Here is a 72089-nt window from a genome sequence, read left to right on the forward strand (position 1 = left end):
ATCAGAATCATCTATTTCTCCAGATCTCCAAAAAGTCTTGGACAATCATTCCAAGGTATTTGAGACTCCCAAAGGTCTCCCACCTATTCGTGATCATGATCATGATATTCATCTGATTCCAGGAAGTGTTCCTCCAAACATCAGGCCGTACAGATATCCCTATGCCCAAAAGAGTGAAATTAAACGTATGGTTGCAGAAATGCTAGAGGCTAGTATAATTCTACCTAGCCAAAGTTCTTTCTCTGCTCCAGTAGTATTGGTGCACAAGAAGGATGGATCATGGTGCATGTGTCCGGATTATAGGGAGCTCAACAAGCTCACTATTAAAGATAAGTTTTCCATTCCTGTCATTGATGAATTACTGGATGAATTGCATGGATCAATTTACTTCACCAAGTTGGATCTTCATTCAAGATATCATCAAATCAGAATGAAGACTGAAGACATTCTAAAAACAGCATTTAGAACTCATGAGGGTCATTATGAATTTTTGGTCATGCCTTTTGGCCTTACCAATGCACCTTCTACATTTCAAGGTTTGATGAATTCCATTTTCAAACCCTTCCTTAGAAAATTTGTGTTAGCATTCTTTGATGATATACTAATCTACAACAAGTCTTGGAAGGATCATGTTGAACATGTTGACAGGGTGCTACAACTATTGGAGGAGAAACAATTATATGCAAAAATATCCAAATGTTTCTTTGGAGTACAAGAGGTGGAATATCTGGGTCATATTGTATCTCATGAATGAGTTAAGGTAGACCCTAGAAAAATTAAAGCCATTAAGGAATGGAAAATCCCCACATCCATAAAGCATCTGCGAGGATTTCTCAGGTTGACAGGGTATTATCGCAAGTTTGTTAAGAATTATGGGAGAATAGCAGCACCTCTAACAACATTATTGAAGAAAGATGCATTTTCATGGACTCCAGAAACAACAAAGGCCTTCGAACATCTTAAAGAGGCAATGTGCCAAGCACCGGTCTTAGCTACACCAGACTTCACAAAAACCTTTATTGTGGAATGTGATGCTTCAGAAAATGGAATTGGTGTTGTTTTAATGCAAGATGAAAGACCCATTTCTTTTGAAAGTCGTCCAATCAAGGGAAAATTTTTACACAAAGCTATTTACGAGAAGGAAATGTTGGCAATACTACATGCACTTAAGAAATGGTGACCCTACCTAATGGGAAGACACTTCAAGGTAAAAATGGTTCATGATAGCCTTAAATACTTTTTAGAACAAACATTATCCTCTGAAGAGCAACAAAAGTGGGTCACAAAGATGTTGGGTTATGAATTTGAAATCATCTACAAAAAAGGGAAGAAAAATGTGGTGGCAGAACCACTCTCAAGAAAGGATGAGGATGTGGAAGCATTATTGTGCACCATTTCTATTATCCAACCAGATTGGATAAACGAAGCAAGGGAGGAATGGAAGAATGATGAAGAAGTATGGGCACTTATTCGAAATTTACAACAAGATTCCAATACATATGATACATTTAGCTGGCAAAATGATTCGTTATGGTACAAAGATCGCTTATACCTCTGTAAGAATTCGCAACTCAAACAAAAAATTCTTATGGAATTGCACACTTCTCCCTTAGGAGGGCACTCAGGATTTTTAAAAACTTACCACATGGTTAAGAAGGAATTTTTTTGGGATGGCCTTAAATCGAATATTCAAAAGTTTGTGGCGGAATGTTTGGTTTGCCAACAAAATAAAGTTGAAACAATTAAGACCTCGGGTCTATTACAACCTTTATCCATTCCAAGCCAACGTTGGGAGGAGGTTTCAATGGATTTTATCACAGGTTTACCCAAGTCTGAGGGAAAGAGTGTCATCATGGTGGTAGTTGAAAGACTTACCAAGTATGCACACTTTTGTGCATTATCACATCCATTTAAAGCCAGTATAATTTCTACTGCATTTATGGAAACAATTCAAAAGCTACATGGAAACCCAAAGATTATTGTAAGTGACAGAGATCCCATTTTCACTGGAAATTTTTTGACAGAATTATTTTCTTGTCTTGGTACTCAGTTAGCTCTAGCTCATCTTATCATCTTCAATCTGATGGGAAAACTGAGATAGTAAACAAATGTTTGGAAAGATATCTTCGTTGCTTTGTATCTGATAAATAGACACAATGGGTCAAATGGTTTCCTCTGGCTGAATGGTGGTACAACACTTCCTTCCATACAACAACAAAAATGACCCCATTTATGGCACTTTATGGATATCAGCCACCATCCATCACATCAAACATCAACAACAAGTCCTCCAACTCTTAAAGGATAACCTCGTGTTGGCACAGAATAGAATGAAACAACAGGCAGATCAACATCGCAGCAAAAGAAGTTTTGATGTAGGTGATTGGGTATTCCTACGGCTACAACCATATAAAAAAATGTCCCTCAAGCAAGCTGAGAAGGATAATAAATTATCACCAAAGTATTATGGTCCATACAAGGTGTTGCAAAAGATTGGTACTATGGCATACAAATTGGAGCTTCCTACAGCATCTCGAGTGCACCCAGTTTTCCATGTTTCATGTTTAAAGAAGGTTATAGGCAAAAAGCTCCTAGTTCAAACAATATTGCCAAAACTTGATGAGGAAGGAAAAATTATATTGGAACCGGAAGCAGTCACAGAAACAAGAACTCGACAACTACGAAATCGATCAATTTCGGAGTATCTCATCAAGTGGAAGAACTTATCCGCTGAAGATTTCACATGGGAGGATGAGAATTTTATACAGAAGCATCCAGAACTACTCAAGCGTTGAGGACAACACTTTTTGAAGGAGAGGGGCATGTTAGGTCGCTATAATACTAGTGATTACCCCATTACTATTGTAGTTGTATCCCTTATTAATATTGTTGAGCCCCTATTGTCCCCATATTTTTATTATTGTGCCCCATAGAATCCCTGTATTGTTATTTTTGTGGCTTTATATTATTATTGTTAGGTCGGCTGGGTTATATTGTGACTCCATATACTCCTATATATAGAAATGAGGTTTTGTCATTTGAATCATCCAAGAATTGTTCATTTGTGTAATGTAAAGGAGGTTGCCTCCTCGAAGAGGTTGAATTCTAAGGCATTGATCTCTCTTTTCTATCTTTTTGTGAGCTGGTTTCATAACACTAGTACTTCCCTCTCAAATGCATCCAAAAACACATCCACATCATTCAAGCCATCATAAGTGGGTAGATTTCTTACCTCTGACGACACACAGCGCAGCGACCAAGTCATCATGTTACAGCTCAACATGGTTACTTCATGTAGCTAATTCTGTCAGCGCTCTAATTCTTCATCTGAGTCGAAGGTGCAGGAACTCTCGCAATCCCATGTAATTCATCCATCTGCTGTCGGATTCACCCAATATTAGTCTCACATTGTTATCTTATATATACAGTCCAAGTCATCATCGATTTTGTAATCGCGGACTAGTTCAGTATAGCGCAATCCTTCTACAGGATCTAGGGGTACTATTACATGAAGCAATTTCTTTTCAAATATCATCTTTCACTTCTTTAGGTTGATTACCCCATTCATGTCAGTAGCCCAATCAATGCCAAGGAGCACAGGGTAGGGGTTGTTGTCATCCACAATTTCTATTACTTCAAAATCAGCCAATGCGCTCGTGCCTTCAATATCTACAGTTACTCCCTGCAACTGTCCCATGGGGATGATCTTCTGTTGATTTTCCATCCTTAACTAAATCGGAGACCACTGTAGCATGGGTCTCCCCATCGCTCCCAAGTCTTCTTTGGAAAAACGTTCACATCTGACCCTAGATCCAGAATAACTTGATCCATTTCATATTCTCCTATCTGCGCGGTGAGTCTCATCTCACATCCTATCCTTGCCTTATGCTTACCAATCTTCCATACCACGCACGGTTCACCCGAAGTGTTTCTGATGCATCTATTTATAAGTTCCTATAACCCTTCACAGCCTTGGTATCGCGCAACAACTTCATGCAAGTCTTTAGAAAGGTTGAAAGCATAGAAGGGTTCATTTCCTGAACAGGTTTATCCCAGCTCCCTGAGGTAGAGGCCTCAGCGAAGCTCTTCTTTGCTTCCATGAACGTTTCGCGTGCATGCTCCAAATCAAATTCAGCCTCCTTCTCTGGAGCTTTGCGAACCTATGCACTGTCTTCAGGTTGTTTCCCCTTATCGTTGCCGTTTCAATTCCACTTCGAAGAACTATATTCACATTCAGAGCTTCTTCACGAGGCTCAGCCCTCATCATCTACAGGTTCTGAGTCGGTTGCAGAGGTAGCACCCCTTTTTCACATATCCTTGCTATCAGTGTAGGACAGTCCTTAGTCTCATGATCAAACTGAGTACAATATTTGCACGACAGACGCGTTGGGTTAGTGCATTCACGGGCATAGTGTCCTGGTCCTCCATAATTGTAACAGATCAATTGTCCCTGACCTCTGCCAGGTCCTCCTCCACCTCGGCCTCGTCTGCGCCCCTGAAAGCCTGTCTGCACCATCCCAGCGCCCTGGTCAGGAGGCTGTGTTTCTACCTGAACTCTATAGGTGGGTTTTCTATCCATCATCAATTCATAACTTCGGCAATTGCGCTCATCATGCCCTACCGACTTACAGAAGTTGCAGAACAATTGTTGCGGTGTTTGTACAAACTTCTGCAGCAAATGACAATTATCAGTTGTATGTTTCCCTGCTACCTGACATATAGTGCACCACAACGCAGGCTCTGCTTAGGCTTCCGGCCTCAAAGGCATCGGCCCTCCTCCTGCAATATAGTTCGCAAAGACCAAGTAGTGATCTTTGTCATGCCCTTGACCTTTACATTTCAGGAATCATATCTCCTCGTGCGCCTCTCTTTGAACTGTTCTGTCATGCTTCAGACTTTACATTTCGAGGAAAAAATTTTCCAACTGCGCATGGGTCTGCTGAACCCCCAGACTCGGATCTTGCATTGGTGTTTCATGTAGTCTTATTGCAATCTCCAAGGCCTTTGCCTGAGTCATAATCTTTTGTTGTGATAGTGCAACCCTTAGGTGAGGCAGAAGCGAAGACACAAACCATTCGCGGTGCTGCCCATCTGTTAAATTCATGTTAGCTTCACAGATTGTACACTTTAACCTCTGATCCAACTCCCAAGGTGTCTCACCTGGTTTCATCACAATTTCCTTGAACCCCACAATCGACTGCGCCTTGGATTTAGGCCTACTAAACTCTTTATTTAGTGCAATTTGGATCTCTACCAACGCAACGTTTGGGTTATCATTAGAGTACTTGATGTACCAATTTAGTGTGTGATCCTGCAAAGAACTAACCAACGTCGCCTTCTTCATGTGATCGTTTGTGACACCCTAAGCTTCCCATACAGCTTTTACGATGAACCAGAACTGGTTTGGGTCCTCATTTCCCAAGCCCTTAAACAATGGCAGCTTCACTGAATTCGCCATGTTGAACTGTGGTGGAGGTGGTGGTGGTGTGGGAGAAGTCGCAGGTGATGGTGGTGAAGGTGGAGGTGGTGTAGGTGGAGGTGGTAGTCGTGGGAACCCTTGTTTTATCAACTAAATTGCACTTCATGGAGAGGCCTATGCTACTCCCTCGTCATCACTCAAAGGAGGTGAAATCAGTGGGCTATATTCAAGACCCTTTCTTCCTTCATTCCTGTAAGTCTTTCCACTTCACGTAGCTCTGAACATCAAGGTAGTTGCATAACCCGCTTTTCACACAATAACATCTTAATCCAAGTATTTAAAGACTTCAAGTACTTACCTTGCGGACCTTTGAAAAAGCACCGCTCCGCCTCACTGTTACTGACTGAGGTATCGATCGCGAATTCAACCACAAACCCTCCTATGATACAATTGAGACAATGATTGATAGTGCGGGTGACCTTATCCTCAGATGCTTCTAGTCTCTGTATTAAATCCAGGGTCCAGACAATAAGACCGTCAAGCCTCCACCTTCCTTGGCTATCTGCTAGCTTCGCGATCCACTCATATAACTCAACTGGAAAGGAACAGAAAAAGATCTCATGGATTTCTATATACAGGTACCTATCTAGCCACTTTTCCTTCGTCAATCGCAGATTTCAGTTCTCCTACGCTCTGAATTCATGGATCTTCCTATCCAACCAGCCTTCGATCTCTTTCTTAGTTGGATTCTAGTGATACGACATCACACATCTCTCATGCATATTCCCGATCCCGGCAATGGAACCATTTGTTGGCTTTGTGGGCCCTGACCCAGGTTCAGCGTTAGTCAGCCAAACAAATCCCTACACTACTGGCCCTTTCGGCATCATCCCGCAGAGCACGGACTGAAGTCTCACCCGAAGCAGTATGGGGGGATGTTGGAACCAAGTTTCCAAACCCTAAGATAGTCCTGATGTCAGTTTATTCCCCCTGATCCTGCCTTCGCGCAGGTCGCTAAGCCTTAGGACTTATCATTCTACCCTCTATCCCACCCTTCAATACCTTCGTGAAGGTGTACGATTGACCTTCGTGCAGCCCTAACCAACGGTTCAGGTACTTTCGCACTCCTATGATGATGTATTGTATAGGTTCCCAAGTTATCTCAAGTGTTTTACTTATTCTACCAATCAATTACAGTTATCATCGCGTAAACTGATATTCTTACTTGCATTCAATTAACAAATATAATCACATACATTTGCGCATCAAATAAAAATTGTAATATAAACCCAGATCATAACGCAATATAATCAGATGCATTAACAGAGACTAAATACATAGTAATTGCAGAATACTTCTCTTTATTGATATCTCCAGTTTAATACAGACTCTATCCACCCTGCGCACACAGCTGTAGGGGTCCGCGCACTCAGCTGCGGACTTCTACCCTAGGCCTCTACGCACTCAGCTGCAAAGCCTCTACCTACGCTAAGACCCGAAAACACTAGACTTCTCCAAGCTAGATCACTCTATAGAAACCATCTCAACTCTACTTCACTACTAACTACTTAGAGCGAGCTTACTTAGTTCCTTTCTATACAATCCCATGGTCCGCAAAACATGGGTAGATCTTTACAACTGACTTGACACTTTACAAAATAAGGGTGGACAACCCTTTATGACTCTTGACACCTTCGCGCTCCGCGTACAAATGCGGAGAATTTACAACTTTATTACAAAATTGTCCCAAAACATGGGCTTTTAGCCCCAAAACTGCTCTTGGGGGAACTCGTTCCCGACAATGAGACAGATCATGGAAGATATAATTCATGGCTCACTGGAAGGTGGCCCCAACATTTTTAAGGCCACAAGGCATCACTTGATATGCAAATGTGCTCAATGGGGTCATGAAGGTCATTTTATACTGATTGATGTGGAGAATATGAATCTGATTATACTCGGAGAACTCATCCATGAAGGATATGGCCTCATGACTTGTACAAGCGTCGATAACTTGGTCAATGAATGGCATAGGGTAATTTTCCTTGGGACAGGCTCTGCTGAAATCTCAAAATTCAGTACAAACTTGTAGGGTGCCCTTTTTTTCATGATGGGTACAGGGTTAGAAACCCAAGACATGTAAGCGATAGGATAGATGAAACCAACTTTGTGGAGTTTCTCAATTTCTTGCTTGATCACTTATGCCTTAGAGGGGTGGACGTCAAGCCAGGTGTCACTATGATGTTCCACAATGTTGGTACTGATGCTTGGCCTTTCAAATTAATCCCGTGCAAAGCTATCCCTATATTCTTGGAACATGGCAGTGTATGAGGCCACCTCGTCCAAAGAGAAAGTTTCCCCCAATGATATATCTACAACTATGCGAGGTTTGTTTGAAATATTAACTGTAATGGTAGGTGAAATATTTTCCATGTTCCATTCCTCGAATGCATCTAGTGTCGGGATGGGATTCTTAAACCAATCTACTTGTCCTAGAGGCGGGAATTCTTTTGATTTTATGGAAAAAATATCAAGGCTAGGTGTGTGAGTAGGCACAAATGATTTTTCAGGTTGGAAGTATGTGTGATGCCATAAAAACTAGCAAAGCCAACAATGTGTAGATAGGATGGATCTGCATTGTCAGTTGGGGTACCACCGGTGTGGTGGGTTTAATAGCAGTATCGACACCAAAAAATGATGAGTAGATAGCACGAATCATTTTTCCTATGGATGAGGAAATGAATTGTATGTGACGTTGTGTGTCATCAACATTAAGTGGTGGTATAATTTCTGTAATGGTTGGTTGATAATGAGTGGGAGGGAGTTCTCGCAACCTTGGTGGTGTCCGCGGGAAAAAGTTTCTTCCTCGTGATGAGGTTGATACTTAATCCTAAGTTGTCTAAATGTTTGAAACATATGACATGTCTCAGAACTATGAGAGTTGTTGGTGCAAATACTTCACATATAACTAATGCTAACACTATAAATGGTGTGGGCATAAATATCATCCATAGTGTGATATGATGACGCTTTATTAGTGTCATGAGGTGGAGAAATCCTCAGTGTTAGCAGCCTCTGGATCTTAATATCGACATGAGGTGTATTCCCAATGTGCATTTGTCTCAATGTTGCCCTGGCTGCTTGAAAACGTGGAAGGTACTGACAATTCTGCGTATGGTGTGCTTGAGAGAAGATGTGACATTGATGGCATGAATGTCTAACATGATTAGGTCATGGAGTATGGACCAACAAGTGAAAGACGATTGTAATCTTTCCCAATTCCTGGCATTGATTTACCAGGTGGTTGGGTCAATCATAGGGCGCACGTGTGGGGTGATTTTGATGAAGTAGCCTGAGGCTATTTTGTATTCTTTCTAGATTCAGATCGATAGTGGTGGTGGTTGACACGATGATTGGTGCATGACTTTGGCTTAAGCGGGGTTTTGTCCTCGAATACACATAATATGGACATAGATCCATCATCCCCCTCTTGTGTGGTATTAGCCAAGGATTGGGTATCTGGTTCGACTAGCTCAAAGTTCTCGGTGATGAATTTCTACATGAATCCCAACATTTCACGGAATTGGGAAAGGTGTGGGAAACACCAGGTATGATGGTTTCCTAAACAAATGTCGCGGCTATGACACCTGGGTCTAGGTCTATTTCTCATGCTAGGGTGTTCGTTAGGATAATACCTCCTAAATGTCCATAACTCAAGACATTGGTTTATGAAATGGTCTGATTCGTCGCATAAAGTGCACGTGGAGGTATGTTGGGGTGTCACTAATTCTGGTTGTCTCTGAGCATGGTGGGAGGTTGAGGGACTAGAAGAGGGATATGAGCAAGAATCTTCTTCCCTCATGACATAAAAAATGGTTTTAGACCCATCATCTGTTGGTAGTGATGGGTCATGGTATTAGCTTGGGTGAGTGCACCTAACGCATCTCGATATAGAGGGATTTATGAGAAATGATGTGTGTAATTCCTATATTCCATGCATATGGCGCATCCATGGTTGGTGCATAACGCCTTATCATGCTTAGGTGTGCTCTTTTCTCCAACAGGGGGAGGAGGATTCAATGTGCTTTTGGGGCATGCAGAAGAGCTTTTAACTCATCTAACTCAGGGAACATATTGGTGGGGTGCCCAACTACTTCACACAAAGCACAGGGTGGAGGTACCTTAGCAGAGGTAGAGTTTGAAGCTTTTGCCTTCTTTCCTTTTTCCTTATTTCTTTTTCTGGCACCGACAAGTCTCGGTGCAGGAGTTTCTTGTTGTGGGGTGTTATCCTGAGGAGGTACAGGGATGACTCTTGTCGAGGTGATACCTGAGCTTTCCTACATGGCCTGAGGGGCCAAATACTAGATCAGTATCACCAAATCCATAATAGGAAACGAGAGTGTTGTAATGACTTGGTGCAAGGAAAAACTAGGTGGAGGGAATAAGAAGGGTGTTTGGGTGATAACATATGGTAAGAATGCAAGATCAATAACAACATTGTTGTTGGTATCTGAAACTAGTTCTTGATATTAAAGGGTGTTTGATGAACTCATCATGCACATCGAGGTTCCCATGGATGGAGGGATATCCTATATAATAGGTGGGTCTCTTATGAATGTTCCAAGGAGCGTTGATGGCTTAAATTGGCTGGGGCCGAATTCAGTATAAGTTGTGACCAATTCAGGAGAATATCCAACGAAAGATAGCACACAATTAGGTGCAGTTAATTTATTCTTCTCATAACATGTGAGTTGGTCAATTGTAATAATTTTCCTATCATGGGGGAACATAATTACCCTGAATACAGAAGATGCTACTATTGACATTTTGTACATATAACTTTGGCCCAGAAGGATATTATAATCCAACTGTGCATCCAATACTTTGATGTCTATGAGCACAGTTTTACCGGCCAATTGTACTAGAACGCCTTGGTATAGGCCTACAGGAACAGAAGGGCACCTATCATACGCTTTGAGAGTGATGTCAGATAGTTTGAGTTCGGTAGATCCATGTTTTTTCCAAACTTCTTTGGACATAATACATGTGGATGCCCCCTCGTCGACTATGCAATGGTGGATGGTGATATTCTGGACTAAGACTGGAATTTTAAAAGTGATGGCTAATGGTAGGCGTGGGGTGGCTTTATCTAAGTCAAATACCATTAAACGAGAATCGGTGGGATCAATTTCTCCTAATGTGGAAAGTAAGGCTTTCCATTGGGTTGGGCATGATTGCAAAACTTCCAATGTTGACATAGTTGAAGGAGTTTGGGCTAAGTCATTGACTATGCTATAGCTATGAGCATCCTTTGAGTTCTGTCCAACTCATCATAAAATACCTTTAACCATATTTTGGATGGGCTCAATGGTGTATCAAGGGATCTTCAAATGTGTTATAGGTGATGTCGTAGTCAAGCTAGAAGGGTTGGTTTTTGGTGGAGTTTCATACTCTATGTTGCGCGTTTGTAGGAGAGCATCTTCCCTTACCATGTAAATGTCGTGGTTAAAGGAACTTTGGGAACATCCTCCAGAAGGGTTCTGGTGTTTTTGGGAGTGTTCCTACTAAGTATTTACCACTCCTTGATGGGGGAAGGGATGTTTCATCACTACAAGTTGTTGGTTTTTCCCCCATTTCTCCCCACTGTCTTTCATCCTTTTCAACTCAGGGAGTTGAGGACAATGATGGGTGTAATGACCATATTCACCACAAATGGCACAAGTGTGATTAGTCTATAGACTCGTATTCTTGTTTTTCCTTTGTGGGTTGTTATTGGTCGGTCCCTGGTTTTGGTTTTGGTTGGGGTTTCCCCCATCCAGTGCCCGCGAAGGTTGTTGTTGATTGTTGCCCCCTTGGACAGGATTGCCTTTTAGCTTACTCTTTGGTTTTTTCTTAGAAACGTTAATTTGGTAGGTGTTTTTAGTTGTTAATGTGATTTTTTTTACTGAGTGAGAGAAGGTTGCACTATATTAACCCCTGCATTAGCTTGTGCTAGTGGGTTATTTTGTTGAGGTGTGGGGAAAGAGAAATATTGGTTCCCTTGTCCCTGACTGACATATGAGTTCTAGGAAGGAGGAATTGCTTCCATGTTCCTAGGGGGGTATGGGCCACCTTGTGTGGGAGGGTATTGGCCACCTTGCATGGGTTGATATTGGTTAACCTGCATAGCAGGATTCTGCATAGGCATAGGTTGTCCAGGGTAATATCCTGTGTGGTGTGGTGGTGCTATGGAACCAAATGGTTGGCCATTGTAATTGTATCCAGGGTACTAGAAAGTGTTGTCGGGTTATTTTGGGTTATGGTCCTGTTGATGCCTCGAAAATCGTTGCAACAACATTGGGGGATAACCACCCAGTCGGGATAACCACCCAGTCTGGACCTTAAAGCAGCTCCTTTTCCGTTTGGTGTGGTGGCTCCGACTGGTTTAACTAGGTCCAGTTACCTTCTCCCTATTGCTATTGGTTTATAATGTATCTTTACCTACCAATAGACAAGGATATCAGATCAATTCTTCTTGCTGATCAGGCAAGAGAATGATCCTTAAGCTGATTTGGGTTCAGCCAAGCCACAACTAAAGTTTTGCCTCTTTGAGGAGAGGACTTAAAAGAATGTAGAATTTACTCTAAATGCAAGCTTATTCTATGATGCAAGCAAAAGAAACTAATCTAAATCCTATCTTAATTAGGAAAATATAGATCTAACCCAACTAAGAGCAAGATAATTAAAGTATTGGGATTTAAATATGTCTCATTTATAATGAATATCAAGTTAATGAAGTAGTTCAATTAACTGATATTATGATTACCAAAACACATCCTATTGAGACCTATCAATTGAAATAATAAACCAACAACATTCCCGGAAGTAGTTCACAAAAATGATATTGATTATCATATCAGTAAATCCAATAATTGAATAATGACATGTGGAAATAGTTCACAACACATTACCATTCAATAAATCAGTTTTATAAGACATATTTCTGAGTAAATAGTTACTCAGAAATCAGATTTTAATTCATAAGAACAGAGATACCTAATAACAATATTGAGACAAATTACCCACGTTGACAATAGTGCACAAACATGAATAAAATGAGACATTCATGTTACCATAAAAATGAAACTGATATTTGAAATAGTAGTATTAGAAATACCAATTTATTGCATCCATTTCTTTGTCCTTGGTCTCCAACAGCCCTTTACATTGCTTGAACTTCTGCCTTCAAAACTAGAGCCACAATAGTGCAAACTCTGCCCCTCATACATAATTCAAGATACAAAGGAAAAATCCTCAATAATCCCCAGATCTGAGATTTTCTCTCCTCCCTCCTACAACTCTAAATTCCTATTACAGTAGTGCTTTCAGAAGTCTAAAATTGCAGAGGAGAGCAGCCCCTAATTACATTCTGCAATCTGTTATTTATAATATTTGTCAAGGAATTCTTGAGAGAAGAGTTTGTTGAAGAGAAATCTGCTAAATCCAATTTTACTTGCTCAAAAATCCTGATCTTCAATTGTTGGAGCATTCTCATTGATTGAGATTCTTTTCTCCATATTTCTTCCACTGTTTTCCTGCAAAAGAAATCAAAATAAATTAAGATGCAATCAAAATATCATTTCTGGCAATTAAATCAAATCCAATCAAATTCTATTTAAATAAATAATTGAAAATAAAATGTAAGCTTTCAATTGATGCATGGGATGGTTTGATTGGCTAAAGATATTATTAACCAATGGATCTGCAATTAGAAGAGGCTTTGACAAATGAAAATGAAGAAAATAACTCAGAAAATTGATTTTGTTTTCAAAACTCAAAGCTTGATCTTCTGCCTGATTTTTGACCTAATAAATTATTAAATCTGTTAGTGAAACCTCCTCAAAAATGTTCTCCTTGATTTTCACTTTCCAATGAGCCGTCCTGGGCCTCATTTGGCCAAATATAACTCAATCTATGAACCTCCAAAGTTGATGGATCAAATCTGGCATGAATCTGGAAATTTTGTTGCTGGGCTAAAAATCTAATCCTAAATTAGGATTCTAATTAATTCTAAATTAACTGTTAATTATAAACTAAACTAATTATTAATAAACTATTTATTAATTAATATCTAACTAACTATTATAATTAACTAATATAATTAACAAATTAATCAATTAATTAATATAATTACTTATTTATAAACTGATTAATACTAATTTAAATAATATTTAAATTTAAATTAAATTAATAAAATATTACATATATTAATTAATTTAATTAATATAATATATTACATATAAAATATTAATATAAACTAATATTTAAAAATAATAAATATATACCTACCTCCATTACCTTTTATTAACTCCATTCGTTTTAACTCATTTCGAATGAGTTTTGAAAACAAAACATAACATAACCCTTAAGACTTAGTTAATGCCCCTTTGCATCGGCAAATTGGGAAGATATGGTATCCGGGTTTTTAAAGTTTGGCACAATGCAAAATCTCCGATCCGATATCGGCATCAGGTTATGGTGTGGATATCGGGGTTTTAAACTTGCAACATATGAAAACTCCCGATGTGATATTCAAACTTTTTTTTAATGCTTAAAGAGCCATCGCACATCGGTGATCAAGGAAGTGTGGTATCGCGGTTTTTGTTAAACAAGTTGTGATTAAATCCTCCGATCCAAACAAAAGTCCCGATGCGATTATTTTTTTATTATTATTATTATTATTTATTATATACATGTTTTATATTTTAAATTTTAATTTAATTAAATTAATTATATTTAATATTAATTAATTTAAAATTTAATATTAAACATCAATTTTTTATTTTGGTTTTATTTGAATGAAATTTAGTTAAGTTGTGAAATTATCTAAACTACAGCGACTTGAAAAATAAATAAAAAGAATAAACTACAGCCACTTGGATGTTTGGGTTTTCGAGATTAGGATTTGATGTGGAAATTGGAGTGAATCTGTTAAAATCCCGATAATTAATGATTTGGCTGCATAACTAAAAGTGGAAAAATATTAGTAAAAACTCGCTATAGGTTAATATTTAAAATGAATGCGTTATTGAACTAATTTATTTACAAAATGCAATATTGTACATTTTATGCATTTTTTTTAACCCAGGCTAGATAAATGATGAGACTTCAAAGGAGTACCATTTTCAAACCAGTTGACCAAATGAGGAGAAACAAGCGTAAATGGGAAGTTTATAAAAAATTGATTCTAACAAAGCAATCAAAACAAGAATCCAAAGAAAATGAAAAATTAACGAAAGCTTATGACAATCAGCTAAATAAAAATCCAAAAAGGTGTTTAGCCAAGATTTTTATAGAAAGGGTCCCCATTATTTTAGTTGAGCAAGTGAAAAATGGGGGGTTGTGTTTTTACCACAACAGGTCCAAATCAATCCATCGAAAACATTGGATGTGCCTAGTGTCTCTTTAACAATCTACAAGTGTGGGGCGTTTGGAAGAACATGGTAGTGGTATCCAGACTAAGTGTATATAAGCTCTAATTGTTGATCTTTGCTAATGTCCTCTTTCTCTTTTTGTGGGAATGAATTCGCCACATCTTTTGAGATTTCTGACTTGAGAGATCTCAAAAGTAGGTCAAGGAGGACTTTGTCTTCAAACTGTGCTTTACACAAGCTACGACATTTCTGCCACTCATGGATGTGATCTAATATGTGTATAACATGTGATTGTTATAAGTGGGTGAGGATTTCTAGGCCTGATTCGTGATGGACCAAGAACTGTAATAATGTTAGGAACATTGTTGCTAGAGAACTAAAGCTCCCATGTGATGCAGAAGGTTGGTCAATATACCATTTCATTGTGGGCCCTGTAAGGGTGCATTGAAACAATTGTAATTGAATAGTATCATCTATGATACTATTGGATGAACACCATAGGTGAAAGGTCATGACATGATTTCCTGGGTCTTCTCCTTGCTTCCCTTCAAATTTTGGAATGTTGAAGGGAGCTTGGTGGGCATGGGTGGCCAATTCTGGTCGTGTGCAATTGGTTCATTGGTTAGCTTGCTTAAATTAGGAAGATTTAAAGAAGCTAAAAATGGGACTTGCGAGTTTTCCTCCACCACGAAACAGTTTTCGACAGCTATATGTATGGTGGTTCCTTGATGAGGATGGTTACCCTGGTGAGTGTCACATGGACTCCTGGGAGAGGAGTTGTGGGGGCTCCCTTGAGGGGTAGTGAATGGGGTACTTTGACAACGAGGACTTCTTAGAAAATTTTCACCGATAAAGGAGGATCCTATAATGGTAGTTGTATGGTGTCTTCTGTGCTTAAAGGGTGAGAGACTTGGCACTCCTTCTGGTAATGGAGGGAGATTCTAAAAACTTCCAGATCAATGGGGAGTCAGGGGGTCCCTTATGGTGCCTAGTAGGGTTTGTTCTATTTTGTGTGATTGAGGTAAGGAGATAATTATCAAAGAAAATATATCACATACATTAAAAATGTGAAAATAAAATGATTAATTTCCCTTTAACTTTAGACTATGTGATCAATAAAAAAATAAAAATGGTTTTTGTTTGTTTTTGTGTATGATAAAAGACCCTATGATGACCTATTTGTCCTTTCCACTCTCAATAGTAACTGGGCCTTGCAGATATATCTTCTAATGGGTATTGGGGTAACCTATAGGGATGGATGCATTATATTTTGGCCACTAAAGTACCTTTGTCCCAAATGAGGATTAAATTCTTTAGCTTCTTGGTAGTCAGTTACTATTATCGGGCACTAGACGGGTCGGGTAGCCCCAAATGGTACCGCATGCATTGGACCTAAGCTGAACCCCCTATGAATCGAGTCTTTGCCATGCTCGGCTATTCTTTTCCATGGGATGATTGAATGAGTTTAATCTCCATAAATGTCAACTGATATGTCTCAAAGATGTAACATGACCATGGCAACTTATGGAATTCCTACCCCCAATGATCCTATCCTAAACTATAAATTGTTTTGTGGCCCCTATGGGGAATTTAGTGGGTTCACGTTATGGTTACTTTTAAAGGGTCTTGCTTTTCTTTAGGGTGTGAGATGTAGGCCAAAACAAGTTAAGTACAAAAATCTCTAGAAACTGGATGCCTTCTTATATGAAGCTTATAGAATCTTATTGTGTGATGTGTAATTGTGTATAAGTGAGAAAGTGAACATGCAAAGTGTGATAAGATGTGGATATTTGGTGATTCGTTACAATATCCTCCTAATTACACTAGATTTCAATTGTTCCTTGCATGAAAAAGAAATTATGTGTGGATAATGGGTCACTTACTCTTTCTCCTATTACACTATGTGTGACTAAAGGGAGATGGGAAACACAAGTGCTTTAAGAAAGCTTTCATATGCTAGCCCAGGTTTGCCTAAAAGACGCAAGGGAAGCAAAGATTACTTGCTTTTTGTAATGACACTTGGCCCTAGTCCCAAAACTAATGAAATGAAAAAATTCTTTGTTTAGTAACAAGATTTGTGGATGATAGGCCACTTACTCCTTTACTAATTAAGCTATGTGATTTGCAAAAACTAGAAAAATAGATTGAAAAATATGTGTGGAATTTGGCCACTTACTTTTCCCCCTAATTAAGCTATGTGAAAATTGCAAATAAAAATAAAGATAATCTAATTACCCTACTAATTGTGATTATTAAGAAATTAAGTAATCTAAACTGACTGGAAAAAATTGCAAATGTGAAGGCAATTCACTAAAGGCTTCCATTCACCTTAAAAAACTGAAATTACAAGGAATTTTTTTTTCTTTCTAGAAACTGAGTGGGTTTTTCCTCCACATACGTGGTTGTGTGTATGTCTAAGAAAAAGGTGTGGAATGTGTGTCCATCTATCAGAAATCGGTGTGGTCAACATAAAACCTATAAACTGTAAAGTTCCTCGGCCACCAACATGTCCAAAAGGTCCTGTAAAAAATCTAGAGAGTTGATGCATGCCTTGTGAGGTGATAATGCAAAGAGAAGGTCCTGCAAACACAACTGTTTATAGTAAATAAAAGACAACGGCGGAGTCACCAATCTCGTTGTAGTGTTTTTGTAGCAATGGGGTACCAAAAGAAACCTTCTTAGTAGTAAAATGTTCCCTGCAAAGAAAAACAAGCAGTTTGGTTGGTGTCAATAGACAAACATGAAGAAACAAAGTATTGAAGATGGTGAAAACAATACAAATACAAACATAAACTAAAAAATAGAGATAAACACACAAATAATTCTTAATGAAGCTAACAAGTCAACATAATTATGGAAAATGGATCCCTTTATTGACTGCAGGTGGTAGAATATGAATAGAAATAGTAGAATACTAAACACTTGAAGAGAATTCTTTGAGCTATGGTGCTCAAAAATCCTCAGCAAGGAGGTGTCTTTCTTCACTCTCTTTCCAAGCTTATATTCTCTATCCAAGAAGTATCAAGGATCTATCAATGGTGAAATCCTCTCCAAAATAGAGTGATATATTGCTAAGAATAAATTCTTCCAACACAATAGTTCTCTACTTCTTCTGCTTCAACAATGAAATGAAGGGTTGCTCTAATATAAATTTTGTCGACATAACATTGTCTTCACTTTGGCTCTCCCATGACTTATTTATATAGAATTATTTGGATCCCTATTCCCTATCTTGGTTAATGAATGAAAATGACTTATGAGTAGGACCATAGGATTCCTTTAAGGGCTACATATCTTCAAGTTGACTTGATTTCGGTCATCCTTAACTGAAATCCTATCAGGGAATCATCCTCCAAGTGTGGGAAGTGGTCTTGAATTGCTGAGTTGACCATTTCTTCGTCCGCATGGCTTTCGAAGGAAATATCGTGCATCACGCGGCTATCAAAGGGAAATCCATGCAGTCATCAATTTTTAATTCAATATAAATTGGGCCTTAGGATAAATTTAATTTTTTGAATTTCATAATGTCTTCTACTGCAAAATATTCACTTGTTCATTCGGTTGGATGACTTTGGGCACCTTTTGGATTGTACAAATATGTATACAATTTCCTGGTGTTAACAATGGATACTATTGTGTCATTAATGATGCAGAAAATCCCTATAGGATGAACCCAACTAGAGTGTGACATGGAAACATAAATGGCTATTGACATGTCACTAGTGATGTGGCATTTTGGATAGGATTTGGTGTCATGGCATGCTGTCATGGTGTGTTGATGTGGCATGCTGACAGGGAATTCAAAATTTCATAGATTTGACTCATTGATTGTAGAAAAATCTAGAAGATATGAGAAGAGTGAGTTGGAAGAAAAATAAAACCATGCATCTAGATGGATTCAAAAGTTTTGGAAATCCTAGATCTGAAAAAGTGGAAATTTGGAAGATCGAATATCTATAAATTTTATAAAATGATTTTACAGAAATTTTGTGATATGAATGGATCAAATAGGATGACATTTCTAACTGAATATGTGGCCTTATGAGGAGGTGACATGTGGGCAAGGAAGTTGCCACATGTCAACTGACGTGGCATTGTATGGTGTTGATATAGGGCCAAAGGGCTACCATGTGGATTTGGATGAGTTTATAGGAATTTATCATAACTAATATCAAGATACAATATACCTTGGATACATTTTACAACACGTTTTAATGACTAAAGTGAATACATTATTTAATAATAATATCATTTCTATATGGGGTTTCATGGAAAAGTCATTTAAATATGGAATAAAGGCATGTTACACATAATGTAAATATCCCATATGTCCACATATTAGATATCTTGTATTGTCCTAGATTTTATGTTATATCTGGATCTGGATCTCTTAAGGAATGATTTACATGAAAACCTTCCTGATTATGATTATTTTTCCCTTTTTATTCAATCCACATACAAACATACTTTTAAAAGAATTCTTCATGTTCTTCAGGATTACTGGATACTAGGTACATTTTAATCATATATTACATTTGGACCTAGGTCAAAACAAAAAAGATTACACATGTTTTAGTCTAGATACCTCTGAGTGCCAGAGCCTATTTTTTATGTTCTTGTTTGCATTATGATCTTATTTATTGGCATTGTCTTGATGATGAACACAAAATAAGAATGATGATGATGAACTAACATTATATCACAAGAATTGTCAATATAACAAGAGAAAACGTTATAAAAGAAACCCTAATTCCATTTGCCCTATTTTTTCTCAACATCTATGGTCATGGAAGATTTACAAAGTAGAAACAAAAATTCCTTGAAATCAAATGCAACAATCACGCACCTGGTAGCCAAGCGCTTGTTAGGATAAAGTTGAGTAGTACTTTGATGAATTTTTTTCACATGTATGACTCCAACCGTTGTTAATCTTGCAAATCCATATATGTGAATGAAAGTACCTGCAAAACAAAGGAAGGAGGAGAAGTTAGATGTGATACATAATTAATAAAATAGAATCAAAATCATACCAATTCCTTATTCCAAATTAATATAGTGATATTTTCTCCTACTACCCTGCATGCAAAATGACAGTTTATGGTCTTTCACTCAAATAAGAACACAATTGTCAAAGAAATACAAATACTACATTAATTTTTTCATCGAAAAGTTTGGTATTTCTTATAAAGCTTTATGTAACTCCCACTTAGTCAAGAGATACAAGACAAATCTCAAACAAATTTTGTTGTCTCACTTAATCCCTTACCATTTTGAGCTCTTTACTTCAGATAGTTATTCCACTTCAACATCTGAAATGAAACTAGCTGTCCTAGACATATTCATGAGACCAATGAGGCAAACTTAGATTAAATTTGACCAAATATTAAAATTAATTTATTGAATAAATAATTAAAAATATTTGTGTGCATGAATAATTGAATGAACTCCTCTTAGTTTCAAGAATAAATTGTTGGAGTAGTTTAATCTTGGAGAAAACCTCCCTCCACTCGACGAAGTACTAGCGAAGTCAACATTGAATTTGTTGTTGTTATGTTGGATTGAGGGTGTTTTCCTCAAATATTATCGAAATCCAAATGTATTCTCTATTGAACAAAGCCAACCACGTGAAGGTGAAAGCTCTCCCGAGTACCCAATCTATCTACTATATAGGAAATAGTTGACAGCAAGACATAAAAATAGATAATAATAACAACAAATAGAAAAAATTCATTCATTCATTTGTAAATCCACAAAATATTTCATCTCAATAAATTTTATCATAAAAAATATGTTTACATAATATGAAACAATGTCATGTACATAAAGAGACAAATAGAATTATTCATTAACATATAACATTCATTCATTCATTAATCATAGAAACAAAATACTTCATCTCAAAAAAATTTATCATCAAAAAAGTGATTTCATAATATGTTACGTGATGTTTTTAATTATATAACTGTTATAATCTTTCTTTTTCTTTTTCTTTATTTTTGATGGTGTGGGCGTGTACTCGTGATGTTGTCGAGGCTGCCGCAAAAGGACTGGATCATTAGATATAACAAAAAGTAAATTTTAGATTGATATTTTTGTTATTATTCATTAATAAAAATATCATTAGAGTTTTCTTTACCTCATGTACTAGTTGACACTTCGGTCTCCCTGTAATTGTTTCTGCAATTCACATTTTCGGTTTCCTCTCTATAATAGTCTTCTAATATTCTGTTATTTGCCTCCATTTCTCAGTCGTGTAATATTTTCTCTTACTTCTTGAATGAATGCTTCACTTCTCTCCTTCAAATGGTGAAATAGTAGGCTATTTATACTTATTGGTCACTGTGCATTTGAGCTGACATGAACAATTTGACTTGAACCCGACTTGTAGGCTTGTAATGAAGGTCAACTTGATTATATTTTATTTCGATGCCAACATTTAAGGATGAATGGTAATCCTTTTGGGAGAAGGAACTGATTTGGTGGAGGAGATATTTAGACACAAAAACATTATTCCTTTCTTGACCTTAAGGAGCCCAAGAAGGGTGTCTTACAAAAATGACTTCGACTTTGACTCAACAAAACTTTGGCTTCACAATGCCCAAAAAATGTATTTGAAGGAAAACATTTAATAAAAATAGATTTCAAAGTCCTACCCCTTGCTCATTCAGGGTTGGATTTTCTATAATGGCTATGCAGTCAAAGGAAAATTTTTTGTTAACAGAACATTTCCAAGTAAAATGATCATTTTTCGAGATTTGATGATAAAAGTTGAAAGAGATAAAAATTATGTTTGTTACCCAAGTATCAACTCCTTGGAAATATGTGGAATGAGCTATAAGTCGAGCACAACATCCCTTTCAAGACATTTGATTGCATTTCTTACTTATGGAGAGGTTCCAAAAGATTTCTTTATTAAGCTTGTAATCAATGCTATAGAAAAAATTCAGAATGAACTTAAAGATGAAACAAAAGCTTAAAAAGTTGTAAAGTGATATAGAGATTTAGATGACAACCACATATGTCTAGAATGTTATCATGTGGAATTCCTTTGCATGAATAAATGCTTATTGGATTGATCAAAACCACCCTTGGAGTACCATGAATGAAATGTGAAGCAACGATCTCAAAATAGGTATCTGGAATAAGCACATGCAACTGGTGACTATGTGGCATGATTGCATTAACTGGTGATTATGTGGCATGATGGCATGTCATAATGACATGGAACTAGGTATGACTTTGGCTTACATGGCATGTTAATGTATTCACTATAGTCAATTAGTCAAATCTATGAACTTCCAGATTTTGGTCAATCCAATAAGAATTCATTCATGTAAATGAATTCCACATGATAACATTCTAAGATATATGTGGTTGTCATCTAAATATATATATTATTTTACAAATTTCCAAGCTTTTGTTTCATCTTTAAGTTCATTCTAAATTTTTTCTATAGCATTGATTACAAGCTTAAAAAAAAAAAAAACTTTTGGAACCTCTCCATAAGTAAGCAATGTGATGAAGCGTCTTGAAAGGGATGTTGTGCTTGACTTATAGCTCATTCCACATATTTCAAAGCAGTTGATACTTGGGTATGAACATAAATTTCATCTCTTTCAACTTTTATCATCGACTCTCGAAAATGGATCATTTTACATGGAAATATTTTGTTAAAAAAAATCCTTTGACTGTGTAACCATTACAGAAAATACAACATTGTATGATCAAGGGGAAGGCCTCTGAAATATAATTGCTTAAATGTTTGCCTTCAAATACATTATTGTGAAGCCATTTTTTTATTGAGTTAAATTCAAGGTCATTTTTGTAAGAGACCCTTATTGGGCTCCTTAAGGTCAAGAAAGGAATAATGTTTTTGTGTCTAAATATCTCCTCCACTAAATCAGTTCCTTCTCCTAAAGGATTACCATTCATCCTTGAAAGCTAGCCTCCAAACAAAAGATAATCAAGTCAGCCTTCATTACAAGCTTACAAGTCAGGTTCAAGTCAAAAAAATTCATGTTGGCTCAAATGCACAGTAACCAATAAGTATAAATAGCCTACTATTTCACCATTTGAAGGAGAGAACTGAAGTATTCATTCAATAAGTAAGAGAAATTACTATAGGACCGAGAAATATAGAGGAAGCAGAGAATCTTAGAAGACTATAATAGAGAGGAAGATGAAAATGAGAATTGCAAAAATAATTACAGGGAGGCTAAAGTTCCTTGTTGCACAGATCATTACAGAAAGGGTTTTGACTATTGTAGAAGGAAGGCTAATATTTCTGAAGTAGGAGGGTCGAGCCTATTGTAGAAGGAGGGTCAAAATTTTGAAGTTGAAAGACAAGGAGCCAATAACCATGATTGTAGAGACAATTTCAAGAGGAATTTTTATGGTGGTTGGAGTAAGTTTAATTCTTTAGTTAAAGGTTCAAGTGTGTCTCAACCTAATTTAATCTACTAGAGAATGAGTTGACTGGGTTTTCTCCTTCGTAGGGGTTTTTCCCTGGCTGTGCACTTACATCTTGTGTTCTTTTCTTTATGATATTCATATTGGAATTTACTTGATGAAAGGAACACTAAATAATCAACATATAATTCACAAGTAAATGTCAAGAGAAGAGAAATAAAATTGAAGAATATAACTCACATAATGCCCTAGATGTTTCAACAAAGGAGAGGTATTGGACCTCCTTTGAGTCATAGAATTAATTTGGTCTCTTCAAGAAGTCTAAGGAAAATTCAGAGCAAGAAAGAGGTGAAGGATAGTGAGGAAAGAAAGAAGGTATATTTGTTTGGCTTGTGCATCAATTCTTTATTTGGAAAGCTTGCACGTATGGGAAGAAAGTTATCCATGTTCATATTTAGAGCTAGAGAAGAGCAGCAGATCAATTTATAGAGAGAAGCATTATTGTTTGGTTGTTGGCCTATCACTTGATGAGTTTTCTTGATCAAAGGTCTTGGAATTATTCCTTGAATTTTTATAAGAAGAGAATTTTTTGTGTTTTCCCCTATGGAAGGGTTTTTCCCTGGCCTAGAGCCTATTTTTGGTGTCCTTGTTTGCATTGTGATCTTCTTTATTGGCATTGTCTTGACGATGAAGACAAAATAATAATGATGATGATGAACTATTTTTTTAACAAGAATGATAGAAGTATTGTAACAAAATATTGTGGATGTAAAATCCTAAAGGTCATGCTATTGCACTCCTCAATTTATTGACTAATTTTTTGTTGAGAAAATCCTCAACTTGATAAAGAGAAATATCCTTTACTACCACAATACAAATATTATTCCCATGGGATTTGACGAGCCTTGTCCTATACAAATGACTATTGTGGTTTGGTTTTGGAACAGGTAATGAAACTCTATGCTCCCCAATTATTAATCCCACTATAATGGAGGGAAAGGACGAAGAGTGCCAAATGTAGAATTTGACCCATATTCCATTTGGATAGTGTTACATGTCATGTTATGGTGACCCATACCCACAAAAATATCCACATTAAGTGCTACATGAGAGGTCTCGGGCCTATTATTAATCTCAAATGATGGTGGATCTAGACTGCCAAATCCATGAGTGGAAATTTTAGGAATTTTCAGTGAATACTTACTTATCTTTGGTCTTCATAATTGTCTATGTACCATGACCTAATGTAATCAATGTAATTGTTATTATGTTTTTGCAAAAGAAAAATATTTATTCAACAATGGTTTTCTTTCCTATTGATTATTTTTTCTTAGGTTTAGCACCCAATTCTGTGCTCTAGGGTTGTGACAAGGTCAAATTCAAGGTCGTGATGTAAAGTCCCTTGAAGGTTTCTTGAATTGATGTAAAAGAAATATTTTAAACGTAAAAATGAGATCTAGAAGCTACCAAGTGATGGGTTAACCATCCCATCAATTCAGCCCCACAAGAGGCCCTTGGACCTCACTAAAATACTATATAAAGGATAGGTATTCGACCTCATTGGAGATAGATAAGAAATTTTCACTCTTATATAAGTCTGAGAAAAATTCAAAGTGAGAAAGAAGAGAAGGATAATGAGGAAAGGAAGAAAGGTCAGTTTGTTTGACTTGTGCATTAATTATTTTTTTGGCAAGCTCGCATACTTGGGAAGGAAGCTATCTTTGTTCATATTTTGAGCCAAAGAAGAGCAGTAGACTAAGTTAAAGAAATAAGAATTGTTGTTTTGGTGGTTGGCCTGTCACTTGGTGAGTTGTCCTTATCAAAGGTCTTGGAAGTCTTCCTTGAATTATTAAAAGAAGAGAAGTTTTTGGGTTTCCCCTATGTTGGGGTTTTTCTCTAGCATGGAGCCTATTTCTGGTGTTCTTTTTTACATTGTGATTTTCTTTATTAGCATTGTCATGATGATAAACACATTATAATAATAATGATGCCACACAATTATAACATTATGCACAATTATATATAAATATAAATAAAAATACAATATAAATAAAAGGAACATAAGAAGAAAAGCATTCACATATAGAGACACTTGTTACAACTTTACAATGGCCATAAAAACATTGAAACCACTAACATATCTGAACTTTCACTACTGTAATATCATCAACTCTGTCCTGCCAATATTGTCACTGAGGTTTCAAAAATGATAGCATGGATACCTTTGCAACATGGTGTCTACTACTGTGTTGCATACAGAAATGCAATGGATAAATCAAACATGGTTCCATACTACTGTGTTGCACACATGTGCAGTGTCACACCAATACTGAACTGCGATGCGTAAATCATGCCATGCTAATATCATAACAATATAATAAACTATATATTTAAATGATGTTGTATTATGTTACATCAATATCATCATACATATAGAGCCAAATATATATGATTTCTGCCAATTATACCATGTAATGAGGTCGCGTAACAAAGGTGGCATATATACAATAGGGGGTGTCAATATACCACAGTACACCAGTTCCTAGAACAACATGTCGACAATGGAGATGAAACTACATATGAAGAGGGAACATGTGATGCCAATACTGTAATGTAAATGCAATGCATGATACCTGGACTATCATATAGATGAAACTCTAGGAATTGAAATTATATGTGACCGAGATTGTATGTTGTGTGCCAAACCATGCCATCATGTGATGCCAAGATTGTACTCTCATCTGATGCCAAGATGGTGTCATCATGCAATGGAAATACCATACCCTCATGCGATGATAAGGCGATGTCATTGTGTGGTGGCAAGACCATACCCTCATGTGATACCAAGACGATGCCATTGTACATGTCAAGGATTTTCAACTAGGCTGATATTTTAGAGAAAGTAAAAATCCAAGTTCTGAGAATAAATCAAAGACCTTATCATTGTAATAAAAGAAAAAAACTATTCAAAAGAAAGAATAGGTGTCTTAAGCCTATTTTCAAGAGACCAAATAGTCAATAAATCCATCCTCTCAAGATCAAACTCATTGCTAATTGGATCATATTTTTGGGCACTATACATACCCCTATTCTCAAGTCCATAACTATAGACTTTCATTCAAAACTATTAAAATTTGGAAGAGAAAAATAGCATAGTCTTCAAGGTTTTGAATAGCTACGGTCTTCACAAAGCTAAGTTGTTGGTTGATATTGAAAAATGAAGATGTGACAAAGCAAAGAAATAAACCAAACCACTCAGAATTACAGTTTAAAGTACATCACTAGTATATTGACTTTTTTTTGTAAGTAAGCATGTCTAAATTGTATTAGCTAAACCATATTTACAATATGTATATTCATGATTTTCGTCTCTGCCTCAGAGAGAGGAAAATAGAGAGATAAGACTGGGTTTCTCTACCCCTGGAGGGGGGAACTAGAGTTAACATTGTTTTACCAAAAGATAGAACCATAAAAGCTACAAGGGAGGGAAATGCCTCACGATTCCTATATCATGGACTAATGAGAAATGGTAGTTTCATATTGAGCCATAGAAAAAATATCCTTAGTCTCAGAATTAGTACACTTAAGTTGAGTTGCAACTTGTCTATCACATTGGTAATTGTTGAAGCAAAACAGTCTTCTATAGTCCATTGATCAAAAGGAGAAAAAAACCAACCTGGGTCTGCTCAAGATGTCATCGGGTGATGCGAGCTACTATGAAGCTGGGAAAAAGTCAAGATGGAGCCACTATGCGACTAAGAAGATCCATGAGCCTGCAACAGACTGACCTCCTCTGGGATTTCCTCTAGAATGAAGCACCTATAATGGCTAGGCCTGAGCAAGGAAGAATGGGGTCCATTGGAGGCGACTAGAGGCAGGGGAGATCTGCAAGAAGGAGGGGGGTAGGATCTTGCAAGAGGGGATTGTGCAGGAGACCTGACCGGGGAGGGGACAATGGGAGGGTAATCAATGCCCAGGTCCCTACAGGCTAGCCGCTTCAAGGAGGTAGAAGAGTGGTTGAGGAACATAGAGAGCTCAACAATATGATGAGTGGCTTTGTCCTTAATCTCTACCCATTCTTTCAATTTTCAAGCTAGATGGTTGCACAAGGCCTAAAGGGTTGAGTTCCCATGGCACATCTCCTCTTCATCCGTAGCCATGACTTTCCTGAGGATACTCTTTGGAATGGTGTGGTCGAATATGGTGGAAATGGAGTGGTCATCCAGGGTGGTGGGGGTCTCCCTCTCTCTCGTCCACATCCAAGACGACAGTCATGCCCTCTTTCCCCACTCATGGTTGGAGTACAGGAGATGGTGGGTGTATCAGAGAGGCTGGGAAATGTGGTGTTAGGGAGAAGGGCAAGCAACTAGAGAAGGAATGACATGGATTGCAAGTCACGGTAGTTTAAGAAGCCTGGAGAAAATGCAAGGTGGTCCTCACAAACAAAGGCAATAGGGTGCGTGGAGTAAATATGTTGGGCTAGATCCATGTGATAAAAGACTCCCTCCACATTCCTAAGCTCATCAGTCGGAAGGGGCTCTCACCATGTGGACACCCGATCTAGGGTAGTATATTGACTCTTTACTCTAACTTGCCATATGAATTCTTTCGAATACCACACATCATCTTCTAGGTACAATGTATGAACTTATTGGTCTCATGTTACCACTAATGGGCTGCTCGGTTCACCACCTCTAGTCACCCATGAGTAAATAAGATATTCATAGATGGACGAAAAATTCATATCCCATGACTAAAAAAAGGATTTAAGAAGGAATGAACAGATTAATTAACTGATAACCATGCTACTACTCTCTTATTAATGCATACATTGAGAAAATAAGTTTATGTTTTAGGGCATAAATTGTCTCAATTGTGCCAAGCCTTAGGATTGTGACAATTTTTTGAAAACCCTAGAATTATAAGTGTTCAAGAAGGAATGTGGACTTATCATTGATTAACCCCGATGCCTAAATCCTCCAGCTATTATGGATTCTTGAAGGAGTCTGCATAGGGAAGGGAATGATACATCAAATGTAGGGAGGTTCCAATAAGAATCACCCAGGCCAATCTATAAGAATCGAATCTATGGAGGAGCCACCAAGAAACAATCAAGTGACAATCAAATGGAATGAAGGGAGGAGCGACTAAGAAACCCTCAAGTTTACAAGAATTGAATGTAGGGAGGAGCCACCATGAAACACTTAAAGGAAATATGAATCAAATGTAGGGAGAGGAGCCATAGTTGAGAAACCCTTAGATTTGTTACAAGAATTGAATGTAGAGAGGAGCCACTGAGAAATAGTCAAGGTAACATTGAATAAAATGTAGGGAGAGGAACCACCAAGAAATCCTTATATCTATTGCAAGAAATGAATGTAGGGAGTGAAGCAACTGAGAAACCCTGAGGTCAACTGTAAGAATCGAATGTGGGGAGCAAAGCCACCGATAAAACTCAGTCTATCCGAAAACCATATGCAATGACATGCCAAAAACATATAAGAGAGTGGAGCCACCAAGAAATCTCATAGTCTATGTGAAAACCATATGCAATGACATGCCAAAAACACATATACGAGATAGGAATTATTAATAATAAATTAATAATATAATAATTAATATGATATTGTTTTTTTTTTAATAATATAATAATTAATATAATATGGTTTTGATTTAATAATATAATAATTAAAATAATATGCTTTTGATTTAATAATATAAGCATCCATGACTCACAATATGATAATTTACGTGTGTTGTCTTTGTGATTCGATCTATCAACCTCTACATTGTCTTGCAAAGATTAGCATAGTAGCCCTCAAACATATCTTGCAGTTGAGCCCTACAATGCATTTTCCATCATCCTAAAACCCCTATAAATTCCCATGGATGAGAACTTCCCACTCAATCACAAGGTTGGTTGCCCACGAGGTGTATAATAGATGGTGATGGGGTGTAATGTTAAGTCACTCCATGATGTGAAGGTCACTGGTTTGAAACTCCTTGGGAAAAAATATAGTCATGTTAAGGGTTGGTGTGGCCCAGGCCAGGTGTGATCGTCAGGTAATTTTGATTGTTTAGATGCCCCTGGGTCACAGTTTCTCAAGCCACTAGTCAAGCCTAATGTAATCTCTGGAGAACTTAGACAACTTGACAAAAAAAAGAAACAAGGTTGGTTAGTGGACATCTATGAAGCTTCAAGCACTTCCTTATGACTTTTTCCTTTAGTTCACTGTGAACGTTAAAAATACACTCTACTATCTCTGATGTATATGAAATAATTATATGCGAAATCTATTGTAATTTACAGAGATTACAATTTCTCAATAATAATATTCATTGAGAATACTAGATGGCTTGATGACTGCAACAGACACAAAAGAGATCTGACATCTTCAAATTTAGTAAGGAGCTCAATACAGCTTATAATCAATACAAACCTGGAGAGTTTGAATCATCGCGAGGTTGAGAATACTAGGAGAAAGATTGAAGACCTGTGCTCAAATTCAAAGGTCTTGTAACACATTTCAAAGATCTGAAAATCATAAGGTTCTATGCAATTCTATGAAGGTGATCAAGTTACTAGTTAAACTCATCTTTTGTGGACTAGAGGTAGTCCTAATAGGCAGTAAGGAAACTACTTTTAAGAAGGACCAAGACCAAAATATATAGAGGCATTGTAGGATCATTTGGAAGGTCTGATCCAAAGCTCAGTCACCCTAAAGGACCATAATTATCTTCAAAAATTCTAATATTTATATAAGTCTTTCCAAATAGAAACCTCTCACTCCATCAAGTTGTGACACTTTGAAGGAAGATCAATTTCACATCCTTTTGGGACTATTGAAATCCCTAAAGGGACAAAATTGCAATAGAACACTATAGATATCTCAAGGGACTAGACCTATTGTTAAAGGTAGCAAAAGGAGAAATTATATGTAAGTGTTGAGCAACTATAGAACTATGTCATAGTATGGGCTACAGGCGGGAGCCCCCTCTATCATCAGCTCGCATAGGATGGAAAAATTGTTAAAAAAGGGCCATCATGGAGTGGTAGCTCAATTTAATGCCATCCAGGTAGTAGACACCATGCCTCCGCCAATTCATCCTGAGATGCAACAGATTTTAAATAAACATCGGACGGTCTTTGACAAGCCTCATGAGCTTCCACCCTCGCGAGGGGAACATGATCATAGCATCACATTGGTTCCAGGGGCCCAACCCCCAAATGTGCGACCATACAGATATCCGTTCACCCAAAAGAATGAAATAGAAAAAATCATCAAGGAATTGTTGGAAGTAGGTGTCATTCGTCCCAGCATTAGTCCTTATTCATCTCCAGTGGTCATGGTCCTCAAGAAAGATGGGGAGTGGCGGATGTGTCCAGACTTCAGGGCCCTCAATAAGTTAACAGTCAAAGATAAATTTCCCATCCCAGTGGTTGACGATTTGCTGGACGAACTCAATGGGGCTCAATTCTTCACTAAGTTGGATCTTCGCTCAGGCTACCACCAAATTCGCATGAAGGAAGTCGACATTCCCAAGACAGCTTTCAGAACTCATGAAGGCCATTATGAGTTCCTGGTCATGCCATTTGGTCTCTGTAATGCCCCCTCTACTTTTCAGAGCCTTATGAATCACCTCCTCAAACCATATCTCAGAAAATTTGTCCTTGTCTTCTTCGATGACATCCTCATCTATAGTGGCACTTGGGTGGCACATCTTCAGCATGTAGATCTACTCTTGCAACTGCTTCGCACGCATAAATTATTTGTCAAGATGTCTAAGTGTTCGTTTGGCATGGAAGAAGTTGAGTATTTGGGCCACATTGTGGGGCGTGAAGGTGTCAAGGTGGACCCCAAAAAGATCCAGGCAATGCAAGAATGGCCTCAACCTAAGACCTTGAAAAGCTTGAGAGGATTTTTGGGTCTCACAGGCTATTATCGTAAATTTGTCCGCAACTATGGCCGCATAGCGAAGCCCCTAACGCAACTCTTAAAGAAAAATTCCTTCTTCTGGAACGAAGAAGCACAACAGGCATTTACTGCTCTCAAAACCGCCATGTGTTCCACTCCTGTCTTAGCACTACCGGACTTCACCAAAGCATTTGTCATTGAATCTGATGCTTCGGGAACAGGTATTGGAGCGGTCTTAATGCAGGAAGGTCGACCATTGGCCTTCACCAGCCAACAACTAAGTGGGAGGAATCTGGGCCAATCTACCTACGAGAAGGAAATGATGGCCATCTTACATGCAGTCGAGACCTGGCAACCTTACTTGTTGGGGAGACGTTTCCAAATCCGCACAGATCATCACAGTCTTAAATATTTTTTGGAGCAACGCCTATCTTCCCCACAACAAAATAAATGGTTAGCCAAAATGCTGGGATATGATTATGAGATCATTTACAAGAAAGGGAAAGATAACAGGGTAGCAGATGCATTGTCGCGCCAATTTGAGGAGGAAAGTACTCTGCTCGCAATTTCCCTCCCCATTCCAGACTGGATTGAAGAGGCTCGCAGGGAATGGTTTTCACATCCCGGGCTCTCCCAACTCATTTCTCAATTGCAGATAGATCCTAATTCCAACAAGGGCTACTCGTGGCAGAATGATATTCTTCGCTACAAGGACAGAGTCGTAATAGCACCAACATCCACCCTCAAAAGTCGCATTTTGGCAGAATTGCACTCATCTCCCATTGCAGGAAATTTGGGCTTTCAGAAGACATATGCTCGCACCAGAAGATCATTTTTTTGGGCCGGCATGAAACAGGACATCCTTACTTTCGTAGCAGAATGTGACGTCTATCAACGCCACAAAGGGGAAACCGTCAACACACCAGGCACATTACAACCATTGCCCATTCCGGCGTCAATTTGGACGGAGGTCTCCATGGATTTCATTACAGGTCTTCCAAAGTCTGGGAACAAGTCAGTCATCATGGTGGTTGTGGACCGACTGTCGAAGTATGCTCATTTCTACGCCCTACCCCAACCATTCACACCCACTTTGGTTGCTCAAACTTTCATGGATCAGATCTTCAAATTGCATGGCATGCCCACTTCTATTGTGTCCGACCGCGACCCAATCTTCACCAGTAATTTTTGGCAGGAGCTCTTCAGAATACAAGGCACTCAACTCAAACTCAGTACTTCATATCATCCGCAAACAGATGGTCAAACCGAAGCCGTCAACAAATGTCTAGAAACCTACCTTAGGTGTTTCACTTCAGAAAAACAACACCTTTGGGTACAGTGGTTACCTCTGGCGGAATGGTGGTACAACACCAACTATCATGCCACCACCAAAATGACTCCCTATGAAGCAGTCTATGGACAACTTCCGCCTTCCCCTACTTGTTATCTCAAGGGGTGCTCCAAAGTACAAGCCGTGGATCAACTCCTACAACACCGCGCAACCATGCTCGCCCATCTGCGCGAGAATCTTCATCAAGCTCAGAACCGTATGAAGCAACAGGCTGACCAACATCGCTCAGAGCGCTAATTTCAAGAAGGGGATCAGGTCTTTTTGAGGCTGCAACCATATAAGCAAACATCACTCAAAGACAAGGGTTGTCAAAATCTCTCTCCAAAATTCTACGGACCATACCAAGTACTTCAGCGCATTGGAGAAGTGGCTTACAAGTTGGCTTTGCCACCTACAACAAAAATCCACCCAGTTTTCCATGTATCGTGCCTCAAGAAAGTGATTGGGAACAATTTCCGAGTTCAAACCAGTCTACCTGAATTGGATGAAGAAGGATCAATCTGGCTTCAACCGAAACAGGTTCTAGACACACGAGACAAGCACCTGCGCGGCCGCATGATTAAGGAGGTCCTCGTCAAATGGAAAGACACCTCTCCGGAAGATGCAACTTGGGAACCAGCCACTATTCTTCAGCAGTTTCCGCAGCTTCAGCCTTGAGGACAAGGCTAGTCTTAAGGGGGAGGGCATGTTAGGGTCCCACCCTAACCCCCTTATTTATGTCATGGGATCACGTCATAGTCAAGAGTCAATAAAGCCCATATTAATATTTGTAAGTGGTTAACCCGCAATTAATGACGGGACCACAGTTAGTTGCAAATGGGCGGTAGTATTAGATAGATGGTAAATGGGCGGTAGTATTAGATAGATGGTATTAATAAAACCCACGATATTGGCCCATGGTATTGCATGTATGAGTCATATATAAAGGATAGAGACTCCCTGCGAGGAGCATCGTGTCTTGTTTTGTAATCGAGCTCTGCTCTATTGGAGGTTGCCCCCTCGAAGAGGCCTGTGAACATTTCTCTCTGAATAATAAAATCATTGCTATTCTGTGTTCTGGGTATATTTTCTTCGCAAATTCTATGTTTGGGTATTGCTTTGCAGGTTAAGAGCATAACACCTGAACTCAAGAAGAGAATCAGTCTATCACCTTGAGTAGAGCTTCTTGACTTAGCACCTTGGAAGCTTCTACTATAGATAGTATTATAGGAAGTATCAAGCTTGTGAAAAAATATATCATTATCATCATAAGGGAAATAGTAGCCCATCCTAAGGCATGTTTTAAAGGCATCTTATGGATATATTGAAGGGACAAGTGCATAGATATAGTTCTATGTGATAGTTAGAAGAAGACGCCTAGGAGAGGATCTAAGCCGACTTGAACAAAAGATCTTATAGGCCTGTTCTATAATGATATATTAATCCCAAGCTAGTGGGCCTAGCTTGAGGAGCCTTGCTACTAGATATTTTTATTGGACTTGAGGAGACCGAAAAAGCTCGTAGGTCATAGCTCAGAACCTTACCTTAGAGATTTTCTTATCAAACTAGGATTGCCATCAAATCAAGACTGAATAGCCTCATGACTTTCCATATGAGAAGGAAGAAAAATTAGTGCCAATAGGCCTGCAATTGGTAAATGGTAATAAACAAGTTCACCTCCATGAAATTTATATATGTTAGAACTTTTTCATTTTATTGTCAAATTTGTTTTGTCTCATATTTAAGTCTCAAAACCCTCCCATATTCCCAATGCATGCATCTACCATAACCATGTCAAATTTCAATTCATACAAGCACAAACTGAAGAAAAAAAAAATCAACGTTGGCCCCATTCTCAAGTCATGGGCAGTCATGGGTCGAGAATACTTCTTTTGTGCGAGTTCCCCATGCCAAGTCAGGTCGACCCACCAAATCATCGCATGAGCACCCTGGCGCGCCCAGTATGCGATACCCCCATGGGCACCCGGGCGCCCCTCCTTCGTGTGAGTGTGCCTTGTGCACAAACATTCACCTTGTTGTGAAAATCAATGAACACAAATCATTAGCTCATCAATGAAAACAAAATATTATCATTTGTTATCTCCATGTTTCATGATCAATATTCAATTATAAACCAACTTTTAACACCTAAAATTTAATTTGGCTAATTTTCTAAAAATCATTATGAGACCCCCTTATGGGAACTCTGTTCATGGGCAGGCATTACTTCTTTTGTGCGGGCGCCCCTTGCCAAGTTGGGATGACCAACCAACCCGTTGTTTGGACACCCTGGCCTACCCATCACGTGATTTCTGCATGGGCTTCGGGCGCTCTGACATGCATAGTACGCGACGCCCCCATAGGCATTGGGCTCCTTGGCGTGCCCAGCACATGATACCCCCATGTTATTAGTACCATGTTGAATAATAAATCAATTGTAAACTGAATTTTAACACCCAAACATTACTTTAGTGAATTTGCATGGGCATTCATGGGTTGGCCTTACTTCTTTTATGCAGGTGCCCCTTGCCAAGTCAGGTTGACCCACCAACTCATCACACAGGCACCCCTATCGGGTAGATGCCCTATCATGCCCAACACACGATGCCCCCATGGGCACCTAGGTGCCCCACCTTTGTGCGGGCCCACCTAGGGCATGGGCATTCACCCTGTTGTGCAAATATGTGAACACAAATCATTATCTCATGAAAGAAAATAAAATATTATCATTTGTTATTTCCATGTTGCATGATCAATATTCAATTATAAACCAGCTTTTAACACCTAAACATTAATTTACTTAATTTTCTAAAAGTCATATTTATGAGACCCCCTTATGTAAACTTTGTTCATGGGAATTAATGGGCCGACATTACTTCTTTTTTGTGAGCGCCCCTTGCCAAGTTGAGCCGACCCACCAACTCGTCGCACAGGCGCCACTATCGGGTGGGTGCCCTAGCATGCGTAGCATGTGACGCCCCCATGGGCATCAAGTGCCCTAGTGTGCCCACTACGCGACACCCCCATGGGCGTCCTAGCGTGCCCAACACGTGACTCCCCCATGGGATTCTAGGTGCCCCACCTTCACTCGCTCATCAATGACAATGAGATATTAGAATTTGATAGTACCATGTTTCATAATAAATAAATAATAAACCGACTTTTAACACCCAAACATTACTTTAGTCAATTTTCTAAAAATCATTGTGAGACCCCTTGGTGGGAACTCTATTCATGGGCAGTCATGGGCCAACCTTACTTCTTTTATGTGAGCTCCCCATGCCAATTCGGGTCGACCCACCAACTCATTGCACGGGCGCCCCTATCAGGTAGATGTCTTAGCGTGCCCAGTTCGCGATGCCCCCAAGGGCACCCTGGTGTTAAAGAGAAGGATAACACCATCGTCAATGCATAGGAGACTAGTTTGTTCAATACAAGGACATAGGAGACTAGTTTGTTCAAAGTGAGACACTTTCTGAGATATATAATCACGACCATAACAAAAAACATATTGATCTTATTTTGCATTCATCATTTTAATGTCATATTCTTTCTTAATGTTGTATTTTTCATAATATACTTTAAAAGCTTATTAACAATGCTCCATAAAAAACCATGATTAACCTCTAAATCCTCTAGGTCCAAATTAACCCCCTAAACAATATACATTAACCCCCTAACATCTTAACCTCATTCCCCTAAGCCCTTAAAACCCTAACCCCTAAGGCCTTAACCCCTAAACCCTTAACTAGAAACCCCTTATCCCTAAGCCCATAAATTAATTAACCCCTAACTTGACCTAATCCCTTAATCGACCCTAAAGAAAATAATCAAATAATATTTCTAGTCCAGATCAAGATGACAACATAGTTCAAACACCTCCCAAAAGAATATTATAAAATACATCTACAATAGAAAGTTAATGCAATTTACAATACAAATACATACAATCTAAAATACAATATACATTATAAACATTTACAAAAGAAATCTACAATACAAATATATATAATAAATAACTTACAAATGGATGATATTCAAGTTTTCCTTCAACATGTCCATAATCTCTACAATGCTTTTTAGATGATGTTATTAGAATTAGCATTGGCCTCAAGCCCCTGCAATTTCTACAAGGGAATAACATTTTCCGTCCTCAAAAGTCCTTGATGTCGATCCCACATATATTTTGTCTCCTTGAGGAATGTTATGTGACATTTTTGTCACCAATTTTTGAATGATGATTTTGTTCAAAAATTAACCTCAAAATAAGCCTACAATCTTTCAAAACAATCACAACTAATATATACAGCTACTATGTCAAAGTTAGATGATGTTAGGGCCTCTTCACACACACACATATTAATTATAGTAATATATTTAATAACTTTATATATATAATTTACATTATAATCACATAATATTATATTAATATTAAGATTAATCTATTATAGATACTAATATGAATATATATATTAATAATATTATATTTAATTATAATATTAATGTTATATTTATTTTCATTAGTCAAACTAATCAAAAGTGGTCCCATATTAGACGTTGTCAACACAAAAGGCCATTAATGGTGGAATTGAATGTTATGCAACGGTTATTTACCATTTGTAGGAAATTAGACAACACATTTTCATATTGGATATAGCGTCAGATATCCGACGGTAAAATAAATAACTTCACTTATTAGAAACTGTTGGGATTATAGGAAAACGTCTGATAATCGATGATATAGGGCTTTCGTTGAATGTTTGACCGGTAAATAATTGTCGTCGTATATTCGAGGGTAGTTGGGATTTTAGAAAAAACAACAAAAAAATCATTTAACTTCCAACACTTTTTCCAATTTTAGCCATTCCATCGGCATTTTCACCCAAATGTAGTAGTGGCATTATTTGATGCTTAAAGAAATGATTATTCATACTGACCATCAACCTTTTCAATATTTACAATCGCAAACCAAGCTACAACAACCTAGACATTTCAGGTGGATGGGATTCCTACAACAATTTCATTTGGTAATCAGGTACAAGAAAGGTATATACAACAAAGTTGTTGATATGTTATCAAGGCCTATTGTTAATGCATCTGTCATTCTTAAGCATAACTCAATCATGCATGAAATTTATATTGAACAATATGCTCAAGATGATGATTTTAAAGATGTTTATGCAACTTTGATTCAAAACAAACATGTTGAAGAGTTCGATTATCATGTTCATAACAAGTTGTTGTATCATCTTGGCAAGTTATGTGTTCCGCGGGGTGAAAGAGTCAATGCCATAAGGGAATCTCATACTTCTCTTATTGATGGTCACTTTGGTGTAGGCAAAACAGTTGCACAAATTGAGAGGTATTGTTATTGGCTTCACATGAATGAAGTTGTTTCAAGATGTGTAAAGGGATGTTCCATGTGTGCTACTAGAAATCATATCAATAGGAAATTGGGTTTGTACACTCCACTTCCTATTTCTTCTCATCCTTGGGAAAGTGTTTCTATGGATTTTGTAGGAGGACTACCAATGTCTAAGAAAGGTCATGATTATCTATATGTTGTTGTGGATCATTTAAGAAAAATTTGTGTGTTGATGCCATGTAAGAAACAAGTTATAGTTGAACAGACTGCAAAGATGTTCTTCCAAAATGTATGGGTTCACTTTGGGTTTCCCACTTCTATTATTTTTTATCGAGATTCTTGATTTGCCAGGAAGTTTTGGTCAAGTTTATGGGAACTCATGGACACCAAGTTGAAGAAAATCATTGTATTTCATCCACAAATTGATGGCCAGATAGAAGTAGTGAACATAACAATAGTGCATCTCCTTCATGGATATTGTGGTAAGCATCCTAAACTTTGGGATGAGAATTTTCATTACATATAGCATGCCTAAAATCGTGCCAAGCATTCATCTATGCAAGTATCTCCATTTGAAGCTTGTTTAGGTTATTTCCCAAAGTATCCTTTGGATTTCATCTTTGGTAAAGACATTGCAGTAGATGGACATAATTATGTGGAAAAATCCAAGCATTTCTTTGAACACATTCAATTAGTGCATCAAAAAGTACAAGAGTAGTTAAAGAAAAGCAAAGCCAAGTACAAATCAAGACATGACAAGCATTGAGTTGATCATGATTTCCAAGTGGGAGATCAAGTTTGGTTGTATATCAGCAAGAAAAGACTTCAAGGTGAAGGAAAAAATCTCAAGCCAATTAGATGTGGTGCTTTCAAAATCTTGGAGAAGATTGGTAACAATGCTTTCCAATTAGATTTCCCACCTTAAATGCAAATTTATTATGTTGTGAATGTGGAAAACTTGAGATTGTATGATCCTCCAACAATTGATCATCATGAAGAGAATGTTCAGATTCCATCTATTGAAGATTTTTCTCCTGAATATTTAAATGAGTTGTAGGAAGACTCAATTCTTGACTGGAGAATAAGGACTTCATGCAGAGGCAATGTAGAGTACCTTTGAGTGGGGCTCAAAGGTACCAATCTAAGTAAATAAAGGTGGATTGAGATCAGGAAAGTGAGGGAGTTGTATCCTCACATACTTGTTGAGTAAAAATAGACTTTCGGCGGTCCAAAAGCTTCTAGTGGGGAGGAATGATGTAGGAGATCAAAAATATGCTCAAAAATAAAAGTGCTCAAAATCTCCCAAAACTAGTATCAAATTATAGATCTCGTCATTTTGATTCCAACGATGTTTGAATCACCTCAATCTGACACCATATGTGAAAGTTATCATGCTCTGAAGCTTTTTGAAAACAACTAAAAAGTCAACTTATAAGGTTGATTGGGTTATTCACTAGGTGGGCCATACAATGACCTGGAATTGATGTTAGCAGGCTGACTGGGAAATACAGATGTCAAACGGGTCAATCTTGTGCTTACACATGACAAGTTCATACAGATCAGGTTGGCGGATTTTGATTGGCTGGTGAACATTGGTTAGACCAATTAGGAGGCACCACGTGGCCCAATGGGAGGATGCCACATGTCCCTCGGGGTTCATGCAAATTTTTTGAGCCTACCAACTGATCCAGTAGTGTTCGACCCTGCAACCTCCGCCAAGTTAACCAAGCACCTTTTGTTCCACCGTTATGTTTTGTTATAAATATACATGCCAATTATATTTGTTGACAAATAGTTGAATGGTTGGAGGGGGGGTCGGGCCTACAAGCTCGCCCGACTAGACCATCCCCTGTCATATGATACCCCATGTAACCACGACCAAGGTGGATGATGAAAGCGAAGGGGGCAGGAAGTTAGCCCAACCCCTGGTTCCAACTTAATTCGTATAACCGATGGCATTTTATTTGGAGGGGTGGGCACGTGACACCCTACCCACACCCCGCCCATGGCCACATGACCACTATGTGACTAGGTTTCAGGCTGGTGCGGCATGTGGCCTTCGTCCTGCACTCCTCGGTCAGATGAGCGACAATACGACTGTTGAAAGGGGCAGAAGATAGGGCGTAGGGGCCAAACTAAACAAATTGCACCAATTTCAGCAGAATTTTTGCCATCCCCGTGCCAAATTGTCGCCTGGCAATTCTGCCAAAGGTATACTCATTTCCAGTTTGGCCAATTTTGTCATTTTTGCAGGACATTTAGCAGAGAAATGAACAAGGAGGCTTAAATTGGCCATTTTTCATTATTTTAAGCTCAAGAAGAGCCTACTCAAGGGTTTTTGGGTGTTTTAGACACAATGCAACATTATTTTTGTGATTTGAGCATTGCATGTTGATGTAATTGACATTTTGCATATATAATTTAAAAGACCAACATTGGAAGATGGACCCAAAGACATAGCCTAGGAGGGGGTGAACTCCATCGTTAAATTGTTGTTTTTTTATGTTGCATGTTGTCTATTTTTCTCTGTTTAAATCTGTAAAACTTAACTAAAAGTACTAAGTTTATGTGCTTTTGCAATTTCGATCAATTTCCCACAAGACATAAACTAGGTTGCAAACTTTTTCAAGAAACCTTAAATTTTTTTAATTTCAGATCAACTAGGTGCTCTCCTCATGTTGTTTCTCTTTTCAACTTAACCAAACACTACAATTCTTCCTTCGCTAAGGAACCTCTTTTCCTTTTTAGCCCTTTGTTTAGCTCTAATATCACTTGTTCATCAAATTGATGCAAGAAGAAAATAATTAAAAATAATTATATGCATATCAACAACACACATGATACACCTTGGAAAACCCCATCCAACATCCTAGTCTTGATCGAATGATACTTTTGATCAACCCTAAAAAAAATACAATGGAGAATCCCCGAGCCTTTTAAAGTCTCTAACTACATCTAATTCCTTAGGCTCAATACCATGGGCCACTAATATCAGGTGTCCAAGCCAATTTTACCTAATAATTGTCATTTCCCGTTTAAACTTGAGCTAGGGAACTTTTTCGAATCCAATCCAGAAAACCAACATGCTCTCCTCCTACAATCACCTAGGTGTATTTCTAGACTTTACCACCAGGCATATGCATGTGTAACCAAGTCTTACAATCATATGCTAATTTATATGTAGTTTACAAATTTCTATCTCCAAATATTATTTATTTATTTAGATTGGGGGGTGTTACTGTTATTATTTAATTATTTGGGTTAGGGTGGCCATGTAAGCTGCCAAATAGAGCCATTCGACTTCCTTCTATTATGATTTTATGCCATCATTTTGATGCTATTATATTGTTTCAGTTAAATACCCTTGTGGGAAATTAATAATCTAACTTAAAATCAATATTAAATTAAACATACCCGGATGCGGGTGTCTTTAATAGATGTTAATGCTGGAGCATGCGCAGCCGGCAACTGGCAAGCAATTAAGCAAGGTAAGGCGGTTTAAGGCAGGTAATCAATTAGCATTAATGCAGGCACGAGCTCGAGGTACGCAGATGGAGGTTATCAGGATGGCGCACATTCTCCATGGTTCATTTGTTCTGGTCCTTTCAGGTATCATTGTAGTGTTTCCGGTCTATGCAAGCAGAGGTCTCTTCTGGTGGTCTTGGTCTCAGAGTCTTAGCGCAACCCAGAGAACTGGGAAGCCTTCATGGTCTCATAACAGTTCCCAGTTGGTCAGCCTCAGGTATACAATTCTGCATCTCTTCGAAGGTGTTGGGCGCTCTAAGTTAGTTTTCGCCTTTTGCGTCTGGTGTCTCAGGTCAGTCTTCGGCATCATCTCTGTAAGGGATTTGGTCTCTGTCCATGTTGTAGGTGTCTGGGTTGGGAATTGGGTTCACTCAGTCGTGGTTGGGTATTGTCTGGAAGCCGGGTCTATCTTATGTGAGCTTAGAGTCTGGGTCTTACATATAACAGTCTGGTTCTCATTTTGGGTTCTATTAGTCTGTGAGTTGCTTTTCCCTCACCCTCAGTCCTTGAGTTTCTTCATTCTGCTGTTATATTCGATTATGGCCCGTCGTCGGGGCATTCCCAGGCGCGGGAGCAATTCGGGGTCCCGGGGAGGGCCGGGGGGGCGTGGGAGCTCTGCACCTCGTCGTATATCCCCGTTAGCCACTGCTTCGCCTTCCTCTCTGCCCTCAGATGATTCTGGTCCCTCCCTAAACAGTTCTCTTCATACATCCAGGTTCAAATTCAAAAGCAGGCTCAACAGACCGCTCATCTCTGCCATAATCACGGTCATCTTCTCGGAGGAAGAAGATGAGCTCGCCAGCTTAGATGAAGCTTCCAAGGAACAGTCGCTTTCTCAGAATGCCAGTGCTTCTCAGAGTAGCTTGGCTGATGCTGTCCTCAAGGTTTCTGCTGCGGTGCACGAAGAGGGTCATCAGGAAGATGCTTGCACTCAGCTGGACTCTCCTCAGGAGCAAATCATAGCTTGTGAGCCAGTGCGCCTATATGAAAGTGTTCTGCACCTCGTGCCTCCTCCAGATGGCAACTTGATGGAAGCTGAAGATGAGGTGATGGTAACCTGGGCGCGCTCCCCTGACCAGGTCAATGATAATGCTACAGGTGAGCCAAAGCAGGTCTAATTACCTTTGGCTTCAGCTTCAGGATAGTATGTCAGTTTTTGGTTTTCAGGATCTCGTGTGTAATTCTCAGTGTGCATGGTACCTGATATCACCAGCAGGAAGTTGTTCACACTCATGGACTTTATTTTGGCTTTCCTTTTTTGTAATGATGTTAAAGGACAGTATTTAGTAATATGGGAGCTCTCTCTGAAGCGTAATGTACTGTTTAGTCTTGGGTCTATATAGGTCTGTTTAGGTTTTAAGGTTATGACTACCATTTTTGTAAACAGAAGGAACAACGATATCTGCAACGGTTTTTTGACAGAGGGCTGGCTACGGCCCCCTCAGAGGTTCAAACCTCTTTGTAAATATTTTTTCTCTTTTTAATCTTAATAGAATAGCCTTTACATAGAAAAAAAAAATATTAAATTAAACATTAATAATCTTTTTATTTATGAAATAAATTAAATTAAAATTATTTTTAAATTATTCCAAATATAAAATATTCACAAAATTCTACCCTCAATTAATCTCTTCAATTTTATAAATTAAAATTAATATCTATTTTATTGGATAGAGAAAAAGACACTAACAAACAAAAAAAAACACAAAATCAAATGCTAAACATATCGATTACCAAAACATCCATATTTATTTTTAGTATCTCCCACTGTCAAAAACATAATTTCAATCACCATGACAATATTCGAGGCCCGGCCATTGGGAAATATCAACGGTTAGGTGGGATCCATAATCTTAATGATCTTTGATAATATTAAAACTATTTTCATTTAGTACTAAATTGCCTTTTCAGGTGTAATTTTCCGCGCCACTTGCATTTTCGATAATAATTATATTCTCATTAAAAACATTATTTCAATTACCAAGATAATATTAAAATTAACGATTAGGTGGGATCCATAACCTTAAGGATCTTAGGTAATATTAAAAATATAATTTTATTATAATTAAATTGTTTTAATAATTATATTCAAAGACAAGGGAATTATTTATAATTATATATCAAATTTATATCACGGAGTCAAAAAAATTATAGTTAAAAAACCACCATGTTGACGTTTCAAATTTATATTAGCAAATAGTCCTTTTCGCTGTAAAAAATTATATTTACACTTAAGAGAATTATCATAATTGTATTTCCGAATTATATCAAATTTAATATTAAGAAGACAATTTTTTTAATGGTACAAAAACATAGGATCTAATTAAATTATTATCAAGATAAAATATTATCAAGAAAGATTGTTTTAAGTCAAAAGAGACAACATAATTAGATAATATTCTTCATATTACCGAGAAATATTTTGACAGTCAAAAAAGTTACCTTTACTTTTCATGGAAAAACTCACCATATTCATATTTATAATATATTACCAAAATAATATTTCTTCATATTATCAAGAAACTACTTTCCCGGTCAAAGGGGAGACCATAATTATATTGCAAATTTACATTACCAAAACAATGTTTCCACAGTGAAAAGATTCATGATAATCATATAAGAAATTTATGTTATCAGTGGAATATTTCTCACAGCCGAGGGAATCACCATGCGCATCATTGAACTTTCATTTTAACAGATCTCATTCGTTATTATTATTTTTATTATTTTATGAATTTTTAAAAAAATATTTATTAATATTATATAATAAAATAATAATATTATTAAATTATGAATTAGAGTTATTTCTGATGGTTGAATGGAATAGTTGTTATTTTTAAATCTCCACACTAGTGACATGATGAGTTATAATATTTTGATGAATATTGTTGTGATGGCTTCGAATTTTGTAAACAAGTAAATATTCCTGTGCGATATCAATAACCTCACTCTAACCCTCATACTCAAAGGAAAGCAAATTTCTTTCCACAAAAAATTGATAACATTAAATTAAATAATTGCCAAAGGCTTCCTATTTCATAAGGTGGATGAAGATCTGTTGACTTTTTTTTGTTTTTTTAATTGGCGACCTGATTGTTTCTCAAGGGAATATGCTCAACATATGCTTCCTTTGAATGCTTATCAATCACTGTAATGTGTTATAGAGTTTGTTAGGTTGCATTGGTTTTTAATAAATTTAAAAAATTAAATTCGTGCCAAGTGGCTCCCCACCGATTTCCTAGGTATTTTCAAAGCATACCTAATTTTACAAAAACTTTATCTTATCTTGGTTATAAATAATAAAAACTCTTTAACACTTAGAGTTTGTTAGATTGCACTAACTTTTAATAAATTTAAAAATTTAAATTCGTGCCAAGTGGCTCCCCACCGATTTCGTAGGGAATTTCAAAGCATACCTAATTTTACAAAAACTTTCTTATATCTTGGTTGTAAATAAAAGAAACTCTTCAACACTAAAGAGTTTGTTAGGTTGCATTGACTTTTAATAAATTTAAAAAAATTAAATGTGAAGTGGCTCTCCACCGATTTCCTAGGGATTTTCAAAGCATACATAATTTTACAAAAACTTTCTTATCTCTTCAACACTTTTGTTTTTTATCATGACCTCGGATTCTTAAGCTTTAAGTAAAATCAAAGTTAATAATAATATTTTTTTTGCAATAGTTAATAACTAGTACAACCACATTATAAATATTAATGTGGTTCATATAGCCAAAGACTTCATAAATATAACAAAAAACTAACAAAAAAAAACTATTGCAACATGAAGAATGTCTTACCAATGTACACATTTACTTGATTAACCATGTATAAGAAAGTTATGGGTCAACTTTAACTTTGAAAAATGAAAATTACACGTATTATTGTAAAATTGACCATTTTGCTAAATAAAATTTGTTCATATATTAATTTCCCCATCTAATAAGAATATGAACTTATTAGAATTGGAATAATCTCAAATCCCTAGGAAATTGGTGGGCGAGAAGCCATGTGGCATGAATCTAATTTAAAAATAAAAATAAAAATAAAATACACATCTTATTGTAAAATGGACCATTTTGCTAAATAAAATTTGTTTATATATTAATTTCCCCATCTAATTAGGATATGAATTATTAGAATTGTAATAATCTCAAATACCTAGGAAATTGGTGGGAAAAGAGCCCCAGGAATCTTTTTTTTTTTTTTAATTTATTAAAAGTCAATGCAACCTAACAAACTTCCTAACACACTACTATTTTTTAAAGTTATTAAAAATCAATGCAACGTAACAAACTTTGTAACACACTAGAGCGGTTGATAAACATTAAGACAAAGCATATGCTCAACACATGCCCTTGTGAATAATTCTATATTGTCAATTAAAAAAATTAAAAAAAGTCAACAGGTCCCCATCCACCTTAAGTTGAAATAAAAAACCTTCGATGGTAGTTACAAATAAAGGCTCCCTCGTCCACCAATTTCCTAGAGATTTTCAAAGCACACCTAATTTTAGAAAAAACGTCCTTATATCTTGGTTGTAAAGGATAGAAACTTTTCAACACTTTCGTTTTATCATGACCTGAGATCCTTATAAGTTAAGTAAAATCAAAATTAACAATAATATTTTGTTGTAATAATTAATAATAATATTTTTGTTCCAATAGTTTTTGTTATATCTTTATTAATAGTAATTACAAATTAAACCCTCAACTCTATCGATCACATTAATATTTTAATATAATTATATTAATATAATAATTTTATATTATAATAAAATATGCTGATTTTCACTCTGAAAAATAATTTTATATAATTCTAAAAAAAACTCTATTCCACTCAATAAATATAATATATCACAATTTTTTTCATTTTAATCAATTACCAAAAACAATATTCCTCACGAACAAAGGGATCACCAACATTATTATTTAACTTAGCTCTTAACCTATTTCATTGTATTATGAATTTAATCATTTTAAAAATATGTATTTCTTAATTTTTTTTAAATAATGTCTTTTTATTATTTAAATTATTAGACTTATGTTGATTTAATTTTTCAGAGATAATTTGAGTGATCGATGGTCTATTTTTAAATTTAAATAGATTCAAATAACCTTTATGTTAATATTATCTATAATCAATTTTAAAAAGATATATTTTTTATTATTTAAATTATTATAAATATTAAATATTTTATTATTATTATAAATATTAAATATTTGTTATTATTAAAATAATATTAAATGGTTTATTAATTTATGTTTTTTGGATTTGGTATTTTGTATTTCGTTAAACGAGGATTATATAGATAAAAAAATATTTGTTATTGGATTACTTAAAAGAAAATAAGATTCGTAACATAAATTTAGAGTCTTAAAGTTATCAATATTTTGTTTAACTCTAACCTTTCGTAAATAGAAATGTATAAAAACACATTTTGTAAATAGAAATGTATAAAAACACATATACCTATATCAAAACACAATTTTGAATAGAAATGTATAAAAATACATTTTGTAAATAGAAATGTATAAAAACACATATACCTATATCAAAACACAATTTTGAGAAAGACCAAAAAAACTAACCAGACATTGAAAACACACATATTGTTATTTAAGTATTTAAAGCTAAAAATGAGCATTTGAGTTTTTAAAAAGTTGTGTTAATTTTTGTTATATTAATTCTTCACAAATAATTTGAATGGTTGAGACTGACAATATTAATATTATTTAATTTTTATTTATTAATTTTTTGATTAACTTTATTTATTTCTATTTTGAAAATATAAATTTATTATAATTAAAATTCAATTAAATTAATTATAAATTCATGTCGAATTCAATTTTTCATACATAGTCTAAATGGTTGAGATTGACAATGTTAATACCATCCATTTTAATGGTTGAGATTGAAAATGTTACTATCATCCATTTTTATTGATTAAACTTGAATATTCTTAATATCTCATTGTAAACTTTAACCATCATCATAAAAATTATATTAACCTAATTAATTTTGAATTAATTAAAAAGTCAGTGAACTTAATTTTGACACCTTATTTAAGTTAGCTTAATTTTTAAATGTAAATAGATTATATATTCAATTCTTTACAAATACTCTTAGTTGAAATTGACAATATTAATACTATTCACTTTGTATTTATTAACTTAATTCTTGACACGTTATTTATGTTAACTTAATTTTTTTTGTGTAAGTTCGGTAGTATTTCCCTTTTCTATTAATTTCCTATAAGCAGGTAGTAAAATATGTCTATCAAAATATGTTTGGTGACCTCAACCTACCTGAAGAAAATCGACTCTGTTGGCCACCGATCAGCATCAAAAGTTGTCCAAAATTTAAGCAGTTTGATTCTTATCATCCAGGCTATGTTTGCTGCTATATCTACCATATATTTAATGTTTCTAAAGTAAATGTTATTCGACATAATAACAAAATTTAATTGTCTGTCTTTCTGCTTCAATGATCTAATGATTCTACTGGAATCGGGTCTTTCGCACTCGACCTGGGCTCTTCACTCTGCAACAGTGTCTGGATCTGCTTTTCCATTATCTTTAAGCAGAGGTTTTGGTGATATTGCTACACTTGCAGTAACTAGATTTCCTTCTGGATATAGTTTACGCTTGGTTCCTCTTGTCTATTCCCCTCTAGCTCTTCTTTGTCCTTATAAGTTATCATTGCCTTGGCCAAAATGTTTTTCATTACCCAGTGTTGATGTATGGTCTGTCTGAATAGTGTTTGGCAACCTCGAGTATGGCCCGGGTCATTAATTATTGGCTCCCAATCTGCTATTGGGATTTCTTCATTTTCCACATTGGCATTTAACTCTGCTTCTCATGATGCTATTATTGCCATTACTTTTGTTGGGGTTCCTACATGGTAGGCATGCATTAAATTCTACATTCTCTCCTCTCTTGTTCTTCTTCCCCTTTTTCTCTGTGGTTTGCTCGTTGATGCCTTCGAGCCCTTCATTTTCTGGTATGTCTTCTATTCTGCTCTTCTGCCAACTTTTCGTCCTTGTTGCCCTCCTCCTTTTACCATCTTTTCTTGCTTCCATTTCTTACGATCCCTACACTCCTGCAGCCTTACCTGTTTCGGTTGCCAGAGCTTCAAAGACTGGAGAGCACCAAAATTAATATTACCTGTAATGTGAACCAGTAATAAATCATTAGAACCAGTAATAATTTTAATCTGTCATTCCGTTTTTATCTAAGTTTCAACATTATCGCTTTCGGTTTTCTTCTCAGCGATCCAATCGCCCCTAGATTGCAACCACTCAGTTATTGCCTCTCGCCTCAGCTCTATCCCCCCCGCCACCCTCGATTCCCATTCCCCGAGTTCTCCCCAGGTGTCTCCCTCCTATCTTATGATCTAGCAAGCTAGGGGTTATCATACTGACTTCAGGGGAGCTGAGTTTTTTAAACCATTCCACCTCAGGGACGGACCCCCTTAGCTTTTCGAGGTTGCAGCGTCCTTAGAATGCCATCACTAACTAGTGCCCTCACTAATTTCTCTTCCTCTGACCTTGCAAAGCCCTTTTGGTCTGGAATTGTCCCTTCCCTAACCCACTTGACCTTTTTCCTGTCCCAGTGGTGTGAGTATCCCACCCAATGCCAGACTATCCTCACCAAGATTTTTTTTGCCAATTCTGGTTCCTTACTCTCTCCCCTCCCTATTCCAGGAGGCAATAGCTCCCCCGAAAGCTCGCAGAGATCTCAAAGCCTTTTTTCGGCTCAATTCTACAGCGATTCCTAATGACAGGCATCCTTATTTTCACCCTAGGTTCTGGCTTCCTTCCAGGCCTCTCACAAGTCTCATATTCCCCCTCCCACCCATCCACGAATCCCATCCAATTATACTCAGACAAGAAATCAGATAGTCTTATTTTGACCAGGACCATCTAGGGCCCTCACAGGGCTCATTTCCCCCCTCCCCACCCTTCCAGGAATACTATCAAGTCAAACCCATGCAATATTAACAAGGAATTATACTTGAATTCACAGAATTTTTCATTTCTTTCCACTGTTAAGAGACCAGACATTCTTTTCTTAACACAGAACCAACATTTTCCTATTTCATTCAACACCTCTCTCCTTATTTTCCAAACTCTCCTCCAATTACATGACATTGTTACCATATCGATGCAGAGGGGAGCTTCGATTACATACTAGTTGCTGCTAACGAATTCCAGTTGTTGATCGTCGCACCCCTTCCCTCGGCATTCGCCAGCTTCTCCATTCGCTCATTCTCCCTCAGCCCGCTGCATGCATTCCCCTAGTTGCCTTGCCACGTTTTCTTTCCCAACTTCTCACCCACCTACCTATTCTCATTACCAAAGCTCCCTCCACTTGCCGCTTTTCCATGTCCTCCTCGCCTTCCTTCATGTGAAATCCTCGGTCGAGGCACCCACTTCCCCTCCATTTAATGTCTTCCGTCATATCCTTACAATTTCCGACTATCCTAGTCATCTCTTATTTTTCGTCTCCATTTGCTGGCTATCCGCCCTCCTTCCACCTGTCCTTCCCTCATTCCCTCTAGCTCCCATTGCCCTACACACCCCGATCGGGGATTATGTTCCTTCCCTCATTCCCTCTAGCTCCCATTGCCCTACACACCCCGATCGGGGATTATGTTAACTTGATTTGGAAATGTAAATAAATTATATATTCAATTATTTACTAATACCCTTGGTTGAGATTGACAATATTAACATTATTCATTTTGTATTTATCAATTTCTCGATTAACCATGGTTACTTTAATGAATACCTTTAGGTGATTGAGATTGACAATGCTAATACTATATTCATTAATTTCTTAATTAAACATGGTTATTTCTATTTTGAAAAATATAAATATCTTGTTATTTAAATTATTCATGTTATATTTATTCTTTAGAGAATGTGAGAGATTGAAATTGACCATGTTAATGATGCTATCATTTTGATTGATTAATTTCTAGATTAATCTGAATTATTTTTATTAATCTTGATACTATTATTTTTTTCCGAATTAACTCAAGTGTAGACTTTGCCTATAAAATTGGACTAACTTTTAATTGATTAATCTTTAGATTAACCTTAATTATTTTTAAATCTAAATTATTTTTATCACGTAATTGTGGACTTTGCATATAAAGATTAGATTAACCTAATTAATTCTAACAAGTAATTTTAGACTTAAACACAAGTGAAAAATTAGAAATTATGACACTGTCAGATTGACCATACAACAAAAACCATGTTTAGACAGAGATTTAAGAGAAACTTCCCAGGATGGTCAACCAAAAAGATTTAAGAGAAACTTCCTAGGAAGAAATTTAATTAACATTCTGTTTTTTCACCATATGTCTGTTTTAACTTTGACATACTGTTTTGCTGATGCAGCATATTTACAATATGCACCATTTTAATTATTTTATTTATTTTGCAAAACTGTATTATTAGCTTTGATAAAAAAAAACACTTGAAATTTTACCATTAATCCAGAGAAAACCAGAAAGCAAAAACTTTTCCATTAATTCTAGTACACTGTTTTGCTGTAAAATAGCGTGGCAATAGGAAAAGGTCATATAGGCCTAAATACCATTAGGCGTGCATATAGTACAGGAAAGAAAGAGATGCTTCTAACATATTGTACAAACCAGCTAAAAAAGGCATTGTCATTTTCAGCTCATTCTTTGGATATGTCCCTTTCAAAGACAAAAAAAAATATGAGCAGAAGACATGGGAATCGCCAAACCTTCCTTTGAAACGAAAACACCAGTTCTTTAAACTCCCAAGATAAAGTTATTTCCACAAAAAAACAAAAGCCTCAATATATAAAACAAAGGAGGACATAGAAAAGCAGCATTGCAGCCTGTAACACCTTTTAAGGCTCATTTCACTGAAAACCACATATAAGACTATTAATCCCCTTGTATTTTCCAGTGGGTTTCAATAATTCAACTCAAATTTATGACCAAGATGAAAATGTATTGACAGAGGAAACAATTTGATTCTTTAGAAGTTTACCAACTGTAAAGAAATGCCTGAAATAAATAATTCATACACAGACACAAGCTCTCTGGTGGAAGCTGGATAAATATAGCAGTAGTCATGCTTGGGCAACATATTCTGCAAGTTTCCCAATTCTTTCAGCGAGTTCTGGCGAGATTTTCTTGGCGGGCTTTTTAGTGGGATAATCGATGTTGAAAATCTCTGCAATATCCTGCGAACTCCATCCTGCTTTTCTCAGAGAATTTGACATCAAATCCGCTTTCAGTAACAGCCCTTCTAAAATTGTCTGACTGTCCAAATATATCTCTTCAGTGTCCGAGGAAGGAGAGGACGAGGCCTGAATCATGTCATTTATATCTTGTTCCTTCCAACCGCCATTTCTGAGCAGAGTTGCCAGCTCCTCTAAGTAGTCCATCAACCATCTCGGCATGCAGAAATTAGAATCACAACCGCCATTATTGCATTCCCCTTCATTGGCTGAATCTAAATCTAAATCAAAATGAGCCTCTGTTTTGGAGTAAGAAAAGAATTGTTCAGGAGATGAGATGTGGGAAGAAGAATTGGACCTCTTTTCGGCCAAATCACTCCAAAATTCTATCCACCTTGGAGACTTCGAGGGCCAAGGAGAGGGCACAGCTGCTAAATTGGCGAGTAACTTGTCAGAAAGAATCTTGCCCTGGAACTGGACATTGCATTTAAATTTGGGAGAATTGTAACCGCTACTACCAAGGAACGAGTGCCTGTCAGACACAGAGATGCTCCTCCTGGGCCACTCTGAAAAACTCTTGTTGGTGTAAACAACATCACAGCATTTAGCTAAGGAATCCAGATTTCTACCCCATGCCTCAATGTTCCTGCTGGATTTGTCGTCCTCCAATTTGGCAGAAATCTGCTCAAATTCAGCCCCACTGGCTCTCCTCCTGTGAAAACCCACCGACCTATCCCTCCTCAAGCCATCATGGGCATGTCTGAAACTCTCTGAGAAATCCAAGGGCTCATGGAGACCGAAAGCCTCTCTCTCAAAGAAATCACCCAGGTCAAACCCACAGCAAAACACATCGCTCTTATAAACAAAAAACACAGGATTGCCTGCAAGATCGGGAGACGAGGGAATATAGCAATGGCCATACAAGGGAACCAAGAGAGGCACCTTTTTCAAGTTGGCCCTCGCAATTTCAGCTGCGTTTTCTGTGTCCCGGGGCCTTTGACCCCAGTGCTTGCACCAGAATCGACCCTGAGCCACCTCATACGAAATCCCAGCAATGGGCAGGTTGAGTCTCATGCGCAGTTGCTGAGACCCACCCGACCTCCAATCAGGAAACCCGACTCCCGCAGGAACACCCTGCTGCAAAACAGCCCTTAAATCTGGAGGAAAAGTGAATCCAAAAGCAGCTTCAATTCTCACGAATTCTTCATCTGACAGGCCTTTCTCAATGGGGACTTTGTGCTTGGTCTTCAGATGCTGAATAGCCTTCCCTGCAAAAACAGAGAAGGAATCCAGTCCCTTGTGAAGAGGCCCTGTTTTGGTAGGATTGTGGACCTTGTTAGCCCTGGCAGATAACCTCCTCAACCCTGCCACATGGGCTTGGGCATTCATGCTTTTTCAACTCCCCAAACTTCTAACCTCTCTGCCTTCCCAATTCCACCATTATAGAAAAACAAATCCTCAGGGAAAAACGAGACCAAAATTCATGTCCGTCTCAGAGCTGCTCCCCAGTGGCTAAAAGGGCTGCAAGGGCTGAGATCTGTCTGTCACAAGTACAAATACATCGGGATAGAATCAAAGATAACAATGTTGTGCCGTTGGAATGCAAGGCCCCCCATTCACAAATCCCCAAAATCAAACTGAGATCTCAAAGTTGGCACTCAGCAAATCAGTGTTCGAATCCCAACCACAAACCACACAGCATATAATACAGCCACAAAATACAAAGAAATCTACCTAAAACGCCTCCAAATCTGACTCTGAACTGCCCAATTTCGGGCTCCTATCCGTTGGCAAGCCTCCAAATACACAGAACTGGAGAACTGACTACACCTCTCCCAGTATCTTCCAAACGACAGCGATGGAACGCTGTCTCTCGCGCCCCTCAGTACAATCAATACGATCTGCCTCTTCATTTAGACATCAGGCTCGGGCCTCGGCACCAGGTCCGGCCTCCCCGGCGTTTTGCGCAACTGACACGTGTCCCTCGGCAGACGTGGATGCCTCTGCCGTGTCACGGCCTTCAGAACGGTTCCCCACCGACCATCCGTTGCCACACGGCGGTGGTGGTGATGGTAAGGAGTGTGAACGGGTGAAAGAGAATGATGACGTCATCATATAAAGACATGCATCATTGGCCTCTCAAGATCTCCGTGCATGATGGTGCAGGGGGTGGGCCCACCGCCCACGCCCGACCCCGTCCCCAGAAAACGTCTGCAACTTTCAGCATATTTTCGCCGAAACGAGAAAGCAAAAGCAAAAGCAACCCTGTTGTTCTCACCGCCTCAAAATAACTAAACCGCCTTACTTAAAATATTTGACCTAGGGCTTAGGGCAGTTGGGTCCGGACCCCTAGGTCAACAAAGGCAGATGTTTCCTCTGGACCCAATCCCTATGCTTAATGTTCCTTTCCCAAAGGAGTATTAGGTATAATAGTTTTTCTGGAATCAATAAATACCCTTCCCATGTAGTGTTAAGTGTTATATAGTTACACATTAATATCGTCTAATTTAATCTACTTCAAATCTAATGGTGTATAGTAATATGATTATTTATTGTGTTTTTACATGATAGTGTTATATCTTAAATTGACTATTCATTTCAAGTAAGCCATGGATTTAAAAGTGAAAATCCTATCATTTTTGGAAGTAAAAGCATGTCATTTTAATTTATGTTTTATAATATTAAAGTTTATATTTCATTTTGAGTATTTGTGCATTATTTACTTGTATTTTTCATCATTCATGAAACATTTATAATAAAAAAAATTAGTGGAAAAGAAACTTTTTATTCATCAATAAGAATATATATATTTACTATTTTGACCACTTTTTTATGGTCTCATTAATTTTTTTATGCCTCTCATTTTCTAAACAATTAATGCTTTCATGTTTCTACCAATATTATCATAACATATCATGAGGGAGATAATAATTTTTCCCATCCTACTACAACAACAACATTCATGTTTCTATCAATATTATCATAACATATCATTATATCATGAGGGAGATAATAATGTTTCCCATCCTATGACAACAACAACAACAAAAAAACATTTTATGTTTCTACCAATATTATCATAACATATCATGAGGGAGATAATAATTTTTCTCATCCTATGACTACAACAACAAAAAACATATCATGTTTCTACCAATATTATCATAACATATCATGAGGGAGATAATAATTTTTCCCATCTTAAGAGTCACTACAAAAAAAAACATGTATACTTGTCTTTTACAAAAATAGTGGGAAAATGTTGCAACAAAGAAACAAAATATATGAGTCATTTTTTCATGTTAAGGAAATAAACAAAAGAAATTGTGAGGTAAATATTATGCATGAATGATCATCTAGTCATATTCCACGTCATTTGATAGATATGAGATGAGAAAGGTCCCAACCAGAGGTTCTAATGCATCTTTTGAGAGACCATCTATGATAGAGTTTAGTTCGCGCAAAATATGTGTAAATGAGACCCAATCAAAGGATTTTGCTTCTTTTGTGTGTTGGAGAATTGTTTGCAAGAAGATATTTCCAATTTGTATTTTGTTGTTGGCCGAATCTATGACTACCTTCGAGTCCCCCATAACCTACATTTTTTGACATTTTTTAAGGAGGAAATTAGCAAAAGAGTGTGCAACATGAGGAACTCTGAACGATTGTTTGTGCCTCACCTAGGTGCATATCTAGCATGTACATAATGTGATTGTGTGAGGAAGAGGATTGTGCCAACCCCACACCTGCTTGGGTGGCCTTGTGTTGCACCATCAAAAAAGCCCCATGGAGTGCCTGGAGTGAGGGGAGGCATTACACGGACACATATGTTTTGGGCCTTTTGCTCCACTTTGTGTTCAATACATTGTTTAATTACTAGGTCTGTCATAACCTCCACTAGAATGTACCGATCCGAGAATATGGCCAAATTCCAAGCCCACGAGATATAGTTTATTAGAATGCATGGGATGCCTTCAAAGGATGATGTATCCTTGTTCTCCAACCATGGTTTTGAGGAAGTCCACCACACATGTGGCTATCTAAGAGCCTTTTGTTCTAGTTCTTTCAATGTTCTATTAAAAACCTACATTGTGGATACATAAGAGATTAATACACATAGATGACAGTAGTTGGGTCCTACTCATCCCCCATTCATAAGGTTGTCCCAAGTTAACAATTTGTTTTTTATGGCCAGCTAGAGAGTAATTTTGCATTTTAAAGGTGCAAGGAGTTTCCATAGCTAGCTCCACAACCATTGTGTATCACCAATGAAAAGTGATTCAATGTGTGATTCATATCCCAATTTTGTAGTGAAGTTCCCATTCCTGGGATTTTTTTACCATACCAAGTCATCCTTGGTATACTCCCCGAGTTTCATGAAGTTTTGAACAAGGAAGTTTACATAGGAGTCCCAATGCTTAGTATCCTGACCCAAGAGACCTAAGTCGGAGGTTCATTTCTATCTCGCGCACCCCCATTCCTAAGGGTTTTGTGCTTTAACATCGAAGAGGACATAACATCATTTTCTATTAAGGCACTCAATAAGGTTGTTTGGTAGTTGGAAAGAATCTTCAAAACCCACCCAAGGGTCTAGACCCAATTTTACACTCAAATAATTTCCAATGTGCCATATGAACCAATTTCCAATAAGTGGGAAGGTTAGAACAAAAGCATTCCAAACATCTGAGCCTTTTGATGATTTCCTTGGTTGGAAGATCTAGTCCACAAATGAAAAGAGTGGGAGGTTTCACCCCTTAATGAGGTGTTCTACACCAATTGCCAAAGATTGTGAGTTTTCGATGCTTTGTTGAAAAGAAATGTATTTTTGAAAACCCACCCTCCTAGTTTTTGGATGTGCTAATTTGACCTATTTTACCAAGGGGATGCCTCCTCATTTGCTTCCATAACAGAGAAAAATGAATTTTTTTTTGTTTTTTTTTATAATTCCCTTGGGGACATATGTGATGGAGCACTAATATACTAGAATGATTTCAAGGACAACCTTGATCAAGATGACTCTTCACCCTCTAGAGAGGAATTTATTGACCCAACAAGAGATCTTGGTTTAATATTTTTGAAATAGCCAAAGATAATAATAAAAAATTGTAACCTATGGGTTTTAGGTGGAAACACAAATATTTAAAACCTTTTTTTATAGATAAGAGGGGGAAGGGAAAGGATTGACACATTGTGGCAAGGTCAGTGTCACAAAGGAGGTGGGGAATGAGGCAATATATCTGGTTATCAAGCAACATGCTAGTTGCAAAGTTGAAGAGGGAGAGAATGGAATTTAGATTAGAGATTCCCTCTTGTGATCCATCCAAGAATATTAGAATGTCATCAACGAAGAGGAAGAGGGAGATACATAGGTTTTGGGCCACTTCTACGACTCTAAAAGTGTTCCCAGAGATTGACTCATGTAGAAGCTTGCTCAAGAATTTAGTGATCAAAAGGAAGAGAAGGGGCAAGGGGGACAATCTCGGTGAAGTCCTTGGTAGATATTGAAGAAGGGAGATATGAATCCATTTATGAGGATAAGTAGGGATGCATATTGTAAGCATCCCTTAATCCAATTGTTTGACTTTAGTCCCATGCCTATATTTATGAGAACTATCCTCAAGAAGGTCTAGCTGACTCTTTTGAAGGCCTTTGAGAGGTCAATTTTGAGGGTAAGGGTGTTGAGCTTGTTTGATTTGATGGAGTGCAAGGCTTCTTACGTGACAGAGATTGCATCATGGATTTGTCAATCATTTAGGAAGCCAAATTGTTCCTCTAAGATATGTCATTGAATATTGGCTTTATGTGGCATGTTATAACCTTTGAGACTATCTTATAGATAACATTGTAATAGGAGATAGGTTTTAAGTCTTCAAAAGAGGCCCCATCATGTTTCTTTGGAATGAGGGTGAGAAAGCTTGAATTTAGGGCTCCCAACACTTTCCCCAAGTGTTGGAATTCCTATACAACTTTTAGGATAACACTCTTGATGAAATCATAGAAGTGCATATAAAATTAAACAAGAAATCCATGAGGGCCTAGGGCTCTTCCCATGTTATATGGAGAAGATGGCTTATATGATTTCATTTTCTATGACATCTTCCTCTAGAGCTTGGTTCATATCCTCACCAATTGTAGATTCTATTTTTTATTCCACCCCAAGTATTTCCTAGATAGGGCACCCCTCTAGTTCTTTATATATATTTGAAAGTGTCTGACTCCTTCTTGACCTTTGTTAATGAAGGTGTGGGCCAAAGTGCCATATTCATTTTGAATTTCCCAAATGGATTTTTTTCTTCTAGATATGATGTAAATTTTTGAAGGAACTTAGTCTTTTTGTCCCCTTCTTTTATCCAAATGGCCTTATTTTTAAATCTCCATTCTATTTATTCTTTTTTGAGCGGTTTCCCTCTCTCAAATTCCAAATATCTAAGGGAGGCAAGGCTCTATTGAGTGAAAAATCCATCGGGATCATTGTAAAGAGAGCATATGTCTATTTCAATTACCTTTACATGAGCTTTCTATTTCTCCTTGTAGTTCGTAGACCAAATTTTGGTGGCTTTTTTCGGTGTAGCGATATTCCTCGTGAAGTGTACCATATAGGAATCAAGATGAGGGAGGTGTAGACAAATCTAGGAATATTGCATAACTACTTTAAGCCTTCCTAAGAGAAATAGAAGTGATTGAAACAGAGAGGGAGGGGAGGTTTTTCTAGATCAAAAAATAAATAGAGGAGGACATGGAGATTTTTAGAAAGTTTGTCTATAAGGATATAGGACTAGGAGATGATTTGAGAGTTGAGAATGTCTTGGGAAACTAAAAAATGGTCAAGTTTTTTAGAAATTGCATTGTCTGAGGTGCGAAAGTTCTACCAAGTGGGGGTGATATTGATAGGATTTATATCAATGAGATGTATACAGTTGAAAAGAAAGGAGAAATAATCACAGAGGGGGTCAATTCTAGGGGAGGCTCCCTACACCTCCCTAAGGGAGAGAGTAAGATTGAGGTTCTCTTCAGTGATGGTGTAGGGCTCTTAGAAAGCACCAAAACAAGAAAATTTGTCCTAAAAGGAGGTTTTGTCTATATTTGGACCATATATGCTTAGTGTTTTCAAATTGGTCTCGAGTTCCTTACATTCCAAGCAAACATATATAGTATATTTTTAAAAAGAGGAGTCTAGGGCTATGAAATTTGGACTCCATCTTGTCAGTAGTTTGTCGTAGAGGCCTATAGTGTCAATGGTTGAGAAGGACCAATGTTTTAAAAAAGGTTGGATGGATCGATGAGATCTAGTCCCAATGAACATAGTTTCTTGTAAGAGGATGATGTCGGGGTTGTGGGACTGAATGAGACTTTTGAGTGTGGTTATTTTATGGACTCCCCATAGCTCTCTAATGTTATAGGATAAAATAATCATGGAGGGGAGGATTTTAGGAGTAAATTTTCTCCAAGGGCCATATTAATCATGGATTGTTTTCCTTTGCTTATGTCCAAAACTACTTTCTATTAGGCTTTATGTAATTTTGACTTTTACCCAACATGACTAGTGAAGATGGGATTGAGGGAAACACTGCCCTAAGAGGATTAGCATCATGGGAGAAAGTACAGGAGCATAGGTCATAAGGGGGTCTATGAGAGGTAGAGGAAGAGGAGTATTTCAAGGAAGTTGGCATGGTTGGGGCCACTTTTGGGGGGGTTTGGTGGGGAACGAAGGTTAGAGGGTTTGGGAGAGGGGGAGAGGGAGGGGGAGAGGAGGAAAGAAATGTGGAGGAAAGGACCAAAGACACTATGGTGCTAGGGATAAAAAATCTAAAAGGAGGGAAAGGTTGGACCCCACACGCCCGATGGGGTGATGAGGTGGGCCTGCCTTGCATCAAATTATATATAAGCTGTGGAATTAATGTGTACATTGAATGATGCACACTATACACACACACACACACACACACACACACACACATATAGATATAGATACACACACACACATTAGGTTTTGTGTGTATTACATATGAAGGTTAGTGATGAGTGGCGTTATGGCTATTCCATCGGGGTTCAGACCCCTAACCCCTGATAAGGCGATGTGGTGGGTTTTTCCTGACTCATACCTTCAATCGCATATTCTAATATTACTTCATTATAGCTCTCCATTGAGGGTGTGTGTTGTAAACATTGGTGAAGTGCACATATTGCATTATATATAGCATTGGGTGCATTATTAAGGCTCCTCTATGGTACCTTATTAAACTTTAGGTGCATCATGAATTGATGTACAAATATTTTAAGGTTTCAAAATATGAGAGAATGATGCACATTATATATGTATGGGTGAACCATCCATGGTACATTTTATATGTACACCAATGCATGACTTCACTAAGAACACCTATACACTTTTCATACTATGGTGACCACAACGCAAATGGGACAAACAACTCTATCGGCCACTTCAACGAACCTTCATTCCAAACATCCACAAGATTATATGTAAACAACTTTTTCCTTGTGAGGATTTTACATAGGAGAATAGGTTGGACAAGTGAGGTGAATGGGAAGAGGTATGGGTTATATAATAGGATGGAAATTTTGTTGTGAAAGAATAAAATTATTAATGTTAAGCAACGCGTAAGTTTATTAAAATGAGATTAAAATTTTTAATAATGAGTATTTCAATATTAATGAGATAATTTTGTCACGGGTAGTATATGATATTTATATGGCCTATCTTATTAAGTATTATTAATAATATAAATGGTATTAGGCACATTAGGTTTATGTATTTGGAATATTAAAAAAATCCATTAAATCCATTCAATTGATTATGATGGTAATATTTACAGATTATTTATTGGGATTTTAATTAAGACATTGGTATCTTATTGTTGGTGGCGTTATTGTTAGTGGTGTTGTAGTCAATATTTAATGTTAAAGAAGAGTTCGGATAACACAACTAAATTTGACACATTATTATAAGATTGTGAAATTAACTATGGCGCCTCTTACAAAAATATGTTGTGTATAGTATGTAATGATATTAATATAAATATATACTATTATAGGTAAATGTGACTTGGCTAGTGCATCAGACCATTGATCCATGTGGCAGTGCCATGTGGACGCACCCAACAACCATATTATTTCTACGTGGCACGTTAATGATGGCATGGCTAATATTCATAGAGCAAGATCTTTTTTAAGAATATTTTTCTATCCAAGACACTGAACAATGAAATAATTGTTATCGGAAAGCTCTCATTGAGCTAGACACAATGACAACATTATTATCTAATTCCGCAAATTATTAGATAATGGCATTTTTCCATGTCCCCATTTTCTTTTCAGACATTAAAAATCCGATTCAAGATGTTAGTAACACCTTTCATAACCCATAATCTAATCAGGGGGTGGTAGATAGTGTTACAAAGTGGTATCAGAGCCCAAGTTCAACACTTGTACTAAATGGGCCTTGAAGAGGTAAAGTTTAGATCTTGATTAAAGCTGAGGTCCGGAATTGGACTAGAAGAAACTCTTAGACTAAATATAAAATGAAATTTATGCATATGCATACTTTGTTCATATACAAATACTAGGCTAAAAATATGTTTACATGTTTTGTTATTTGTCCTTGACTAGCTTGAAATCTGATTTAGTGAACAATTACATCATGCATAATACATATAGATTAGTTATGGTAAAATGGATTTCAGTTGGAGGATGAATAAGTAGCTTGGTCTATGCTCACACAAACAAAGACAATGTTGATATACCAGGACAACTGTCACATGAGGGTATCCATCAGAGTCACAACAATCACACAATGGTGTTCACTAGAGTAGTGATACTTTTCTTATATCCAAGATTGAATGGAACTTGAATAAGAAAAAATATTCTGAAAATTTATGTGTATGTTGATTTTGAACTTACAAATTTCTTTATCTTTACATAGCTCTTTGTTACATGTAACTTACATGGGTGTTAGATGTAACACCAGATTAGCATGCCATAGATCAACATGCTTACTATTGCTATGACAAGGTAACAACTTAATGTGTTATGTTTGAGATAAATAACACTTGTGTGTGTGTGCCACTCAATCAGTTAGTCAGTTAAGTAAGAAGCATATTGTTGTAGCTACTACAAACCCCCTCCAAAAATTTTCCCATGCCTTGATTTTGGAGCCTACCTTTTGTCCATAAGGACCCATCTTTTATTGTCGTCAAGTATTCTTTCTCATTTTGAAGACTTCTCTTTGCATGTAGTTCTTGTGAAGACTTGATTTGACTTTAACTGAGCATTTTTTGACACTAGCCATCTCCTGCCTTGATCTTGCACCTATTGTCAGTCTTCCCTCTTGTAACTACACAATCCACTGTCTCTGGAAACTATGCTAGGCCTTGAGGATTAGAACTGTGCAATTTGGAAAGACATGCAACCCTTGAGCACAAAAAATGTGTTGAACATTCTCCTCCTGTCAGAAACTGCGCAATTTACTGAGGCAGTGAACAACACAATTCCCTGTTGTTGGGAATTGCGCAATCCTTTCTGCCAATATGAATGGGTAGTTTCCCATAAAAAGATAGGTTTCCATCCCTAGAAAATAGGGAGTGCATAATTAATGTCTGGAAAGTGGCACAAAGTTGTTAATTTTGATCTTAAGATAAGTGTCACTTTTTCCTTGATTTTAGGCATGTGCGTCATAAACCCTAACCCAACTAGATGTATATAAAATATGACTTTAGAGCTCATTTTCACACTCTATCTTGGAGCTCTAGTCTTCCCAATGATATCAAGGAGCTTTCAACCGAGTTTGCAACGCTTTTTTAGATAAGTTTTGCATGTGTCGCCTTTTGTTGTTTTTTTTGTTGCTTTTGATTTTATGAGTGATTTTTTGCTTATTTCTTGTCATAGTAGTTGTATATTTAACTATTATTAGCTTGTACAAGTGTTGGTTCAGTCTGTCATTCACATTTTACAAGTGTCACATCTAATTATTGCTTTTGCCTACCAAAAGTCGTCACTGCTAGGTCATTTTGCAAATGTTCGTTTTTCCTTTTGCATGCTTGTTTCCAACACTTAGCTTTCACTGTTCTAAATTCCCCTCAACAGGATCTATATTCCTTCCTACCCCAACCCTCAAATATGATACTTTTCTCTTTCCTTCCTGGGTAGATCTGAGCAAACTTGGCCAACAATTGCTCTTCCCAACTACACAGTTCTCATTGTCAAGGCTCAAGCTTCATGATTGGCGCAATGTGCAATCATTGGTTGGCCCAATTGCACATTATGTAGTTCTAGGCCTTAAGCCTCATCCCTAGCCACTGGGACCACGTAATGTGTAGTCTCCTCCCTCAGCCTGCCTAGTTGAGACTATGCATTGCGCGGTCTCAAGCCTCAAGCTTTCCCCTTGCCTACTAAGACTGCATACTGCACAGTTCATAAGCCTAGACTATCACCTTCAACCCATAAATTACATAATCCTTCTCCCCAGTTACTGAGTTGTTACTTTGATCTTACTGAACGAAATAATTTGCTTAAGCTAATTTGTATTCGCCATGAGTGCATCCTGTGATACAGGTACTGCATCTTTTTGAGCTTATCTCTCTTTGATAAGTTGTTGTCATCATGCCTCCAAAGAGATTGCCTCAAAAGACACCACAAAGAGAAGCTTCGGTGAAGTAGTTGAGAGTACCCATATCACAATGTCTGTTCTATTAGACACTTAACTCTTCATTGAGAAAGATTCATATATCATATGGCACACAGTTACAAAATATGCATTCACACCAACCAATTATAAAGCAAATGTTGAATCCAAACATGTTTATATAAATGTCTAGAAGTCAAGTTTGCATAAGATTGCATACAGGTTCCTGGTCTTCCCTTGTTTAGACATTATCAAGTGGATTTTACCACACATAGATGCAAAGAGCATGATCCTCAGCAGTGTTAGTGGAAAAAGGCTTGCCTCATTCATGGCACATGAATTTTAGTTGATGTATCATTTTCCCTTTCCAGAAGCATACATGGATTCTCACTTTTATGCAGTTACCAGTTACCCAAGCACTAAATATGTCATCAAAGGTTGGGTGAAAGAGCCATCCAAATTCCGCTAGACACCCAACAATACATATAAGACCAAATCTCTCAGAAAATAATTCCAATAATTAATAGTTCTATGCTTTTGAATCTATGGTCAAAAGAGTACTGAGACTTTCACGAAGGCTGGGAATATTTGTTACATCAGATTGTGAATGAAGGGAAAGCATTTAATGTTGGGTGTGGAGCCTGATTATTCTTTGTATTCAAAGGTTTCAGCTGGATGTATACCGCAGGAACACTGTACACCCCTCCCCGAGGGGGTCCGGGGGCCAGCGGTCCCTCAACGGGGGTTCGGGGGCAGCGCCGCCAAAGCTAAAAAATAGATGTAAAATTGCCTTGTAAAAGTCTAGTAATTTCTAATCAATCTGGGCCGTTCATTAGGTGGATGATCTGACAACAGAAGTTATGTTTAATTTAGGGTTTTTTTCCCTAGAAGGCAACCCCTCCCTATATATGAGGGAATTGTATTGCGTCTATGCATATCTGTATTCTGAGTGAGGAAGAGAGAGGAGATTGAGAGCAAAGAGGGTGTTACATCAGATCTGATGTAGGTTGTATCTCTTCAGTTTGCTGGATAATATAAAAGGAAGGACTGGTTGTTTCTCTATGGACGTAGCCCAAACTGGGTGAACCACGTATATCTGTGTCTCTCTTGTTTTATGCGTTTTCTATGTTTATATTTTTGCAATATTTTATATGTTCCATTGCTTTGTAATATATAATTTTCTAACAACTGGTATCAGAGCCGAAGGTCTATTTGGTTGATAAACTCATAGGAGAGAAGGGTTCCTAGTTCAAGTGGGAGCAATGGCGAAAGATGGTAGGTTTAGGGTCGAAAAATTCAACAACCAAAACTACCAGCTGTGGAAGATGCAGATGGAAGATTATCTGTATCAGAGAGATTTATACCTACCATTGAGCGGAAAGACAAAGAAGCCAACGAGTATGACAGACACAGAATGGGATATTCTGGACAGAAAGGCACTTGGAACAATACGGCTTTGCCTAGTGGCGTTGGTAGCGTTTAATATTTCAAAGGAAACGAAAACACAAGGTTTAATGTTGGCATTGGCCAAACTATATGAAAAACCCTCGGCCTCAAATAAGATATTTCTTATGAAGCGTTTATTTAATATGAAGATATCAAAAGGTGGATCTATTGTAGATCATTTAAATGATTTTAATACAGTTACAAGTCAGTTAAGTTCTGTAGGGGTAAATTTTGATGATGAAGTTAAGGCTCTGTTATTTCTGTGCTCATTGCCAAAAAGTTGGAATGGTTTAGTTATGGTCGTTAGTAACTCTGTCTCTAGATCTAGTACTTTAAAGTTTGATGATGTTGTCGATGCAATCCTTAGCGAGGAAATGTGACGGAAAAGCTCCAGTGAGACATCAGGTAATGCTTTGACTGCAGAGACTAGGGGAAGAAAAATGGAAAGAGGAAAGAGCCTAGGATATCGCAGTAAGTCAAGAAAAGGCAGATCCAAGTCCAGATCGGGGATAGTGTGCTGGAAATGCGGGAAGAAAGGACACTTGAAGAAAGACTACAAGTCTCGGAAGGGAAAAGAAGGAGATGCGCAATAGGAAACTAATCATGAAGCTAATGTAACAGGTGATGTGTTGCAAGATGCTTTGATTCTTTCATTAGAAAATATTATTGATGCCTGGGTGATAGATTCAAGGGCCTCATTCCATGCCACACCTAATAAGAAACATTTTCATGATTATGTTCAAGGAGATTTTGGACAAGTTCGATTGGGTGATGATAAACCCTGTAAAATCGTTGGAAGGAGTACAATTTTCATAAAACAACAAAATGGAAATCAATGGCTATTGAAGAAGGTAAGGCATGTTCCAGATCTGAAGAAAAATCTGATTTCAACAAGGCAGTTGAGAGGTGAAGGTTGCGTAAGTACTTTCACAGATAAAACCTGGAAGGTCACTAAAGGATCCCTGGTAATAGCGAAAGGAGGAAAGGTTAGTACATTGTATTTATGCAATGGTATTTCTAATTCTGTTAATGCTTTAACCTCTACAGGAGAAGATACGACATTGTGGCATCAAAGGCTCGGGCACATGAGTGAGAAGGGGATGCAGGTTCTTCACTCAATAGATTTGTTACCAGGTTTGAAGCATGTTGATTTAAAATTCTGTGAGAATTGTGTTTATGGAAAACAAAAGAGAGTCAAATTCCTTAGAGTTGGGAAAGAAAAGAAGAGCGAAAAATTAGAGCTTGTGCATACAGATGTATTGGGACCTGCTCAGGTACCATCTATTGGTGGCTCTCGTTATTATGTTACTTTTATTGATAATGCAACCAGAAAAACCTGGATTTATTTTATTCGAAATAAATCTGATGTATTTGATACTTTCAAGAAATGGAAAGCTTTGGTTGAAAATGAGACAGGGAAAAGGTTGAAATGTCTCAGATCAGATAATGGAGGTGAATATTGCAGCAAAGAGTTTGATAGGTACTGTTCAGAGAATGGAATTCGCAGAGAGAAGACAGTTCCAGGAACACCACAAGAAAATGGTGTGTTAGAAAGGATGAACATGACAATCATGGAGCGTGCAAAGTGCATGAGATTGCATGCAAGATTGCCTTTACAATTTTGGGTAGATGTTGTAGATACTACTATTTATCTAATAAACAGAGGGCCTTCAAGTTCCTTGGATGGTGGTATTCTAGAGGAGGCATGGACAGGTAAAAAGGTAAACTACTCATTTTTAAAGATTTTTGGTTGTGAAGCCTTTGTCCACATTAACAAAGAAAATAGAACAAAGCTTGAGGCAAAATCAAAGAAATGTACCTTTATCGGATATGGTGTTAATGATTTTGGTTATCACTTATATGATTATGAAAATCACAAAATCATTAGGAGCAGAGATGTAATATTCAATGAAAAGGTCTTGTATAAGAGTCAGTTGTAGGAAAAGAAACAAGAAAAAGAAAATAGAGAATACACAGTGCTTGACGACATCACAGGAAAAGTGATGGTGCCTGAAAAACATAATAATCAACAACCACAACAACAACAAGCACTTCAAACACCTGAAAGTGGTGTTAGAAGATCTAGCAGGATAAGTAGACCCCATGAACAATACTCTCCTTCATTATATTATGTATTTTTGACTGATTCTGGTGAACCAGAATGTTATGAAAAAACAGTGCAGGTAGAAACTAGGAAGAAGTGGGAGCAAGCCATGAAAGAAGAGATGGACTCCTTAGCACATAACCAGACTTGGGACTTAGTCAGGTTGTCTACATGTAAAACATCATTGCAGAATAAATGGGTTTACAGGCTGAAGGAAGAAGATGGAGGAAAACAGAGGTACAAAGCTAGACTTGTGGTGAAGGGATTTGCATAGAAGAAAGGTATTGATTTTGATGAAATATTTTCTCCTGTTGTTAAATGACTTCAATCAGAACTATTTTAAGTCTAGTAGCAGCTGAAGATTTGCATCTTGAGCAGTTAGATGTAAAGACATCCTTTCTCCATGGGAATTTGGAGGAAGAGATATATATGCAGCAGCCGCAAGGATATGAGGTAAAAGGGAAGGAGAAACTAGTGTGCAGGTTGAAGAAGAGCTTGTATGGCTTAAAACAAGCTCCAAGGCAATGGTATCTAAAATTTGACAGGTTTATGTCTGAACAAGGTTATACTAGATGTCACTTTGATCATTGTGTTTATCTCAAAAGGAAAAATGATGGTAGCTATATTATATTGTTATTGTATGTAGATGACATGGTTGTTGCAGGTTCTAACATGCAGGAAATAAATGTGCTCAAAAGGAAATTGGCAAACTCATTTGCAATGAAGGATTTGGGTGTTGCAAAACAAATCCTTGGTATGAGAATAACTAGAGACAGGAAGAATCGCAAATTAACATTGTCTCAAAGTGAGTACATAGAAAAGGTGTTGAAAAGGTTTAATATGCAGAATGCAAAACCAGTTAGTATACCTTTGGCTAGCCATTTCAAATTAAGTAAGGAGGCATGTCCTAAGACTAAGGAAGAAATGGTTCATATGTCTAAAGTTTCATATGCATCAGCAGTTGGAAGCTTAATGTATGCAATGGTCTGCATAAGGCCTGATATTGCACATGCAGTGGGAGTTGTAAGCAGGTACATGAACAATCTAGGAAAAGAACATTGGATGGTAGTGAAGTGGATTCTCAGGTATTTGAGAGGTACCACAAATCAAGCATTATGCTTTGGTGGTTCAAACATTGCTCTATAGGGATATGTTGATGCAGATATGGCAGGTGATAGAGATAACAAGAGGAGCACAACAGGGTATGTGTTTACTGTAGGTGGAAAAGCTATCAGTTGGGTTTCAAAAATCCAAAGTTTTGTTGCACTTTCAACAACAGAAGCAGAGTATGTTGCTGCTACAGAGGCTAGTAAAGAAATGATTTGGATACAAATGTTTCTGGATGAATTGGGTAAGAAGCAGGAGTTGGGCAGGTTATATAGTGACAGCCGGAGTGCCATACATCTTGCAAAGAACTCTGCATTTCATTCCAAGACTAAACATATATAGCTCAAGTACCATTTCATACAGTCAGCATTGGAAGATGGATAGTTGAAGCTGGAAAAGATACACACTAGCCAGAATCCTGCAGATATGCTAACAAAAGTTGTAACCAAGGAGAAACTGAGAATCTGCTCAGTTTCAATTGGACTTCAAGTATGATGAATAAGGTGAGAAATAGCCAGGTCCAAAGTGGAGTCATTGTCTAGCAAATGAAGCAGCAACGGAGTTGCTATAATCAGTCTCCAAGTGGGAGATTGTTGGGTGTGGAGCCTGATTATCTTCTGTATTCAAAGGTTTAAGCCAGATGTATACCCTGGGAAGACTATACACCCCTCCCCGCGAGGGTGCGGGGGCCAGCGGTCCCCCGGTGGGGGTTCGGGGGCAACACCCCGAAGCTAAAAAATAGATGTAAAATTGCCTTGTAAAAGTCTAGTAATTTCTAGTCAATCTGGGCCGTTCATTAGACGGATGATCTGGCGGTAGAAGTTATGTTTAATTTAGGGTTTTTTGCCCTAGAAGGCAACCCCTCACTATATATGAGGGAATTGTATTGCGTCTATGCATATCTGTATTCTGAGTGAGGAAGAGAGAGGAGATTGAGAGCAAAGAGGGTGTTACAACGGATTTGATGTAGGTTGTATCTCTTCAGTTTGCTGGATAATATAAAAGGAAGGATTGGTTGTTTCTTCGTGGACGTAGCCCAAACTGGGTGAACCACGTATATCTATGTCTCTCTTGTTTTATGCATTTTCTATGTTTATATTTCTGCAATATTTTATGTGTTCCATTGCTCTGTAATATATAATTTTCTAACATTTAACTAGTCGGATTTGTTGGCCCAATAGTTAAAGATCCATGTGACCAATTCCAAAAACCCTCCCAAGGGTAATCAAGTTAGATTATATATGTCTACATACTTGTTGCATGCAATATGTGCTCATAATTATTTTCCTGGTATGAGTTGGACATGGACACCAAAGGAGTCTGATGTACACATTTAATGCAAGTTGATTTAAGAGAGAAGCTATAGAGGAGTCATGGAGAAGCTGACCGATAACTTCTTCATAGTATTGTACTGGATGATCTTTGAGGAAGAGCCACCTTGCATGTCCCATGAGGCTATGGAAACAGTAGTGCTAATTGGTTTGCCTCACCTAATGGAATTTACCTTAGGGTGTTTGGTGGTCAGAAGTCTTCACATATGTTGTCTAAGTATGCCACCGACATATTGGTCATGCAAGAGGTAGCTTATCATCTTTCCACAAGTTTATCAGGAGTCTTGCAAAGGAAGAAGAAAACACCTTGGCCCACCCTTCCTTTGTAGATTGGATCGTACAAGATTAAGAATTTAAAGTTTGCATAGACCGAGGGTAAAGAGTTAGGGAAGTTTAGGCTCGATCTTATGGAATATCACACGTATGATACCAAGAGTGTGTGCAAGAAACATTGTGAAAATATACATTTCAGTTGGCCAAGTGGGACTTATTCCAAACTAGAGGAGGAAAATATCAATAATTGTTATAATGCCTCCAAGCCCTGCGCACCAATCAGCTTTGTAGGTCCATTGTAGGTCACTCCTCAGTAGGAAGTCACTCCAGAAGAAAAACCACTAGAGAGACGCAACCCAATTCACCCAAAGTCTAAGAGGAAGGTTGTGCATAGTCCAACAGAATAACAGAGCTACAAATTCAAGTAGATCTAGTTATCTTGAAAGTGGCTATGGCAGTGGAAAGAAGAAGGAAACAAAAGAGGAAGGAGGAAGAATTAAGGAAGAAGGAAGAACAAGAGAAGAAAGAGAAAGAATAGAGGCAGGTACAAGGAGAAGAAATAAGGAGAAAAGAAGAGGAAGAAGCAATACTGAATCAAGAAGAAGAATAAGTGCATAATCGACTACCTGAATAAGAAAGGAAGCAACTGCAGGATAAAGAACATGCCCAGGAAATTGAAGATTTGATAGTGATCCAAGACATGGAGGTAGAGTCGAAGCAACAAAATCAGGATGTCGATCTCATGCCTTGCACGCAACAAATCACCAATTAGTATCCCCCCCCTCCTATAGAAGGGAAAGCTCCATGTGAGGAAGAGGCAATTTCTTCTCTTGATGAAGGTCCGGTTATGGATATCTACAGTTTAACTTATAATGAGATGCAAAAGTAGATTGTACAAGAAAGAAAGAAGCACTTTCTAAATGACCTCACACATCCTACTTTTATCAAAGAGAAGATGATTGTGATGGACACTAGGACAAATATAGAAGTTATTTCTGCAACTAGCTTGACCTTCGCAGGAGCCTCCAAGTCAAACACAAAATATTTGATGGTTGAGAATAGATAGATGGTGAAGAAATTAGTGATTGCAAGGCAACAGATTGAATAGCTCCAGGCATAGGTTCAGAAAGAAGCTCCCACACAGGTGTACCTAGAAGAAATCAAGGCAACCATACTAAGTGAAGTATCGACATTTAGAGACACCATGAAGAACCTCTATGAGGAGTTAGTCACCGTGCACAAAGCAGTTGTCCACCTGCACAACATTAAATAGAAATATCGAGAGAATGCAAAAATTTTCCAAGTTGTTCACATAATTATTACTGTTGTGTATGAGTGGGGAATGCAGTATAGAGGTGCACCTCCCGAGTTGGCGAAGAAGACAAGGCAATAAGCTAAGTTGGAGAAATATGAAGTTTGGATGCTTATCCAAAGCAACAAACAACTTGTCACTTTCATCACCAACATTCAGTGCTCTTAGGAATAGTTGTATAACAATGTGGATTTCATGGTGAACTCACACAAGATTCCTTCAGTAGGCACACTCACATAAGTTAAAGGCAAAAATAAGTTTAGACAAGAAGTTGAAGAATACTTGGACCAGTTCAGGCAGATTGCTACTAAAGGAGACTTGGAGGTCAATAGACATGATATGCAGTAGTATATTGGTGGCCTTTCCAAGATCAACACCATGTTGTTCTTGTTGAAGAGGAAAACTCAAACTACTCCAACACTGTGTGCCCAAATGAAATAGAGGCTAAAGTCTGCTTTCAGCCTGATCCTATCACAAAGTTTGAGGGAATCATCACACAGTATGAAGCTTGGCATCACTACGTGACCAAAGAGATACACATTGAAGTTCTTGAGCTAGAGTTTGCCCAAACTCAAGCTTGACATGTTGTTTGCCTTATTAGGCTTGTTTTGTTTGACTCTACACAATTTTTTCCTATATGGGTATTTGTAATATTATACTTGAAATGAATTTGTAAGTGAAATTTAAGTGTTAATTGTAGAATATGAGAGGTCATTATGTAAAATAAGTTAAAGATTCATGAGGGAAATTGAAGAGTCACAAAGGAAGATGGATAGTCATCTCACATGCTATAAATATACCCTCATAAATCATGTAAAGGATTTGGCCAGCCTTTGGCTTAGGATCAAAATATTGGGAGTATTGTTGAGAGCCTTGGCTTCTCCTTTAGCATAGAAGGATTATATTTCTTTGGAGAAGCAAGTGTTGGCTTCATGTTCCACTATTGGGACTAGTGGTTTGTCAATTGTAAATGTATGTTTGGAACTTTCACTTTTAATAAAATCTTGGAGTCGGCACGTCTTCAGGCATATGTCGTGGATGTAGTAAGACTATTCTTGTTATGTTTATGATATGTGTTATTTCAGTTACGATAACACTTATGAATTATTTCGTTTTCCTTAGCACTAATCTTTTTGAATGTATGCTATTATGTTATTTCAATCATGGTTATCTTGGGAACTATTTTGCATATTAACTTATGATTCCTTTGCTACTTGTGTGTCCCTTTTAAGCTAAGTACTATTACATGCTTCTAAGGGACCCACTCTCTTT

The 72089-nt window shown here is 37.4% G+C and overlaps 1 protein-coding gene across 1 annotated transcript; it reads right to left on the minus strand.

Moving 5' to 3' along the window:
- Positions 1 to 51376: 51376 nt before the first annotated feature.
- Positions 51377 to 53505, minus strand: LOC149182740 (uncharacterized). The gene has a single exon (XM_089416936.1). It carries the CDS (start codon positions 52993 to 52995, stop codon positions 51496 to 51498), a length of 1500 nt encoding a protein of 499 aa, XP_089273062.1. The 5' UTR covers positions 52996 to 53505; the 3' UTR covers positions 51377 to 51495.
- Positions 53506 to 72089: the final 18584 nt, after the last annotated feature.

Source organism: Pinus tabuliformis, chromosome 3_2 (genome assembly GCF_031772625.1).
Source record: "Pinus tabuliformis cultivar Carrire ecotype Pingquan chromosome 3_2, CPIR1, whole genome shotgun sequence".
Classification (NCBI taxonomy): domain Eukaryota; kingdom Viridiplantae; phylum Streptophyta; class Pinopsida; order Pinales; family Pinaceae; genus Pinus; species Pinus tabuliformis.

What these genes read in the sequence shown, in the direction of transcription:
- LOC149182740 (XM_089416936.1), bottom strand. Translation starts at nt 52,995, where the DNA reads ATGAATGCCCAAGCCCATGTGGCAGGGTTGAGGAGGTTATCTGCCAGG.